The sequence below is a fragment of the Dermochelys coriacea genome, chromosome 9 (genome assembly GCF_009764565.3).
Source record: "Dermochelys coriacea isolate rDerCor1 chromosome 9, rDerCor1.pri.v4, whole genome shotgun sequence".
In the NCBI taxonomy this organism is placed as follows: Eukaryota; Metazoa; Chordata; order Testudines; family Dermochelyidae; genus Dermochelys; species Dermochelys coriacea.
The window spans coordinates 64,373,994-64,446,082 of NC_050076.1; the positions used below are offsets into that span (position 1 = coordinate 64,373,994).

General features: G+C 44.3%; 1 protein-coding gene across 2 annotated transcripts; it reads left to right on the forward strand.

Moving 5' to 3' along the window:
- The first annotated feature begins 2,817 nt into the window (after positions 1–2,817).
- LOC119860883 lies at positions 2,818–34,833 on the forward strand. Of its 2 annotated transcripts, none has more exons than XR_006274201.1 (11): positions 2,818–2,889; positions 13,954–14,040; positions 17,105–17,455; positions 18,577–18,846; positions 21,193–21,321; positions 23,546–23,647; positions 25,059–25,181; positions 26,412–26,507; positions 27,027–27,119; positions 28,332–29,095; positions 31,541–31,669. XR_006274201.1 is itself a non-coding variant. In XM_043492270.1 (11 exons), exons 1-11 carry the CDS (start codon positions 2,850–2,852, stop codon positions 31,673–31,675), a joined length of 1,482 nt encoding a protein of 493 aa, XP_043348205.1. In that variant the 5' UTR covers positions 2,818–2,849; the 3' UTR covers positions 31,676–34,833. The 2 variants fall into 2 exon arrangements, 1 of the variants encoding a protein (XP_043348205.1); XM_043492270.1 differs by having other exon boundaries at positions 28,332–28,387; positions 31,541–34,833.
- The last annotated feature ends 37,256 nt before the right edge of the window (positions 34,834–72,089 follow it).

A 72,089-nucleotide genomic window follows, 5' to 3' on the forward strand; every position in this document is an offset into this window, starting at 1 on the left:
GATGCATAGGTGAACGAGCCTCTGATGGTGTGGCTGATGTGATTAGGCCCTATGATGGTATCCCCTGAATAGATATGTGGACAGAGTTGGCAACGGGCTTTGTTGCAAGGATAGGTTCCTGGGTTAGTGGTTCTGTTGTGTGGTGTGTGGTTGCTGGTGAGTATTTGCTTCAGATTGGGGGGCTGTCTGTAAGCAAGGACTGGTCTGTCTCCCAAGATCTGAGAGAGCGATGGCTCGTCCTTCAGGATAGGTTGTAGATCCTTGATGATGCGTTGGAGGGGTTTTGGAAGAACCCAGCCCTGGGGAACTAGGTCCTGCAGGATAGCTCCATTGGGAGGGAACTTGCAGCAGGGAGAACTAGAGCTCCATAGGAGAACACAAGTGACACAAGCAGTACATTGATAGAATTACAGAACACCCCCCCCCCCGAAGAGTAACCCTAATAAATTAGCATACCCCAAAGTAACGGGCAAAGCTGGTAACACCAGCCAGTGAGAGAGAGAGAGGGTTTCCAGGATGTGAAGATACAGTTCTGCCAGCTCATTTTCCATTGTTTGAATGGAAGTTGCTCTGTAAAACAGAGGGTAGGACAACAGCGCTGAGAAGGGAAGACTGAAAAAATGAGATTGTAACAGAACTATTTTGAAATTTGAACTATACTATTGCTATCACTCATGCTGTAGTAGTCTTCCTGGAGAACTTCATCCTAATCCTTCTCATTGTCAATGTTGGTGAAAGAGAAGGAGCTAAAACATGCTGCATTTCACTTCCCATGTCATAGATGAGTGAAAGTATTTGGCTGTCTCCTACCTGTTTGCTCAGCTGTGTAGATGCCTGTGATGAGGCATCTGACCCACACTGGCCCATAAGGGGTTAATAGAGCCCTAGGGAGGCTGCGTGGGGGCCAGCCAATCACAGAAGGGCTTATAGGAGTAGCCAATCAAGGTTGGGCAGGCCATATAAGAAGACCTGCAGTACAGAGCAGCCTCAGTCACTCCCTGGAGCTTGAAGAGGGATGAGAACTGGCTGCCTTGTAGGTAAATGGTAGTAAGCACCTGGGATTTAATAGTGGTGCATGCAGAGACCCAGGGAGCTAAAGGCAGCTCCTGGTGGGCTGCAGGGATCTGCAGGCAAGGGCAAGGGCAAGGGGGTGCTGGGACTGTGGGGAAGTGGCCCAGGGAGATCTACAGAGGAGTCAGAGGGGATGCAGCAAGTGGCTGGGACCAGAGTAGTGGGTGGGCCCAGGTCCCCCTGCCCCCACTTGCTACTGAGGAAGTGGCTGGAATGAGGGATGGTGATACTGTCCCCTAGAATGGGGGAATATGGAGTGTGGCACAGTCAGCGGGCTGTGTAATGAAGAGGATGCTGCAGTCCTGGCAGTAATGTGGATCCCTAGAGCGGAAGTGATGGTGGCAAGACATCATCAGAGGAGCCTGTGCTGGCATACAGAGCTAATCCCCAGGACAGCCAACAGGAGGTGCCACAGTTTTGAGTCAAGCCCTGTCACAATGCCTAAGAAAATCTTTGTTTCTATTCCAGCCATTCTACAAGGTTGGCAAGACTGGAAGGTTCTGGGGCCCATCCTCTCTGTAAAGGAAGAAGGCCTTGGTGCATAGCAGACTGCAGCCCCTACTGCAGCTCCTCCAGAGCCTCTTGTTGAAGTTCTGGCTGCACTCCTCTCATGTGTGTTTTTTTTTTTCCTTTTGTTCACTCCACAATGTCCCAAGCAATCCATGTAAATCTCCTCCTGGCCTTGGCCAAACTGGCTGTGTAAGAGGCGAGGAAGCTCATTCATTGCAAGGCTCTTTCTGCTTGAATTCCTTGCATTGGTTATTCCTGCATCCAGACAGAATTTCACTGGGGAGCATGGGACTCTGAGCAGTGGGCATCATCCAGGGGTCTCTGCTTGGTGTCCTTGCACAGGCAACCTCTGTTATCTGCTTGACTCACCTCCTAGACCCAGAGACAATCTGTAACTGTTGGTAGTGTGTGGGGGGGGTACAATTTAAAGGTGAGGGGGCATGATGCCCCCAGGCATTGCCTCTGAATCCAGAACAGGTTTTCAAACTGTGAGGTGTGCCCCAAGAGGGACACAGAGGAATGTTTGTGGGTGGTGGAGGGGAACGGCAATGCCACAGGGCTCAGGGAGAGAGCACCACCTCCACCCCCGACTCAACCAAAAACTGTAACTCCAAGTGGGGGGTGGGCTCAGCTCAGAAAGTTTCCCCCAAGCCAGACAGGCTGGGTAGCCTGCTGAGGTGAGTTGGGGGTGGAGCTGGTGCTCCCTCCCTGAGCCCCACCATGTGGAACTGACCTGAGCCACCTGACATCGCTGCTCCTCCCCCTCCCCCCAAAAAAACATTCCTCCAAGCCCCCTGAGTGGAGTGCACCCCAGCTTGAAAACCTCTGAAGCTGTTGCTAAATGGAAGGTGTAAAATTGGGGGGAGGGTACATGACCTTCACACACTTTGCCTCTACCCAGATCTATGCTTTTGTTTTTTGTCCCATTCCATTGACCTCTGTTTCTATCCATAAAGCTTTTTAAAATGAAGTTTAAGGTCATTCGAACATTTACTAATATGCACATTAATGTATTGGATACTTTGCTTAAAATGTCACACAATGTCTGGCAGTTAGTGCACAAAGGAGTGTTGATGAGTCAGTTTCCTTGCACTGAATGCTCACTTATTTTGCTTTCCTGTTACCAACACTGACTGAGAAGATCTGGAATCTGCTTGTTATGGCTTGTATTTTTTCAAGTTGTTCAAAATAACCAATCAGGCAAACATGACCGTTACAGAGAGGAGTGACGGGGAAAAAAGTCATATGGCAGTCTCTGTTATCTCAGGATGAAAAGAGAGCTAGGTGAGCTGTCACAGGCAACTGCTGGTAAGTGGAACTATCTCTTTGCTTTTCCTTTGTAAAATAAAATTCCTACTAGCATTACTATTCTACTACTTTGTTTATGCTGTTGCAAAGCTGTATTGTTTCTGTAAAATTTATTTTATTTTTCTGCCTTCCTAGGTTATTTTTGCTTTTCTAAATAGTGCAAAATAAATGCCTTAACAATAACACTCTGACTGCACTTTTGAAGACATTATCAAAGCATGTGAATTACATGCAGATCTATTGCTCCTCAATAGCTGGGAAAAATTATTTAAATTGTAGTCCCAGTACATCATTAATCACCTTGGTTTAAGCATAAGCAGAGACGGTGTCGGCACCACTCAGATGTAAGCCTGGGGGCATTTCACAAATTTTAAGATGCATTTGAAGTATGAATATTGAACAGACTCAGGGCTGGGCAGTATAGGAGAGAAATATATTAGATTGGAACTAAAGTTCAATAGTAGAGCTGGTGGGGGGGGGGGGAGCAATTCTTTTCAGTGAAAATTTTCAAAGGAAACAAAACTGGTTTTACTTTATTCAAAAATACCTCACAAAATGTTTCAATTTTTCTATCAAAAGGCTTTTTAAAAAGCCGTGATGCAAACTGAAATGAAATATAGATTCATAGATACTAAGGTCAGAAGGGACCATTCTGATCATCTAGTCCGACCTACTGCACAGCGCAGGCCACAGAATCTCACCCACCCACTCCTACGAAAAACCTCACCTATGGCTGAGCTATTGAAGTCCTCAAATCGTAGTTTAAAGACTTCAAGGAGCAGAGAATCCTCTAGCAAGTGACCCGTGCCCCATCCTACAAAGGAAGGCGAAAAACCTCCAAGGCATCTTCCAATCTGCCCGGGAGGAAAATTCCTTCCCGACGCCAAATGTGGCGATCAGCTAAACCCTGAGCATATGGGCAAGATTCACCAGCCAGATACTATAGAACATTCTTTCCTGGATAACTCAGATCCCACCCATCTCAGGGGATTAGGCCTATTTACTATGAATATTTAAAGATCAATTAATTACCAAAATCACATTATCCCATCATACCATATGTTTGGAATTTATTCCCCCTGCCCCCGGTATCTTTCCTTTTCTCCTCCAGAGACAGATGAGATAGTTTTAAACAACTAACAAAATAATCCAAAGCACAGGACTTGGCGGTGATAGTGGACTTCAGCTACCCAAACATCTGTTGGGAAGATAGTACAGCAGGGCACAGATTATCCAACAAGTTCTTGGAATGCATAGGAGTTTTTTTTTTATTTCAGAAGGTGGAGAAAACACCTAGGGGAGAGACTGTTCTAGATTTAATTTTGACAAATAGGAAGGAACTGATTGAGAATTTGAAAGTGGAAGGCAGCTTGGGTGAACGTGATCATGAAATGGTAGAGTTCCTGATCCTAAGGAATGGTAGGAGAGAAAACAGCAGAATAAAGATAATGGATTTCAAGAAGGCAGACTTTACAAAACTCAGGGAGTTGGTAGGTAAGATCCCATGGGAAGCAAGTCTAAGGTGAAAAACAGTTTGAGAGAATTGGCAGTTTTTCAGACAGACATTAAGGGCCCAAGAGCAAACTATTCTACTTCATAGGAAAAATAGGAAGTATGGCAAGAGACCACACTGTCTTAACCAGAGATCTTCAATGATCTGAAAATGGAAAGGAGTCCTACAAAAGGTGGACACTAGATCAAATTATGAAGGATGAATATTAAAAAAAAAAAAAAACAAACCCACCAGTGCATAGTGACAAATTTAAAGGCCAAAGCACAAAACGAGATTAAATAAACTAGAGACATAAAGGGTAACAGGAAAACATTCTGCAAATACATTTGAATCAAGAGGAATACCAAGGATAGAGTAGCCCATTACTCAATGAGTGGGGAAAGACAGTAACAGAAAATGTGGAAATGACAGATGAGCTAAATGCCTCCTTTGTTTCAGTTTTCACCGGAAAGGTTAGCAATCAGACATCTAACCTAGTGAACATGGAAAATTGTAGAAATTCCACAGGACTGGAAGATGGCAAATATAGTGCCAATCTATAGAAAAAGGAATAAGGACAGCCCGAGGAATTAGACTAGTTAGCTAAAGTTCAGTAGCCAGAAAGATAATGGAGCAAATCAAGCAATCAACTTGTAAACACCTGAAGATAATCAGGTGATAAGTAACAGTCAACATGGAATTGTCAACAACAAATCATGTCAAACCAACCTGTTAGCTTTTTTTTACAGGGTAACAAGCCTTGTGGATGGGGGAGAAGCAATAGACGTGGTATATCTTGACTTTAGTAATGCTTTTGATCCACTGGTGGGCCACCACACGGTTTGTTTACATTTGCACGGCCGCCCGCTGTTCCCAGCCAATGGTAGCTGTGGAAAGTGGCAGACAGTATGTCCCTGTGGCCCGCACTGCTTTCCGCAGCTCCCATTGGCCAGGAACCACAAACTGCAGGTTGCCCACCACTGCTTTTGATACTGTCTTGCGTGACTTATTCATAAACAAACTAGGGAAATATAGCCTAGTTGGAGCTACTATCAGATGGGTGAATAACTACTCTCTGGGAACGGTTTTCCAACCAGTTATCAGGGGTTCACAGTCAAGCTGGAAGGGCATATCAAATGGAGTCCTGCAGGGATCAGTCCTGGTCCAGTTCTGTTCAATATCTTCATCAATGATTTAGATAATGGCATAGAGCAGGGATGGGCAAACATTTTGGCCCCAGGGCCACATCTGGGTGTGGAAATTGTGTGGCAGGCCATGAATGCTCACAAAATTGGGGCTGGGGTGCAGGGGGTGGGTGAGGGCTCCAGATGGAGGTGTGGGCTCTGGGGTGGGGCTGTGGATGAGGGGTTTGGGGTACAGGAGGGTGCTCCAGGCTGGGACTGAGGGGTTTGGAGGGCGGGAGGGAGATCAGGGCTGAGGCAGGGGGTTGTGGAGCAGGAGGGGCTTAGGGGTGCAGGCTCTGGGCAGTGCTTACCTCAAGCAGCAACCAGAAACAGCAGCATGTCCGCCCTCCACAGGCACCACCCCTGCATTCCCATTGGCTGCAGTTTCCAGCCAACGGGAGCTCTGGAGGCGATGCTTGGGGTGGGGGCAGCGTGCAGAGCCCCCAGGCTGCCCCTTCATGTAGGAGCTGGAATGGAGACATGCTGCTGCTTCTGGGGTGCATGGCACATGTGGGTGGAGCAGCCCCCAACCCCACTCCCCAGTGGGAGCTTGAGGGCTGGATTAAATCGCCTGGTGGGCTGGATGTGGCCCGCATGCCTTAATTTGCCCACCCCTGGCATGGAGAGTACACTTACAAGGTTTGCGTATGATACCAACCTGGGAGGGGTTGCAAGCGCTCTGGAGGATAGGATTAAAATCCAAAATGATCTGGACAACTGAAGAAATTATCTGAAGTAAACACAATGAAATCCAATGACAAATATAAAGTACTCCACTTAAAAAGGAACAATCAGTTGCGCACACACAGAATGGGAAATGACTGCCTAAGATGGAGTACTGCAGAAAGGGATCTGGGGGTTCTAGTGGATCACAAGCTAAATATGAGTCAGTGTCTCACTGTTGGGTTTTTGTTGTTGTTGTTGTTTGTTTTTTTTTTTTTTCCGCAACAAACACAAAAAATCCAAACGTCCTTCTGGGAGGTATTAGCAGGAGTGTTGTAAGCAAGACATGAGAAGTAATTCTTCCATTTTACTCCACACTGATAAGGCCCCAGCTGGAGTATTGTGTCCAGTTCTAGGCACCACATTTCAGGAAAGATTTGGAGAAAGTCCAGTGAAGAGCAACAAAAATTATTAAAGGTCTAGAAAACCTTTTGACCTATGAGGGAAAATTGAAAAAATTGCGTTTGTTTACTTTGGAGGAGAGAAGACTGAGTGGGAACATGATAACAGTTTTCAAGTACATCAAAGGTTGTTACGAGGAGGGTAAAGAATTGTTCTCTTTAACCTTTTGAGGATAGGATAAGAAGCAATGGGCTTAAATTGCAGCAAAGGTGGTTTAGGTTGAACATTAGGAAAAAACTTCCTAACCCTCAGGGTAGTTAAACACTGGATCAAAATGCCTAAGGAGTTTGTGGAATCTGTAATTGGAGGTTTTTAAGATCAGGTTAGACAAACAACTGTCAGGAATGGTCTAGTTATTACTTAGTTCTTCCTTGAGGACTGGACTAGATGACCTCTCAAGGTCCCTTCCAGTCCTACATGTCTATGATTTGTTTTCAGTGGACAAGGGGGGGTTAAGAAAGGGGGAAGGAGAAGAAATATGGGGGGAAAATGTTGAGTCCCACTCAATCAAAATGATTTTTTAAAATTTCAGTGAGAAATCAGAAAAAAATGAAATGATTCAACTTTTTAAATGCAGATGTTCATGTTCAAAAAGGATACTTTTCATCAAAAGTTTTTACACAAAAACATTTGACCCTCTGGGATATCTACCTGTGTCATTTCTGACAACAGGTGCATGATAAGGAGATGCTTCATTCCTGTTTTATGAAGGAGATAGGAGTCTTGCTTGCCTCTGTCCCCTGTGTGGGTGGTTATACAAAAGCTGTTGGTGAGAGTCATGCTAATGCAGTCTCTAACCTGCAGTATTCCAGGTGAGTATACCAGCAATTTATAATGGCATTGCATTTTCAGTATTTTATATCATGTTCTTTATATAACCTAGTATTTCTTTTGCTTTTTTGTCCACTCTTCTGTATTTAATTAATATTGCAGGAGCAAGATAAAACTCTCTTGTGATAGGCTCTGTACAAACAGAGTTAAAAGGACAGCCCTTGTCCCAAAGAGTTTAAAATCTAATTTAAGACAAGATACAATAATGAGTGTAAACAGCAGGGGAAATGGAAATGGATAGTCAACTCTTCCAGTGCCAGAGAATCTAATAGTGAAATTTGGGCACAGGAGGGCAAAGACCAGTTAGACCAAAGCTGGCTGGTAGGAAGTGATTGGGCAACAGAAGGACTGTGATGGGTAGGGGGTGTCACAGAGACCCCCTTCGGACTGTCTCCTGATGTGCTGAAATTACTTCTGAGCCCGTTTTCCTTGCCAGCTTGGAACTCCAGAACCCTGCCTTGTTCAGCCAGACACACTAGCCTGCTGCAACACAGACTCAGGGTCTGGTCCATGCCCCCAAAGCTCCAGACTTTAACCAAAAACAGCTCAGCAGATGACCTCTCCAGCATCCAGACACCCAGTTCCCAATGGGATCCAAAGCCCAAATAAATCCCTTTTACTCTGTATAAAGCTTATACAGGGTAAACTCATACATTTTCCACCCTCTATAACACTGATAGAGAGAGATGCACAGCTGTTTGCTCCCCCCAGGTATTAATCACTTACTCTGGGTTCATTAATAAACAAAAGTGACTTTATTAAGTATAAAAAGTAAGATTTAAGTGGTTTCAAGTAATAACAGACAGAACAAAGTAAGTTATTAAGCAAAATAAAGTAAAACCACGCAAGTCTAAACCTAACACATTAAGAAACTGATTACAGGAAATCTCACCCTCAGATGTTCCAATAAGATGCTTTCACAGACTAAAAGAAAAGGAGTACTTGTGGCACCTTAGAGACTAACAAACTTATTTGAGCATAAGCTTTCATGAGCTACAGCTCACTTCATTGGATGTATGCAGTGGAAAATACAGTGGGGAGATTTATATACACAAAACATGAAACAATGGATGTTACCATACACACTATAACGAGTGATCAGGTAAGGTGAGCTATTACCAGTAGGAAAGCGGGGTGGAAAAAACCTTTTGTAGTGATAAGCAAGGTGGGCCATTTCCAGCAGTTGACAAGAATGTCTGAGAAACAGTGGGGGGGGGGGAAATAAACATGGGGAAATAGTTTTACTTTGTGTGAACTTTATTCAAGTCTAAGTTAATTGTATCCAGTTTGCAAATTAATTCTAATTCAGCAGTCTGTCGTTGGAATCTGTTTTTGAAGTTTTTTTGTTGAAGAATTGCCACTTTTAGGTCTGTAAGTGGGTGACCAAAGAGATTGAAATTTTCTCCAACTGGTTTTTGAATGTTGTAATTCTTGACGTCTGATTTGTGTCCATTTATTCTTTTACATAGAGACTGTCCAGTTTGGCCAATGTACCCGATCGCTCTTGTTATAGTGTGTATGGTAACACCCGTTGTTTCATGTTCTCTGTGTATATAAATCTCCCCACTGTATTTTCCACTGCATGCATCCAATGAAGTGAGCTGTAGCTCACAAAAGCTTATGCTCAAACTTGTTAGTCTCTAAGGTGCCACACATCCTCCCTTTTTCTTTTTTGTGGATACAGACTAACACGGCTGCTACTCTGAAACCTTTCACAGACTAGACTCCTTCCTAGTCTGGGCCCAATCCTTTCCCCTGGTACAGTCCTTGTTATTTCTGGCAGACATCTTAGGTGGTAAGCAGGGCTGTTCTCATGACTGGCAGCCCCTTCCGTCTTGCTCCATCCCTTTTTATAGCTTTGGCACAAGGCGGGAATCTTTTATCTCTCTGGGTCCCACCCCTCCTTCTAAATGGAAAAGTACCAGATTTAAGATGGATTTAATTATCAGGTGACATGGTCACATGTCACTGTAAGACTCCAGCCTCCATTCTTTCTGGGCTGGCCCACATGTACACAGGAAGGTGTGCAAGTAAACAGAGCCATTTACAGTTCATTGATTCTGAAGTACCCTTAATGGTTTCTACTCAATATGTTTACATCAGTAATGCAAGTTTATATCTTATTCTCCTAACTTCAGAAATAGAAATAATACATGCAAACAAATAGGATGAACACACCCAGTACATTATAAGCTTTGTAATGATACCTTACAAGAGACCTTTTGCATAAAGCATATTCCAGTTACATCATATTTACATGTATGGAGTGCAGCGTCACAGTGGTTGGGCAACAAACGAAGGAGTGCTGGAGAAAATGAGGAAACCATGTATATCCGGTTGGAGAACTTTCCAGGGGGTTTGGGGATGGATAAGGGGGCTTAGTGGAGTTGGGTCACTAACAGGAAGGGTAAATCAGGCATTAGCAGTTGAGGATTGTGGAATTGAAGAGCTATGATTTAGTTAGTACAATTCTCAGTGCTCAAAGAGTTAAATGGAAAATGTCCAAGAAAAAGCTTCCAAGCTATTAAATCATAAATGGCTAGCACATCCTGTAAACAGTAACGACATTAGAGAGGGGAACATCTGCTAAGAAAGAGCTCGTGAGAGTAGCAAACACACTGCATGTGGAGGGGAGATAGGAGGGCGGAATGGAGAAGGTCAAAAGGAGGCAGCTAATAGCGTAATAGGCACTAGATACAGGGAGCTGGAGCGGATAACACCCAAGGACCTTTCCTGCCCCAATAGTGATGATACTCAGCCATTCACTATGAGGTTTGTTTTTTAAAATTAAGTTAGAAGTAAATGTCATGTGCGTGATTCATCAGTGCCATGTAGCTAAGTCAGGGTACATCTATAAAGCCCACAGCAGCAAGGCTCAGAGCCTGGGTCGTCAGACTTCAGCAACAAATAGCTGTAGAGACATAGCAGCTTTGCCTGGAGCCCACCCTCCTCTGTAGGCATGAGAGTCAGAGCTCCTGCCTGAGCCACAATATCTGTGCAGCTATTTTTTGTCAACCCAGGCTCTGAGACTTGCTGCCGCTCGCTGGGTAGACGTACCTCAGTGGCCACTATAAAGGGACCATTCTAGGGTCATGCATATTTATCCATCCATTACTGTTTTTGGCTCCACACACACCCAGACTAATCAGCACCCTCACACTCCAACCTTCTAAAATAGCCTTTCTCTAGGGCAGAGGAGGGCAAACTACAGCCTGCGGGCCACATCCGGCCCGCAGGACCGTCCTGCCTGGCCCTTGAGCTCCCAGCTGGGGAGGCTAGCCCCTGGCCCCTCCCCTGCTGTCCCCCCTCCTCCGCAGCCTCAGCTTGCTGCACTGCCAGCACTCTGGGCAGTGGGGCTGCGAGCTCCTGCTAGGCAGCATGGCGGCACGGCTGGCTGTGGCTGGGCGGCGCAGCTGCCAGTCCTGCTGCTCTAAGCAGCATGGTAAGGGGGCAGAGAGTTGGTGGGGGGGGGGGGTTGGATAAGAGGCAGAGGATCCTGGGGAGCGTCAGGGGACAGAGAACAGGCGGGGTTGGATAGGCGTGGGAATCCCGGGGGACCTGTCAGTGGGCAGGGGTGTGGACAGGGGTCAGGGCAGCCAGGGGACAGGGAGCAGGGAGGGTTGAATAGGGGGTGGGGTCCTGGGGGGCAGTTAGGGGTGGGAGGGTCCTGGAAAGGGACAAAGAGCAGGATGGGGTTGGGTGGATCAGAGGTTCTGAGGGGGGCAGTTGGGGTGGGAAGTGGGAGGGGGCAAATAGGGCGTGGGGGCCAGGCTGTTTGGGGAGGCCCGGCTCTCCATACAGTTTTGGAGCCCTGATGTGGCTCTCAGGCCAAAAATTTTGCCCACCCCTGCTCTAGGGGCATGTTTTCAACTCCTTTGAAGTCAATGACAGAAAATATCATATTGCCTTTATATAAATCCATGGTACATCCACATCTTGAATATTGCATGCAGATGTGGTCACCCCATCTCAAAAAAGATGTATTGAAATTGAAAAAGGTTCAATAAAGGGCAACAAAATGATTAGGGTATGGAACAGCTTCCATATGAGGAGAGATTAATAAGATTAGGACTTTTCAGTTTGGAAAAGAGACAACTAAGGGGGGGATATGATTGAAGTCTATAAAATCATGACTGGTGTGGAGAAAGTAAATAAGGAAGTGTTATTTACTCCTCTCATAACACAAGAACTAGGGATCATCAAATTAAATTAATAGGCAGCCGGTTTAAAACAAACAAAAGGAAGTATTTCTTCATACAACACACAGTCAGTCTGTGGAACTCTTTGCTAGGGGTTGATGTGAAGGCCAAGACTATAACAGGGTTCAAAAAAGAACTAGCTAAGTTCATGGAGGACAGGTCCATCAATGGCTATTAGCCAGGAGGGGCAGGGATGGCGTCCCTAGCCTCTGTTTGCCAGAAGCTGGGAGTGGGCGACAGGGGATGGATCACTGGATGATGACCTGTTCTGTTCATTCCCTCTTGGGTACCTGCCATTGGCCACTGTTGGAAGACAGGATACTGGGCTAGATGGACCTTTGGTCTGACCCAGAATGGCCGCTCTTAAGTTCAATGGGACTCTTTTCATTGACTTCAAAGGGCTTTGGATGAGGCCCAAAGTTAGGAGTTTTTGTGTGTGACAGTAAGTTACTAATATCAGTGACTAGACATTTCTGCCTTGGCATTTACTGTAACATATAAGATCATTTAATTCCCAATAGATTCTGGCAATTCCTTCTCTCTTGCGCAGGGCCTGCCCTTCTTCACTGTAGTGAAGGAAAGACTTTCACCAGCAGGTGTATTCCTGGAAAACCTACTGGACAGGGGTTGTGATTGCTGGTATAGAGGGTGGGGCAAAAGTAGGAGAGGGTGTTGATAGGATAAAAGGATGGGGAAATCTGAAAACAGCCTCCTAGATTATCGTTCCGTGGCACGATAAGATTGCTAGTGATTGACAGAAACTGACTATCCAACCAGACCAGCTTAAAGACCTCATCAAATATCAATCCAAGTGACACTCAGCCTGAAAGGGGGCCACGACATTTTGGGATTTTCCAGGATGATGATGATGAATTAACAAAATAAATCCCTGAGGAGAAATTCTAGCAGCAGGTGGTTTATATTGCTTCAGGTTTAGGTTTCAGATAACACAGATGATTACTAAAGAAATTAAAGCCTGAAGTTCAAGGTCACAGGGGATTAAAAAGCAGGTGCCAGGCATAGAAAGAAAAGGGTATTTCCAGGTTAGACTCCACCTGCCAGACAGAAGTATATCTATTGTAGTGCTGTAATAAAGTTTTGTTGAACAGATCAATACAGTTTCTAAATGCCGCTGTTGCAGCCTTAAATCCAGTTTCAAGCTGACTTTCTCCTTCAGGTAATGGGGGAAACACAGTCCTCTGTTTACTGAGGGCCTGATTCAAAGCTCATGAATGGGAATCTTTCCCTTGACTGCAGTGGACCCCTAAATACAACACTTAAAAATGGAATTTCAGTAGTGGGCAGGGGGTCTGAAGCTCTCGTGTTGGGGCAGGTATATGGATATAAGTTTCTAATAATTCTTAGCACATATGTAGGTCCAGAGTCTGGGAGTATTACACTGGCTCATCTGGAGGGGGAGGTGTGGAGTTACGCTGCTTTGGGGGACACACACTCCCAGTATGCAGTATGTACCCACATACAATGTGCCCCCACCCCTTAGAACCCTGTGAATCCATCCCGCCTCACAGATAAGTGCACTGGGGAATAAAGCCATGGCCATGCTTCTCCGCACCCTTTTTGGTGTCATTTCTGCTTTTTGGGGGGTAGGAGAGGAGAGAACAATTCTTGTGTTTCTCCAACACAGGAATCCCTGGGGAGGGGACTGAGGTGGGTACGGGAATGGCATGAAGGATTTGGGATGTTTTACCAACATGACTGATTCTCATAACACTTCTGAGTTAGGTAGGGAAATTATCCCTCGATTTCACCTCTGTCTCAGTGACTTAACTCAAGGGGCGTCAGTTTTAGTTGGAATTAGATCCCGGGGTTCCTGGCCTCTAATCCATTGCTCAGACCACTGGTAACCTTTGGGGACAATTACTAGTTATTGCTGCTGCAAAACAAAATTTCCCCAGGAGGTCGTCAGATCCCCGGCAGCTCCACAATTCCTCTCCTCCCCTTTCTCCAACATCCTTCACAGCCCCGAATGGCCTATGTTGCATTAAGACACTCCTAGACAGAGGAGAGCTACATGCAGCTCCTACCACAGCCTCTCCTTGGGTCAGCCCTAGGACAAATACGACCTTAGATCTGGCCGTGCCGTATGCTAACTGTGCAGCCTTCGCATTCTCCTACGGGAGGGATTCATCTGGAACTGGAGGTCACTTGTAGTGATTGCATTGATCCCATCATTACCATGCGTGTCGCTGATTTTTACTGTATGTTTCCACAGGGTCCTGCTGGCATTGTACCAAAACGTTATCTGCTAGTGCAGGCCTCCTTGGCAGGATGAGTTACAGAATGATGAGCCAGTGCCTGAGTATGTATAAATTCCTTCCAGTACCGAAACATATCTAAGAATAGTATTAGTTGGACACTGAAATGTGCGTCAATCTCTGTTTTAAGCCCTTTTTGCACCCCCTGTGTTCTGGAGCAGCCAGGACCTGTCTGACCCCTTGTGTAATCTAGATCAGCCTCAGAGCTGCTCCAACTTATGCTCTGCTTCCCATGGCCCATAAGGCCTTAGCAAGCTAAAAATAGCAGCAGTGCATGGCAGTTTGGCCATGGTGTTTTCAATCCCAACAGTAGTAGCATCGATGTGGTAGCACAGGCTTCAGCATGTACTAGCAACATGAGTATACACTTAGCTTGTACTCAGGCAGCTAATCTGTGCCCCCATGTCTTCACTACCATTGTTACCCGTGTTAGCTAGATTAAAGGTAGCACTGGTATTTGTAGAGTCCATGGCCAGAAGGGACCATTGTGATCATCTAGTCTTACCTTCAATATAACACAGGCCAGAGAACCGCCCCAAAATAATTCCTAGAGCAGAGCTTTTAGAAAAACATCATCCAATTTTGATTTTAAAATTGCCACTGATGGAGAATCCACCACAACCATTGGTTGGTACATTGTTCCAAGGGCTAAATTACCTCACAGTTAAAAAATTATACTGTATTTCCAATCTGAGTTTGTCTAGCTTCAACTTTCAGCCATAGGATTGTGTTCGACCTTTCTCTGCTAGCTTGAAGAGCCCATTATCAAATATTTTTCCCATGTAGCTGCCTATAGATATGATCATGTCCCTCCCCCCTCCTGCCCTTAACCTCCTCTATAAGCTAACTAGATTGAGTGCCTTGAGCCTGTCACTATGAGGCAAGATTTCTAATGCCTATCTGTGCTACAATTGCACCCTCATATTGCAGTGCAGATATACGCAGAGCCCTTACTCCAGCTCTTCTTTGGCTATGGAGATCCTCTGCATGAAGAGTATCCTCAGGGACGTATTTCCACCCCATCTAAGGCCACCTTATGTTGCCAGAACAGCACAAATTAACCTGTGTGAGTGAGAATCAGTATCTGCTGGTGCAGCCTCTGTAAGCATTACATTATCTGTAATAGCTCAAGCCCAGCCTTTGGCACTCCGCTCTGTTTTACTGAGTGATAACATTGATGAGACTTTACCTGGGTATTAAGAACATAAGAATGGCCACACTGGGTCAGACCAATGATCCATCTAGCCTAGTATCCTGTCTTCTGGCAGTGGCCAATGCACCACTGGAATTGTAGGTGAATAATTACCACCACTTACTTTGGGACCCCAAATTTTGGCTCTCTCAGGGTGCATTTTGACCCAAGGCCAGCCCTGAGTGCCTGCGAAAAGTGCTGGGTGGAGAGTACATGAGAGAGAAGTCCTCAGTTTGCTCAGTGAGGGCCTTATTCACTAGTGCTCTCTGGCCTGAAAACTGGCCATAAAGCAGCTGGCCAGCTGAGTCCTCTCTCCACTATCCTTTCTGGTAAGGGGCCTGCCTGCCAGGCGCAGAGGTAGCTTTATTAACTCTCCACTCCCTTTGGTGGAGCTCCCAGAAGAATGAGTGAGAGGAGGTGTGGTTACAGCATCCCTTTGCCATGGCTAGTCCCAGCTTGTAGTCAGCCCTGTGGCAGACAGGACACAAGTTAGGGTATTCCTCAGAGCTGCTCTAAGCTACCCTGAGAGTTGAACTGGCCCCTCAAAATGAAGCCTACAATGAGCATAGAATGGGGAACAGCAGCAATGAAAACTTTCTACGTTAGCCCTTGCCAACATGCCCCAACCCTGTCAGGATGCACCACTTCTATGCCTGTTCCATTCTTGGCCACCCTTCTGAGGCTGCCAGCCTCCGAGATGAAGTGGCTGAGTGGTAAAGGCAATGGACTGCTAATCCCCTGTTCTCTGCATGTTTGGGGCTGAATCTTCTGCTTTACCACTGGAACAACTTACCAAGGACTGCGGGAGATTCACCAGGACTGGCAATTTTCAAATCAAGATTGGGTGTCTTTTTCTAAAAATAGATGCTCTAGTTCAACCAGGAATTATTTCAGAGAAGTCCTGGGCCCTGTGCTATACCCCAGGCCAGACGAGATGATTGCAGCGATCCCCTCTGGCCTAACAATCTATGGAACAAAAGTGTCCATTGCAACTGGCGATGGGCCCAGGCTACACAATTTCAGATACAGGTTCAGATTTCAACTCCCTCCCCTGCCCACATCACCAGAGTCCAGGGACGTCTGACTTTGGGATTCTGGCTCAAGCCTCTGTAAGGATATGTCTACACTTACCGCAGTGTGTAGAATACAATTCACTGCACACACCCCTAGTACAGGTATAAATAACTGCGTAGATGGTTAGGCACTGCTTAGGCAAGCAGAGAAGAGACCCGGTGGGTAGGTACCCTGCATGTCTCTGCATACCCAAGCCGTGCCTCCCCCATCTATGCTGCAATGTCGCCCACGTGCTCACCGCCAGAGCCTTTCACCCACTGCAGAGAGCTGCCAGAACCTTTCCCTGGTGCCTCCCCTCTGCCAGAGCCTTTCACTGCCACATGTAGCTATACACCGCAGAGTGAATGCAGCCTGCTTTTCACTGTGGCATGTTGGTACACATACCCTACACACCACCAGCATAGATGAGGTGATTCAGCCACCTGTCCAGCAGGAAATGCACAGAGAGCACCAACTGCTTAAACATATGCCAACCAACCACCATCAGAAAGGTTAATGTTTCATCACAGCCTTTCTGGTCCAGATTTCAGAGTAGCAGCCGTGTTAGTCTGTATTCGCAAAAAGAAAAGGAGTACTTGTGGCACCTTAGAGACTAACAAATTTATTAGAGCATAAGCTTTCGTGAGCTACAGCTCACTTCATCGGATGCATTTGGTGGAAAATGCACCCGATGCATTTTTTTCCTTTTCTGGTCCAGAGTCACATTAATGTCCCTGACGAACAGGTCCCCATTACCATTCCCCTGTCCTAGATTCCCAAATGAACATTTTTTTTGTAGATCTGGGATAAATACTGCATAATACTGACTAGCCTGACTCTTCCTATCTTCCCTTTCTTTCTAGCGCTGCTGCTGGTTTTCCATTGGGCTCTAAAAACAGCAGAAGCCCAAGAACATAGAACTGTTGGTGTGGGGTCTTCAGTGCTGCTGACTGCATTGCCCACCAATGACCAAACAGTCATAGACTATATAGAGTGGGAATACATCAGTAGCAACACAATTTCCAATATTGTGGATCACTATAGAACTGGAAGAAAAACTATGATCTATAAAGCATATGAAGAGAAAATCATTTTCTATCCATCCAACTTCAGCCTCTTGTTGAAAAATGTACAAAAGACAGACAGCGGGACCTACAGAGCTACCATCAATTTGAACAAAATTGAAGCCAGGGAAACTACACTTCTCGTCTTAGGTACGTGAAAGAGCAGAAGTATTCATAAAATAGCACATTAAAACAACTGGCAGCACAAAAATCTTTTTGTACTGAATAGATCACTAATGTGAACAGAGGCTGTGCATGTGCATGTTTCAAGGAAGCAGCTGCACAACCTGTTGACCACATAAAACAGCCATGAAGTCATTTATAAAACATTTTACCCCTGTATGTCTGCACAAGAATCCATTACGTTTGACAAGGGGGGTGACACTTCTAAAAAATGAAAAATAAGCTGGATATCACAGGGAAAAAAGTTTTATTATGAGATCTGTTCACTCTATTTAGTCAATTCTGCCTTTGCAGGCAAAATGCCTACTCTCATATCACTACCATTATTTTCCTGGAGGTCTCGCATCAAAGCCATCTTGACTTGACCCTGATTAACTTATGAAAGCACAACACAAGATGGTGTGGCTGAAGAACAGAGAGACTCTGCTTCTAGCCACACTACACGTGTGCATCTTGACCTGAGCAAGAAATACCAATTTTGATTTCTCTGTGTTGCACATTAAGGTTCTGTAGCATATAGTCATAACGTCCTTTATTCTTGTATATGACACTGAGAAATAGTCTTCTAAAAGTGGTGAAGACTCCATCTCTGGTAAACTATATAACTAGACTGGAGAACATACTGAAATATATTGCAGGGAATAGCCCTACACAGGTCCCTAAGAATTGACTGACAAGGTTATTTATGATTCTATAAGGACCATATCATTTGAGAACAAGAAATTTCTAAGTGGGCTAGAGCAAAGGAGCAAGGAGACAAACAAAAATTAATAAGGTTAAAAGGCAATGGTTTAAAAAAAAACTCTCAAGACTCCTTATATCAGAACTCTTGTACTGAGGATTACCTAGGCTATGAAAGTTTAGACGCGAGCTGCTAGAATTTTTGGCTTTTGACGTCTACTGAGCTATTAATCAAGCCTACATCACTGGATGTTAAATGTATTCTTAAAACTTGTGAAATCATCTTCTATCATATAGATAAGCAGATTTAATTGTTTGATTTAGATTCCTAACTTTAGATACCCGAGTTTGTACATTTCAACCAGGACTTTTAAATGTGTATATAATCTCTCTTTTTTCCCCCCAAGAGCCCATCTCCAAAACTCAGCTACAGATAAATTCTATTCTGGCTGGTTCATCCATTGAATTATCCTGCAAGGTGCTGGTTGGCAACGTGAAAGCTATTGATTGGAAGAAAGATGGGAAGCCCCTACCCAGGAACAGATGTTACCAGCTCTCTGAAAACTTCAGTCTTTTGTACATACCAGAAGCACAGAAATCAGATTGTGGATCCTTTTCTTGCAATGCCAGCAATGATATAAACTGGCAGGAAACTTCAGTGAATTTGACCATTGAAGGTAAGTGTTGTATTAGCATCTTCGACTGCAAACACTTGCCATGGCTAGATTAGATTAAGGATGAAACAGCATGTAACTCCTCTGAAATCAATGAGTTACCTCAACACAAAACTGGAGCAATGCAATGGTGAATCAGGCCCAGCAAAATGTACATGTTGATGCTTCCTGACTTATGCAAGGGCTCACACAGACAGTCCTAGGAAGGATGAAAGTCTGAGCCATGTAATTGATTTAATCTTCACACCTGTTGTGGAGCCCTGCACTTGGCATCTTTAAGAGCTTCCAACATTTGCATGAGACATCCAACTCCATTTTCTACAATACCTCATACTGTTTTCCAAAGTGTTACATACATTTAAAACTTATGGTTGAAATTTACAAGTTTGGGTACCCAAAGTGAGGCACCTAGGCTTAGATTCACAAACGGATGAGGTGTTGTAACACTCAGCATCACAAAGTGTAACTTTTAGACCCCTAGTGAAATCACAGGAACAAAACACCAAGACACACACAGCCTGCATTAGGCACCTCATCTCCCTATACAATGGATGGGGAGAGATGTGCACTCAAGAATCTAGTTCACAAAAGCCAGCACAGTAAGTGGGGAGTTACCAAAGCTAGCCAATAGAATATGCCAACAAGAGGAGGCTCCTCTAAGTCTCTCCCCTCTCACAGACATAAGCACCTGAGTCCAGGCTACAGGGAGGTACCAAGCCCTGCTAGTGATTCCCAGCTGGGAACCCCTCTCCTGGACTTATTGGAGCTGGGGGAGTGGATCCTGGGTTGCTACCTCTAACCATCAGGCTCCAGAGTTAGTCATTCTCACTCTCTCTGGTCCAGTGACTCTAAGCGTCTAATCACAGTAGAACAGTTTCAACAGGAGAGAATGACAGAGCCCCACATCAGAACATCCCGTAGCTCAATGGTTCGAGCACTCAGAGGTGGGAGATCCCTGTTCAAATTCTCTCTCTGCCTGATGGGGGGATTGAACCTAGGTCTCCCACATCCCAGCTGTGTGTTCTAACCACTAGGCTAAAAGTTACAAGCTGAGTAGCACCACCTCTTCCTCCAGACAGATTTTGAACAGAACCCAATCTGGTAGGCAGCCTCAGAGCACGCCTACATGATTGGGCCCCCAAGGTGAGTTAGGTGGGCAAACACCTAACTTCCCTGGCTCGTGAATCCCACTGGAGTTGTGGTGGAAGACAGGTACCTCGACGACTAGGGGGCGGCACCCATGCATGTTCCCAGAGGCAGAAACTTAGGCATCCAGGATACTTTGATCATGAAAATGTAGGTGCCAAGTGAATTTAAGTGTCTACAGGGTTCAGTGGGAGTTTTGTGGGCAGTAAGGGAGCCTAAAAATAGGACTTAGGCCCCTAAATCTGGGATTTAGTAAACTAATACCTTTGTGAATCTAGGCCCTAAATCCATATCTAAACACCTAAATCAAGTGATTGATTGTCAGCATGGGTGCCAGGTTTGTATAATTTTTGGTGATGCCCAGAATGGGTCCAAGCAGAGCCATCCTGTTCATAGGACAGACTGGAGCAACCACCCCGGGCACTGTGCTTTGGGGGGCTCCATGCTTCAGAGGGATGTGGGGGTCCAGGGCAGCCTGGAGGGTTAGCGGGGGGCCTGGCACCACACTCATTACCACTTCAAAAGTTATTTTTCCTCCCTTGTATCCTGCTGTTAATTGATTTATCTCGTTAGACTGACCTCACACTTGGTAAGGCAACCCCCAGCCTTTCATGTATGTATAAGTGCTCCTATATTTTCCACTCCATGCATCTGATGAAGTGGGTTCTAGCCCATGAAAGCTTATGCCCAAATAAATTTGTTAGTCTCTAAGGTGCCACAAGGACTCCTCATTGTTTTTGCTGATACAGAGTAACACGGCTACCACTCTGAAACCTGTTACTTTTCATTGTATCTCAAATCCAGGCTAGAAGATTCATCCCCGTTTTAGTCTTTGGGACACTGAACTTAACTGCAGACAAAAAGGAAATTGTACTTATGTAATCCACACACCTTCTGGGTGCGGTGTTCTGTCCCATCTAGTGGCACCAAGACCACTTACAGAAAGATTAATGAGTCTGCTTTACAGCCTTAGTTAACAGCCATATGGCTTTTAGCTCCTGCAGTAGAGGCTCATGCACTAAACTCCAGAAGTCCCATGTTCAGTCCTGCCTGCTGACAACCAGGGTCTGTCAGTGTTACTCTTGCACTGTCCTTCAAGCAGAAAGAAAGAGCAGGGAAAACAGAACACCTTTTAGTCCTCCTGAGCCCTTTCTGTTCTCAGCTTTCAAGTGATGGTTTGGATTTGTGTTGTCCATATTGTAGGTATCATGCCTTCATTGAAGCATGCACTGAAAATTTCTGCTGTTGCTTTTGTTATTGCAACAATGCTGGCTGCTGGGTCTGGATTGGGCTTCATTATCTTGTGCTGTCAATCAGAAAAGAAAAAAATTAGTAAGTATTTCAACTCATTTCCCTTCAATCAAGCATGTAAATTGCAAATAAACCTAAAATGTGCTTAATTTCTTCCGTGTGTGAAAACGTAGGTGACGGAGTAGAGTTGAAGGCAAAAAGGTATGTGGTCTTACGCCTATAGCAGGATACTTCAGTTATCTTCACTATACGTCAATTTTCATGTTCACATCTGATTAGATTTCTCTGAGAAATTCCAAAGCTCCTGGGTATCCTCAGTATTCCAAGGCCAACATTTCCCAACCTGGGCTCCTAACGCCAGGGTCTGAAATCCACGTAGAGGCACCTAAACGAGTGACCCGATTTTCTTCCATTAGTGCAGAGCAGCCAGCAGCTCCTACTGATGTCAATAGAACCTGTGTTGCTTTCTTATAAGAACATAAGAATGGCCATACTGGGTCCCAGCAAAGGTCCATCCAGCCCAGTATCCTGTCTACTGACAGTGGCCAATGCCAGGTGCCCCAGAGGGAGTGAACCTAACAGGTAACGATCAAATGATCTCTCTCCTGCCATCCATCTCCACCCTCTGACGAACAGAGGCTAGGGACACCATTCCTTACCCATCCTGGCTAATAGCCATTAATGGACTTAACCTCCATGAATTTAGCCAGTTCTCTTTTTAAACCCTGTTATAGTCCTAGCCTTCACAACCTCCTCAGGCAAGGAGTTCCACAGGTTGACTGTGTGCTGAGTGAAGAAGAACTTCCTTTTCTTTGTTTTAAACCTGCTGCCCATTCATTTCATTTAGTGGCCCCTAGTTCTTATATTATGGGAACAACTAAATAACTTTTCCTTATTCACTTTCTCCACACCTCTCGTGATTTTATATACCTCTATCATGTCCCCCCTTAGTCTCCTCTTTTCCAAGCTGAAAAGTCCTAGCCTCTTTAATCTCTTCTCATATGGGACCCATTCCAAACCCCTAATCATTTTAGTTTCCCTTTTCTGAACCTTTTCGAATGCCAGTACATCTTTTTTGAGATGAGGGGACCACCTCTGTATGCAGTATTCAAGATGTGGGTGTACATGGATTTATATAAGGGCAATAAGATATTCTCCGTCTTATTCTCTATCCCTTTTGTTAATGATTCCTAACATCCCGTTTGCTTTTTTGACTGTCTGCCGCTGCACACTGCGTGGACGTCTTCAGAGAACTGTCCACGATGACTCCAAGATCTTTCTCTTGATTAGTTGTAGCTAAATTAGCCCCCATCATCTTGTATGTATAGTTGGGGTTATTTTTTCCAATGTGCACTACTTTACATTTATTAACATTAAATTTCATTTGCTGTTTTGTTGCCCAATCACTTAGTTTTTGTAAGATCTTATGATGAGGATGATACGGATCTGTTTGGTAGTGCTTTGAGATCTTCTGATGAGGCCTTTATTATTATGACTCCCATGCCAATGCCCTATCCACCAGACCCTGTTGTTTTAACTTATGTTAAATACTGATCAGCCTTTCCTTTCTCTCTCTTCCTCTCTTTCCCAGCTCATTTTAGTATCAAACTCCTCTGGGTTTCTCTTTAGTGGATGGGCTACTCCACCTCATGCTGTATGAAACAACTTTCACCCCAGGCCTCTCAGACCTCTTAACAAAATACAGAGCTTATTCCTAGTATGGCACGGAGGTCCCGTAAACCTGCCCCACTTCCAGATTTCTTTTTAATTACACGCATCCTAGGCTATAACTATCTCCTCACTTCTTTACAAAGTGAGAAGCACGGGCACATCAATATTTTAAGGTCCTTTCCTCTTTAATGCTCCTATAACTGACTAATAGATTAGGAGATCTGTAACTAATTAGGTTGTGTTAATGTAAGTTCTTTTTAATATTAACTAGCACCACTCTCCTCTTGCGTGTGTGTATACTGAACTATCTCCATTCAGCCCTTTGATAAACGGGATCTCTTCTGAGTTGCAAGGTTTTGCCTTATTTTAGAATCTGGTCCAACCTTTTCAGCGCTTGAGGCCACATACTAGTTTGTGGGCCATATATGGACGTATGTGCTCTATAAATTGGTATCTTCCATGCAGCATGACCTTGCATGTACGATGCATGCAAGGTCATGCTGTGGGGAGAATGCCATGTTGCTCTACATGATCATGGATCATGATCTTGGTTAGAGGACACCATGTTGTAGAGCAGGTCCACTGGCGATGTGGGTGGAGACGTCACTCACTAATGTATCTGTTGCTTTCTTAGTGGGGGAGCTGTGGAGATGGCTTGTCGTATTCATCCATGGGCTTGTGTGTGTCTCGGCCATCCTGATGTTCGCTGCTGCTGTCTTCTGGATATGGGAAGACGGTAGGCCCACCTTGGTTCTGATATTAAAGGGTATACGTGCACTGAACGAAGCAGATGGAACAGATTGCAGAAGGAAATGTACTCTTAGTCAAAGGAGCAGGTTCAGCACTAGACACGAAAAGCAAAAGCACCTTATTAATCTCATACCTGGAAGATTCAGAGGCAGGATGTCACCCTGTCGCTATAGCATGGGTTATATGGACTATAGAATCATAAAATCAGCAAAAGGGGAGAAAGGGCAGAAAAGGCAGGAGGCCACTGTACATATCCGAGATGGGAGATTTGAAATAAAAGCTCCATACAAATTAAAGCTCTAACGAGCACTTACTTCCAGAAGATGGCAACCACTTTTTCATCTCAAGGTGCCTCCTTCATCTTACTGCAGCCAATGATCCAAACGTTTCCAAGCTGTTTCTGTAACATAGATGGGGCTACATGAGGGTATAAATCACAGCACTTATAGGCCCCCTCCCATGTCCTGAAATAGAGTCAAAGAGCCACTAGTAAGTAAACCTGGCTTCCCCGCTGGGGTAGAGAGACATGCCCCTAAGATAAGTGCCCAGGTCTCCAATCTTATTATAAAAACCGGAAGGAAGGAAGGAAGGAAGGAAGGAAGGAAGGAAGGAAGGAAGGAAGGAAGAGAAAGAAAATCAGTTCCAGCCCTTCCCATGTTGCTGTTCTGGCCCCAAAGCAGGACAGTACCAATAATCTGGTCAGCACTTAAACACAACTTCAAACATGTACTTAAATCCCACTGACGTAATCAGGACTTAAACTTGTATTTAAAGCTAAATATGTGGCTAAGTCCTTTTGTAAACTGGCATCTCTCTGACCCCTTCCATACCACCACACCTGCTTGGGACCCCCATTCCTTAATCCTGCACTGTGGTCATGCCACACAATTAATAACAAAGAACTTTGGTTCTGTCGGTCCCTTATTAGCTTAAACAGATTTTTAAAGATAGATTAATGTTTTTTCAATAACTTTTTTTCCCCTTGTTACATCCCTGCAGGGTGGAATTAAGGTTGGTTGGGTGCTTTAACTGTATGTTTCCACACTCTATCGTGTTTGGTTGTTTTACATCTAGCTTTAAGTAGGAATCTCTTGGGTCTATAAAGCTTTTGAGGATGGGATGATATTTATTATGATACATATTCTCATCCTTAATTCCAGCTTAACATGTTTTGGCTGGCAGTTATTAAACCACAATGAAACAGAATTAATCAAAACAGCCCTTCGGTCATCATAACTAAGACCGAACATCATCCCAATCCTGCTACTACTCCATCTTGGCAGACCTCCAAGGGGACTCCTTGTGGTTGCAGGGGTCTGCCCACGCAGAGTGATTTGCAGGAGCAGTACCTAACTGTAGGTACAGCAATTCTAGTTTCATTCCCTATTTCTCCACAGGTCTCTCCACAGCCCTTGTGTTGTTTATGATTTTACTCACATGGGTGATCATAGTAACACTTCTCATAAGTGTGGTCTTGGCAATTTGTCCCCAACACCTTGAGATGTTTAAAAAGAAAACAAGTAAGTAATAAGTTATTTGTACATGTACTTATATATTTGTGACATTTAAGAAAAGGTTAGACAAACATCTGTCAGGGATGGCCTAGGTGTAGTTATTCCTGCCTCAGTGCAGGCAGATGGACAAGAGGATCTCAAGGCCTCTTCCAGCCCTACACGTCTATGATTCTCAAAGTGGTGTAGCTGTAATGTATTGTAGCGATTATCATTGGTTACACAATACATTTCTTGAAATGCTGAGCTTTGTTGGCACAGTTGGCCTGAAGCGTGACAACTAGACTCCCCCAGTTAGTGGCCTTAGGCCTATTTTTTTCCAATTCCAATTGTCCTCATATGAGCTTAACACTGTGCTCTACTTGTGGAAGATAATAGACTTCTACATGCCCATCAGAGATGCTGGATAGGTACTCAGGCCGATTTGCCTCTCCCACGGCAGCGCTGCTACTTTTATCACGGTAGCGCAATGAGAGCTAGTGTAGGTCTGTTTCCTCAAGTTGGGAATCTCACCTCCAGCTCAGAGTGTAGACGTATCCTATATGTTGAGGGCAAAGTTTTGGCTGCCCGTGAGTGTGGCTAAAGGGAGAAGAAGGTACAAGGAAAATTTCCCCCCGACCCCTCATCTTTCAAGGAGCCAGACGCAATACTGACCCAGCAATAAGCTATGCAGTTGGCTAGCATGCCTGCAGATTCCCATAGCCAGCAGGACTGTGATGCTGCCATTTCTCTCCTTATTCTTCTAGCACCCTTTGTGTGGTGTAAGTATAAACCCACTCATTTCATGCATATTTTAAAGACTTTTAAAACAAATATCACTGTTACAGCATAACACCTCCTGAGCAGCTGCTAGTATTTGGCTGCAGATGAAGTGCACTTTGTACCTTTCCCCCTTGCTGGCTGATACTTAGTAACGTTTGCCCATAACTGCTTTGCCTTAAAATGTTAAACAAAGAAAACATAAGTACAGAGCACTTAACATCACATACATTGTTACAAAACTCAATAAACCATTGCAGAGCTGTTAACTCCTGTTGATACTTGCTGCCCTGAAGTCTCATGAGCGAGCTGAGACTCACCATGGGTCACCTCAAGAAACAGGTTTCAAAGGCTTTTGTAATTGAACAGGAAGCAGGAATGATTCTACATACAAAGAGAAGAAAAAAAACAATCTCGATCTACATTCAATTGTGTCAATCAAATATGGCAGCATTTTATTATTTCTTTTCTCTTTCCAAGTGTACCGCGTCATTCTGGATACTTCAGCCCTTGGGGGAGTGATTCTAGTTGTGGCGTTTGCCATCTTCCTTATACAAAACATCCAGCAACTCCAAAGTAAGCCCCCATCCTTCACAAATTAAAATTTATACTGTGTGTTTTCCTGCAAAAATGCATTTTTTAAAAAAAGGGAATTTATATTTGATGCAAAATAGAGATTTCAAGTTCCCCCTGCAGCCCACAGAGGCTGAGCATCTCCATAGCACTAAATACTACAGGGAACTTTGGGCACAGCGCGTCCTCCCCATCTCCAGCCCTGTCCCCGGCCAGCCTTCTACATCAGGGCTTGCAAAGAGGGTATCCCATTTAGTGGCACCAAGGCCTCCTAGAGAGAGTTAAAGCCAGGCGGCTTTTAGCTCACATGGTAGAGGCTCATGCACGAAGCTCCAGAGGTCCCTGGTTTGATCCTAATGACCACGATCTGTTGATGTTACATATACACTGCTGCATCAGGAGAATTCTTCTCTGCCAACTGCAGCGCTTTTACAGCCCCTGAGTCCCAGCCCTTGTGAAACTTCCCCCGAGCAACTAAACTAGTGACATGGTGTTTCATTCCTTTCTTCTTTTGACCTCCAGGAAAAGGCTGCTCATCATTTTTTGATAGCACAACTGCCGCCCTTATCTCTGCTGCAATTTCTCTCCTTATTCTTCTAGCATCCTTTGTATGGTGTAAGTATCAACCCTGCTCATTTCATGCATATTTTAAAGACTTTTAAAACAAATATCACTGTTACAGCATATTGCACAGTCCATTTTAAATATTCCTTATTTCCTCTGGGAGTTATAGAGAAAAAGGATAACTTTATAAAGTAAATCAGAAGGCAAGGGGAAGTAGATGAACTATACAGCCCATCTACCATCATTTAGTGCAAGGTGGGATGGCAAATATCTTTTTATCTTGGAATCTTCTTTGGGGTTAAAATTATAAATATATTTTTATATATATCTCAGGCCTCCCTTAAAGTGAGATTCACCCCAAACAGAGCTAGCACCAGGGTCTATGTGTCACTGATGTCCCACTTACGCCCTTTAGCTCTAACTACCAACTATTCCTAGAGCTGGGCAGTCCAGGCTTTTTCCTTCACCTTCCCTCCTCACAGCTCCTTCTGCTTACACCTTCACTCCCCCATGCCTCAATGCAGCACGGTAGGCAGGGGTAAGAGGCCAGTACAGCTGCTTCCCAGTCCTAAGGCAGCACATTTCACCCCCAAGAAGAGGCCATGGCATGAGGGAGATTGAACCAGTAATTACAAAGCAATTCTGGGAGAGAAAGAACTGAGGGGAACACTGGATCACGGTGGGAAGAGCCAGCTGATGGGCAAAGAGAGGCAATAGGGAAAGGGAAAAAAGAGATTGGTGACAATTACATGGTGTGCCAGTGCTGTTGGTTATGATTTCCTTTTGGAGAGACTAGGAGAGATTGCTGTTATCCTGTTGTGATGGGAGGGGTTGGATCCCTTCCAGCACAAAATGATTTTATTGCCAGAGCTGCTAATACATGTTTGTATGATGATATAAATCCTCTAGCTTCAAAGCATATAGACTTTATTTTATTGGAACAGGGAAATAATAAAGGAGACGCAGGCAAGTATGACTTTGATTACACTAAAATGCCAAAAACAAATCACTTCAGCCATACCTCTTCTTTAGAAAAATGTTTTGCAAATTTTACTGTTTTCTCTAGTATTGCGGAAAGACAATCATTTCCTGGAATTTGGATCAGAGAATCACTCTCAGAACCCATTTTCTGAAGGGTTCTAGTTTCACTCTCATACCACAGAGGCTCCAGTGACTTTCTCGGTGTAACATCTTTTCTTTCCACTGGGTTTGACGTTTATATAAAAAACACTAAGCAGGGGTTAATCTGTCTATGCTTTCCAGATCACAGGAAGAAAAAAAGACAAGAAAAGGATCAGCAAGAAAGCCAGCATGCAGAAGTAAGGATGCAGTGCTCCAGAAAATATTTTCATTGGACTTTGAAAATATTCTCATTGGTTCTCCATAGTACAACAAAAACTGAGAGATCCCTCAATTCAACCAGAACTTTTTTGAGCTTCCAATACTTCAAAACACTTTACAACTGCTTGTGTAAATATATAGAGTTACACACACACAGGACTGTTGTTTAACATTTCACAGTAAAACACCACATCTCTTTAGGCCAGGAAGGGAAGAATTTCACATGCAATTGAAAAGCTGAGACTTTCTGGAAGCAAAATGTAATGAAATAAAAATGGACTGCAGCCAAGATGGTGGGATCAGCTCTGCTGCTTTTCCAGTGGCACTCTTTGCATTTTTCATGACCTGGCAGAGAGGAGTTCTGAATTTCCATCTGCTCTGGATGACAAGGCATCTAAGAACACAATGTCTCCAATGCCATGCCTGGCCATCAGTGCAATTCTGACATCAGGTTATATTGTAGAGGGTGGTAATACTCAATTTCTTGCCCAGCTCCCTGCAATTCAGCAATAGCTTCTTTGTCTTGGAAGGAATTGTATCCCATACAGAAACACCAATGCTAGTTCTGGCTGCACCTGTTTTCTTCCTGGAGCTGCTCTCATCAAGAGCTCTCGTTCGCTCTGCTGTCCGAGGAAGTGTCATACATAGGCTCCTGGAAGATGTCCCTTTGTTGTCCAGGCCTGGAGGTAAGGTGTGAAGAAATCAAAGATGCAGCACAGGAGAGCAATTAACACACAAAAAATGATATTGCATTATCAGAAAGAGATTAATTTGATTTGCCACTAAACTATGCTGTTGCCTTCCTGTGATATTGTTAGTGACAAAATTAACCTAAAGGGTTTTAAAACCATGAATTGAAAGATATCAGTATTTTTTAAAAATATTAATTCAATTTAAAAGATAAAACTACTTCTAAAACAGTAATATAAATATAATCCAAAGCAAGGAACGAACAATTTATTGAATTAAGAAATAGTACTTATGGTGTCAGCATTTGCGATTGATTAAATGTCAAAGGATAGCTGAGGCACTGGATAAATTGCAAGTTCCATTCACCTAGAAGTTTAGGGCTTGAGATTGCTTCCTGTTGGAGAGATATTAACTGAATCCTGGCTTAGGCTAAATACTTTTCAAACTTGAATATTATCCAGTCAACAGGTAGCAATCTCAAATTCTTACAATTTATTATACTGAGCTATACTTTTTCCTCTCAAACTAGCGCTCAGCATGGCTATTGTGAATGCTTCTGCTCTGAACTCTCCGCTCATGTTCTCCTACAACATGGGACACCCCCTAATCCCAAACTTCCTGATATGTTAGCCAACTTTTTTCAATCAGATTGCAGAGAACTGCACCACTGAGAGATGAATACAGTTGTGGCTCAGTCCCAGGGCTCCCTAAATTGCTGGAATAATTCTAGCTCATCATAAAGACTCGCATTCAAACCACATTATTACATAAATAAATGAGAAAGGTGCATTGAAAATGGTACATTTTGTATTAGAGAATAATAACGCTGAAGTGTTAGAATCATTGAGAAAGAAGTTGGTCCATAGAGCTGTTCTGTGAAATATGTTTTGTTGAATTACTCCCCGTCCTTGTTTGTTCCCAGGACTCACTGGAGAGCAGAGGTGTTAGTTAATGTGACGACAGTCTTTTGAACTTTACTCTACCTTTCTCTTCTTAGGAATTTGTTCCTATTACCACAACCCCATATAATCTTGTGGCCAGATCCCTGACAGTGGCTAAATTCTGCTCAGAATAACTGAGGGGAGTAGACAGGAAAAGTGGCTCTAATCCCCCTTTCAATTCCCCTGATCCTGTAGGATGTTGGGGAATGTTTTGGTCACTGGCATAATTTAGAGTGGCATAAGGATGGCTTTAAATTATACCAGTAAGAATTGTGCCCCTACAAGTGCAGGTTAAGATACTGGCACAATAGATACACGCCTAGGGGCACAGCTCCTGAAGACACCTGATAACGTCAGAATCTTAGCAGTTGTTTTTTAAAAAACAGGTGTCTATCCCTCATGGTTGTGAAGAAGAGCTTGAAACATGAGCTTAGTGTAACTGATACAGTGATGCCTGCCTGAGTGTGCAGAGAGCCTATAACAATAGGCCTGTGGACTTATCTAGATGAATAATCAGTTAGTGGCAAGTTAGGGCATAAATCTATCCCACACTAGCCTGCTGGCCATCAAGTGTCTGTGTAGACCGTGTTACTGCACACTAAAATTTCCCTGGTGCCCATTGACCTACTCATGTTCCAAAGCAGAGTACACCAAAGCGCTCCAGGGAACTGTTAGTGAGCAACCACAGGGTCCATAGGGACCGTTAGTGTTTGGCCAGCTAGCAAAAGGTAGGATCATACCCCAGCTTGCCGTGCACTAACTGTTTGTCTAGACAAGCCCTGACAGGCATGAATTGCCCAGTTCATCTCAGTGGAGTGTTAACTCTGAAATCCACTGTTCTTGTGCTGACATCACCCGAGGGTTCTGATGTGCAGGGGCCCCTTGTTGCTGCCACCTTGCATGGTTCTGGGGGCGATGGCAAGGCCTTCATACTCAGGATATATCTTGAGTGGGTGGGGAATGAACCTTCCCTCATGCAAGGTAGGCCCCAGAGGGAGTGGTGATCCAGGGACTGAGGAAGCTGTATCCTGCCAGAAGAGGAGATGTACTGGGCTCCCTACCAGCCCAGCAGATTGCTCTTGTGTGAGTGACACCCGCCACTGTTAGCTCAAGTAGGGTCAGGGGCATGGTGGGACTCCATAGGGACCTGAATTGCCTTAATCTGGCCTTTATCCCCTAGAGGCCACTCTGTCAGCCAGGGATCACTGGAGCATAAGGTGCTCCAGCCCCATCCCCTCCTGCCATTTTCATCACCTTAGGTGGAGCATGTGGCAGAGAACTGGCCATCCCAGCTTTTAAAAGACCTGAGGATTTTTCTACATCTGAGGAAGCCCCTCCTGGCACTTCAGGGCAGATTTCTGATGCGGGATGCTGCCTGAAAACCACAAATTGGTGGAACGGGAGCTATTTATGGTATCTTTAGTGCATGGTTTTTCTTTGTGTTCATGTAAAGGATATAATGTGTATCATGATGACAAATTTTATTTATTCTTATTCTAGCTTTTACAGTCCTTGGATGGCCAGAGCTGCAGAACTAACCAGCCAGCAAGCATGGTTGAAGGGACATTTGAGGTAATAGCTAACATAGCAGAACAAATTTCAAACATTTTCACATTTTTATTGCTTTTCCTATGAAAACAGAGTTATGAGATGCCAGAAGCCAAAAGCCAGGAATGAAAGGTATGTATCCTCCAGGTCAGTGGTTCTCAGGTGGGATTACAAGGCGGTATTTAGTGTATCAGAGTTTAGAATGCAGGTTTCTGTTTAAAACTGAATTTTTAGTGCTCCCTCCAAACAAAGGTACAATGATCTGCTTGAAATTTGGAATGCTCATTCAAGACCCAGGGTACAGTTTGTAATACAGATTTAGAGTCTCCTAGCCATGTGTTTGTGACATACAGCCACCCTCAAAACAGGACCCATGAAAATAAGCTAGTTTTTGTATGTGAAGAGATACCTGGAAGGAAGGTGATCTCTCCTCCCCCAAGAATACTTGGTTGCCTAGAACAAAGTCACTTACGTTGTAAAAGGAGGAATAGAATCTAGAGGTGAAAACCTGGCTCTGTTGAAGTCAAGGGGAGTTTTGCGACTAGGTTCAGGATTTCACCCTAGGACTCTGCTAGGGGCAAGTCTACATTAGAGTGCTACATGGGTGCAGCTGCACTGATGCAACTATAGCACATCTGGTGAAGACGCACTATGCCAACAGGAGAGCGCTCTTCCATCAGCATAATTACTCCACCTCTGTGAGAGGCGGAAGCTATGTCGGTGGGAGAGCATCTCCCACTGACACAGTGCTGATATGGACAGTGCTTAGTGTGCCCTAACTTGTGTGTCCGGGGATGTGTGTCTTTTTCACACCCCTGAGTGATGTAAATTACAGCAACTTAAGCAGTAGTGTAGACTAGCCCTATGACACACCTAAGCATTCTCCTCAGAGCTAGAAAACTTTAAGAATGTGCCAAATCACTGTGCTTGACTGCATACACTCACCAACAAAGCACCGAGAACACAGAGCTGAACTGGCCAAGCTAATAATTGCATATTATGTGTAGGGCAGCAAACAAGGCAAAGGCCTGCAGGAAGAGATGGTTAGAGCAGTGGTCTGGGATCCACAAGAGCTGGGTCCTGTTCTGGGCTATATCACAAGTTTTCTATAGGACGCTGGGGAAGTTAAGCCGGAACTTTGAAAGTTTTCACTGTCCCAAGGTGAGTGTGGAGAGCTACCCTGTCCCCACAATCACTGAGATATTCAGGAAGGAAGATGGCTGTGTATTTAAGACACTGGATTAGGACTCCAAAGATCTGTGTCCAACTCTGGGCTCTGCCACAAACTAGTTCAGTGACCTTGATGAAGCCACGTGGGGCCTGATTTTCCAAAGTGCTCAGGGGGTTGGCTGCAGAGCACTTTGCAAGTCTGGCCTTAAATTAGGTGCCTCAGCATAAGCTGAACTCCATGGAAAATCTGGCCACAATTGTTGGTGCCACGTATTTGAAAATCTGGTTCTTAAGCTCAGTGCCTCAGTTTCCCTATCTGTAGGCTATATTGGTGTTTCAGGGGCCTGCCCATCCTATGAGATTCATTTGGGGTTTAGGAGCCAGAAGGAGTTTGCTTTACTAAAAATTGAAAAAGCACACTGAAGAACACAGCCCCAACCTCAAGGATACCCCTCCAGCAGGCTGCACCATGACAGATGCACCTGCAATACTTTCCCTTTGGACAAGCCATAAAAGGAACACAGTTTCCCTTAATATCCAATTAAAAAGCCTACTTCTAGGCATAACTTTTTCCTGTACAAGTTCAACAGGCGACAGAATGCTCCTGATCACACCATTCTCCCCAAATACAACAGGTTTACAGCAGTTTACCATGCCCCATCCTGGGACATCATTTCCAGCTCATTTTCCCAAGAGGGTCTTTAAGCAGTCTGTCCCCAGACTTTCTGCCCTTGTTCCATGGCTTCGCTATCCAAGGCCATCCACCTGAGCACACCCCAATTCACTTCTTGCCCATGACACATCTCCTGTAGCCCCATGTCAGGTCTCCCATGAAAGAACTCCAGCAGTGTACATTCCCCAGGCCGCCTCCTCCCCGTACATCCTACCCTTACTGCTGGAATCCACCTTCCAGCATCAACCCTTTTGTTCAGGCTCAGCTTCCCTGGACCCCCCCTGGTTCTCCTGCTTGTTCTTAGGGGCCTTTACACAAACTCTCCTGTAACTCAACAGGGGTTCCCCAGATCCGGCCAGACATCACCAAGAATGTTCTTTACGATGGTGCTCTCCTCTGCTGCTTGTTTCTCTCCAGGCCTCTCTTTTCCTCCCTCCAGAGTACTCACCTGTCCCTTTCATGACTGACTCCTCCACTGTCTCACTCTCTTCCCATTTATATGGCCCAGGTGTCTTCTCTTCAACCTAACTAGGGATCAACTGACCAATCACAGATGAACTAGTCACTGCTCCCTCTTAAAGGTGCAAGTACCCTGTGACAGAGCTCAGGATTTTGGAGGGTCATTCTCCATTAGTGACTGTAAAGGGTGACCAGACAGCAAATGTGAAAAATCAGGACGGGGGTGGGGTATAATAGGAGACTATATAAGAAAAAGACCCAAAAATCAGGACTGTCCCTATAAAATTGGGACATCTGGTCACCCTATGTTTGTAAGACATGAGATGATACAACTAAGAGGAGAAAAGTACGTAGGGACATTGTGTATTTAGAAGTATTCAAGAATTTAAAGTGGCTAGGCCTGGTCATTCAGTAGAAGGCGGAGGCTTGCACTGAATAACCAACATGTTTCCACTTGGGGATCTCATGCCTTACATTGTAAAAGTTTGTTAAGCTGAGAACATGGACAAGGAAATGCATGTGTGTTGTTCAAAGCACAATTTCCTGATCACAGGCAGTAGTCTATATATTCTAGTTAAACTCCTTTACAATGTGCTTGTTGTTCTTTACAATGTAGTTCTGCTTTGAAAATAGACTATATAGAATTGGCACCTTTATTCAGCAGTTTTGCCTTTTTTTCCCTGTAAACTGAGCACATTCGATAGGAAATCACTGAAGTTACATCTACACTGCAATAAACCCCCCAGTACCATGTCACAGAGCCCAGCTAAATTGACTTGAGCTTGCGGGGCTACAAATAGCTGTGTCGACATTGAGAGTCTGGGCTCTGAGACCCACCCCCCTCATGGTGTTTCAGAGCCGAGGCTCAGGCCTGAGCCCCATGAGCCCAAGTCAGCTGAGGTGGGCCAGCTGCAGACATGCTGTGGGTCTTTTATTGCAGTGTAGATATACCCTAAGAGTCAAAGCCACTTTTCAGAGTAAAAAGAAAAGGAGTACTTGTGGCACCTTAGAGACTAACAAATTTATTAGAGCATAAGCTTTCGTGAGCTACAGCTCACTTCATCGGATGTTCTGCTCACCATACTTAATGTACCCCTTGGGCTGGTAATGGATTGATAGAAAGTACACGATTTCACGGTTTGAGAATTTGGGTTTAGAAGACTTGTATAAAAGTTTTCTTCAGACTTCTTTCCAAATATTTTCTTCAGAATAAGTTTTTCATCTTCATTCTTTCTCTACTGAGGTAAATGAAGAATTCATTCCCCAAATTCATTCAGTCCTGATCTTTTTCACACCCTTCTCTCAACTGATCTCGATCAGGGTTAGAAATAGTCCCATTTTCTCCAAAAAATTTCAATTTGATCTAGAAATGGATCTGCAGCTTTCCTGCTCAAATTTATGGTAAGTATGAGTGAGAGTGGGAGAATGTGTGTGTTGTGTTTGGACAGTTGTGTTAGTTTGTGCAGGTAATAAATGAAGGGTGTATGCTGTGGTGAGGAGCTGTGTGTGTTAGTTGTGTTGATTTGTATGTAGAAAGAGTTGGGCTGGGAGATTTGTATTTTATGCCCATGGCAGTTGGGCACACAGGTTGGGCAGCTGGTCCACCTTCTGTGCAGTCTCCCTCATACAACCAATGAAATTACTGCATGCAAACTAGCTGTAGAATAAGGGTGGTGATTGGTTGGATTACTCTGATATCACAATGGTCTAGGACTCTTGGCATGGCACAGACATTCCATACCGTAGCTGTACACTGCACACGTGTAATTTGTAAAGTCAAAATGGCTGAGAACTTAAAAATGGGATATTGACAGATTGCAAAACTCAGTGGTTATTCATCCTGGTGATATTCTGAACAAAGTGCTCTCTGTCATGATTGCAGCTGTTTCCATGGCTTCACACTGACTCAGAATAGGCTCTGGTATGACAATCCTATTATCTAGACTTTCAAAATTTCTGATTGTCGGAGGTTTTCTCTCACTTATCTTGTCACTGAGTGCAAGAAACTAAATAATATCTGAGGAGAGCTCGGGGGGGTTGTTCTTTTTACTCCCCCTCCTTTTTCCTTTTGCCAATCCGTAACTTTTCTAAACTTCTCAAACTTTTACAAAAAGTTATGGCATGGCAGAAGGAAAAGTGAAAAGTTACAAAGTGGTCTAGTTTCATTATTCTTTTTGCCACTTTTTCTGAATTTCAGCCTTGATTCTGCAAACATCTTTCACATGCTTAACTTTACTAGTGGGAGTAATCCAATGATTTCAATGGAACTACTTAGAGTAGTAAAGTTTAACACATTCATACATGTTTGTAGGATTGGAGCCATGAGGAAGTTTAGAAAAGTTGTGTCAAGAGAGAAAACGTGGAAAAAAACCCTACAACCTCGCAAAACAAAATCTTGGTATTCATTCTGTTTCAGGCAGTGGCAACCCTAGGAACAAGAAAGAAAGTGGGTGGGATACTGTGAAGTCTCAAATTTTAAAAAAGTTTACTTTTGAGAAAAAAGAGAGAAGGGGAAAGATATGGGGTGGATTTTGTATTTAATTGTTTTTCTCGCCTCTTCCAGTGAGGAAGGAGGAAAAGTGTTTGTTTTTTAAGTGATAGAAATGGGCAGGAAAAAGTCTGAAAACAAGTGTATTATTTCAGTGGCTGAAAACTAAAACAAAATGAAAAATGCAATTCAGAAGTAAACAACATGAAAATTTCCCATATCATTTAGAAGGGGAGGACAGAGGTGAACAGCTAGAATGAGGTGTGTCTTGAAAAAGGGGATGTGAGTGTAGGGATTAGGGAGGAGATAGTGGTGGGGCTTACTCCACTATTTGCTGGGCAAAAAGGTGGAAAAATCTTATACAGATGGTCTTTTGTGGGTGCATAGTGCGATTGTGTATTAATAGATTCCAAAGCCAGAAGGGACCATTGTGATAGTCTAGTCTCACCACCTGTATGACACAGGCCCTAGAACTTCCCCAAAATAATTCCTAAAGCATATCTTTTAGAATAACATCTAAAACATGTTGATGTGTTATAAGTGTGCTGGTGTGTTGATGGTGCAAAGGTGTGTGTGTGAGATGTGGATGGTGCAAAAGGTGTGTTGGAGGAGTGTGCATGTTGGTGTGTGACTGTGTGTGCGTTGGGGGGGCGGCGTGTTTGGTACAATGATCTGTGATATTTTAAACAAAGGCGTGGAAAATTCCTTAATGGCATAATAGAAGATGGGCTGGAGAGCCCGAAAGCTGGAGCCAAGGAATTCTGATACAGAGTTTTTATATATATTTTATATAAAAAATCTTCTTTATCTTATTACTTAGCTTTTTATCTTTTGAAAAGATACTGGCTTGGCATGCATTTTATTTTCAAAGCTAAGCAGTGCACATGTTCCCCTTAGCCTGCTTTTCATTGCCAGATCACTGTGGCTTGCCATAAATAGAAACAGTGGTTGCTAATTTCTAGTTTGGTAAACATGGCTGGTCATTGCTTTGTCACCTGCTGACCTTTGGTAACCCAAGTCCAGATCCTCAAAGGCATTTCAGTCATGGGAGTTAGGCACCTTTGAGAATCTGGACCCTACTCTATGTATTGCCAAGACATTTTTTTAAATTGTTCTGCTCTCTCTCTTTTGCTTATCACAGCTATATGTATATTTTTCATTTAATACTTTAGTTTTTTGTTTTGATCTCCTGGGCATTTTTCCGATCGCTGCCTAGAGGGTCAGAAAGGAATTTCCCAGAGTTTTTCCCCTCTTTAAAAAGAGGGGTTTTCCCTCTGGGTTTTTGCCTTTCTCAGGAGAACTACTCAGGACTAAAAATATACTTTGCCAGTTTGACTCAGTTAATTTGTGCTATTTGACTCAATAAATTCACTGCCAGTTCGGCTCAATAAAAACTTTTATTTTTATAACTTGGTGCCTTTTATTTCATTTGTTTCATTAATCCATCGACTGCTGTCTGACCACAAACATGTCTGAGAAAAAGATTTAACAGAAGATCCATTTGAATACATGCAACACTGCAGGAAAAAACTGGCTCCACCCAGCCAAAATGGAGCAGAGGAGCCTTTCCCAAGATGCAGACCACACCTATTACCATTAATCCCTGTTGTGTGTAAAATTTTATGCTTGACCTTGAGGCATCAAACCAAAGTCTCTTACTCCATGATAGGTAGTAGCTGCACATGTAACATATGTTACCCACGTTCCATATATGGTACTCGCACAACATCTGGGCGAATGCTCTGCTCCTATCACAACCAGTGTTTTCTACTTAGTTTATGTTGTAATGTGACATCCAACTTGACATCCAAGTTCCTAGGGGCTGTCTCGGAAGTTACTTACTGTTTCTGCAAGTAGGTCAGTGCAATTGAGCTTATTTTCTCCCTCCACACCTGGCTGGCATGTGGTGAAAGAGTGTCTTGGCTCCCTGCCACTTGATGCATCATGGTTGGGCATCAGAAAAAGAGAGTGAGGGAATGGTAACCAGAAGTAAGAGAGGGGACATAGACCCACAGGATTCCACTTAAACCAACCCCTCATATTTTGACTCACAGCCAGTGGAAAGTTAAGGAGGTGCAAAGTGCTTCTGGAAGCACAACTGGCTGTTAGGCCAAAGAAGGCATTCCTTGCTTCCAAGTAAGTAAAATAATTCATGAACAACCCTACAGAAGGAAGTGGCATGTAACACAGCACAAAGATTTCCTACCTGCAGGGCAAGCCTCTATGAACATTACAACTGCTTAGAAAAATTGGTCTTTTTCTCCTGTGGTTTTGGCAAATCCATTTTTCATTTTCATCTAAATTTTCATTGGAAAGGTTGACTTTTTCACAAAAATATTGAAAATCAAAGTATTTTGGTCAAAAACTAGAATGTTGATTTAAAATGGCACTATCCCATATCAGAGGTTGGCCTTATGCTCCCAATTATTTTCTCTGGGCCAGACTGTCACATCTCACCTCAAATCACATCTCCCATAATGTACCACCTTTTTCCCCTCTTGGTGAGCGCTGTGGGTGCATCATAGGAGTCATGGGCCATGGTGCAACGTGGGATATGTTGTCCAGATAGAGACCCCAAAGAAGAGAATGGGAGCAGAAGGCACCCTAACTACAATTTGTACAAGGCATGGAGCCACCATTTTGAATAAAATACTTCAGGTTTTGGCCCAAACATGTCAATTTTCAGGCATTCCTTTTTAATGACAAAGTAAGTTTTTGCAGAAAGATTCTTTTAGCATAAAATTTTGATAAGTTGTAAACCCAAGTTTTGTGAGGAAAAATTTCAACCAGCCTTAATTTTGCTGACCAATAATACAAGATACACTTGCCTACAGCAGCAAGCAGGAGGAACAGGGGCAAGTAATAAAGAATAAAGAAAGAAACCTAGTGCACTATATCAGGTCCCTTCACGCAGAGAGATCTAAACACGGGAAACCACCATATAGCTCTTCCCTGCTGGGTAGCAATACCCAGTGGAGGGATAGTCTCCCTGACAGGACAACAGAGGGGAACTCCCAAGTGGACAGCCACCAGTGGTAAGAACAAGGGCAGCTTGGCCAGTGAGCTGACATCCATGGCGCTTTAGCCTTGCATGCGACTCCCCCTCTCAAACCTCCCATAGTGGGTAAGGTATTAGACAGGTCTCCAGGTAGTATCATTCGGGTGGCCTTCAACTGGTCCAGGAGACTTTGCACACAGAGCTACGAACTCTTTATAATATTCCTTTTGACTTCCTTTTTGGTCATTACTTGACTAGGCCTTGGTCTACACTAGGAGTTGAGGTCGACTTTCGTAGCGTTAAATCAATTTAACCCTGCACCCGTCCACACGACTAAGCCCTTTTTTTCAACTTAAAGGGCTCTTAAAATCGATTTCCTTACTCCACCCCCGACAAGGGGATTAGTGCTGAAATCGGCCTTGCCGGGTCGAATTTGGGGTAATGTGGACACAATTAGACGGTATTGGCCTCCGGGAGCTATCCCAGAGTGCTCCATTGTGACCGCTCTGGACAGCACTCTCAACTCAGATGCCCTGGCCAGGTAGACAGGAAAAGGCCTGCGAACTTTTGAATTTCAATTTCCTGTTTGGCCAGCGTGGCAAACTGAGGGTGACCATGCAGAGCTCATCAGCAGAGGTGACCATGATGGAGTCCCAGAATCGCAAAAGAGCTCCAGTATGGACCGAGCGGGAGGTACGGCATCTGATCACGGTATCAGGAGAGGAATCCATGCTATCAGAACTACGTTCCAGTTTTCGAAATGCCAAAACATTTGTCAAAATCTCCAAGGGCAGGAAGGACAGAGGCCATAAAAGGGACCCAAAGCAGTGCCTTGTGAAACTTAAGGAGCTGAGGCAAGCCTACCAGAAAACCAGAGAAGTGAATGGCCGCTCCATGTCAGAGCCCAAAACATGCCACTTCTATGATGAGCTGCATGTCATTTTAGGGGGTTCAGCCACCACTGCCCCAGCCGTGTGGTTTGACTCCTTCAATGGAGATGGAGGCAACACGGAAGCAGGTTTTGGGGATGAGGAAGATGATGATGATAAGGTTGTAGATAGCTCACAGCAAGCAAGTGGAGAAACCAGTTTTCCCGACAGCCAGGAACTGTTTCTCACCCTGGACCTGGACCCAGTACCCCCCCCGAATCCACCCAAGGCTGCCTCCCGGACCCGCCAGGCAGAGAAGGGACCTCTGGTGAGTGTACCTTTTAAAATACTATACATGGTTTAAAAGCAAGCAATCATGTTTAATGATTAATTTGCCCTGGCATTCGCAGCTCTCCTGTATGTACTCCCAAAGCCTTTGCAAAAGGTTTCTGGGGAGGGCAGCCTTATTCCATCCACCGTGGTAGGACACTTTACCACTCCAGGCCAGTAGCATGTACTAGGGAATCATTGTAGAACAAAGCATTGCAGTGTATGTTTGCTGGCATTCAAACAACATCCGTTCTTTATCTCTCTGTGTTATCCTCAGGAGAGTAATATCATTCATGGTCACCTGGTTGAAATAGGGTGCTTTTCTTAAGGGTGGAGGGGCTAGCCACGTGCTGGGGGGAGGCAAAATGCGACCTTGGAACGAAAGCACATATGCTATGTATGTAATGTTAACAGCAAGGTTTACCATGAAAGAGAGTACCCATTGTTCTATAAAATGTGTCTTTTTAAATACCACTGTCCCTTTTTTTTCCCCACCAGCTGCATGTGTTTCAAGGATCACAGGATCTTCTCCTTTCCAGAGACTAGCAAAAATTAGAAGGCAAAAAAACCCACACTTGCAATGAAATGTTCTCTGAGCTCATGTTGTCCTCCCACACTGACAGAGCACAGACGAATGCGTGGAGGCAGACAATGTCAGAGTGCAGGAAAGCACAAAATGATCGGGAGGAGAGGTGGCGGGCTGAAGAAAGGGCTGAAACTAAAAGGTGGCGGCAGCGTGATGAGAGGAGGCAGGATTCAATGCTGAGGCTGCTGGAGGATCAAACTAATATGCTCCAGCGTATGGTTGAGCTGCAGGAAAGGTAGCAGGAGCACAGACCGCTGCTACAGCCCCTGTGTAACCAACCACCCTCCTCCCCAAGTTCCATAGTCTTCTCACCCAGACGCCCAAGAACGCGATGGGGGGGCCTCCGGCCACCCAGCCACTCCACCCCAGAGGATTGCCCAAGCAACAGAAGGCTGGCATTCAATAAGTTTTAAACTTTTAAAGTGTTGTGTGGCCTTTTCCTTCCCTCCTCCACCACCCCTCCTGTTGCTTCCCTCCTTCACCACCCCTCCTGGGCTACCGTGGTAGTTATCCCCCTATTTGTGTGATGAATTAATAAAGAATGCATGAATGTGAAGCAACAATGACTTTATTGCCTCTGCAAGCGGTGATCGAAGGGAGGAGGGGAGGGGAGGGTGGTTAGCTTACAGCAAAGTAGAGTGAACCAAGGGGCGGGGGGTTTCATCAAGGAGAAACAAACAGAAATTTCACACTGTAGCCTGGCCAGTCATGAAACTGGTTTTCAAAGCTTCTCTGATGTGCACGGCGCCCTCCTGTGCTCTTCTAACCGCCCTGGTGTCTGGCTGTGCGTAACCAGCAGCCAGGCGATTTGCCTCAACCTCCCACCCCGCCATAAATGTCTCCCCCTTACTCTCACAGATATTGTGGAGCGCACAGCAAGCAGTAATAACAGTGGGAATATTGGTTTCACTGAGGTCTAAGTGAGTCAGTAAACTGCGCCAGCGTGCTTTTAAACGTCCAAATGCACATTCTACCACCATTCTGCACTTGCTCAGCCTGTAGTTGAACAGCTCCTGACTACTCTCCAGGCTGCCTGTGTACGGCTTCCTGAGCCATGGCATTAAGGGGTAGGCTGGGTCCCCAAGGATAACTATAGGCATTTCAACATCCCCAACGGTTATTTTCTGGTCTGGGAAGAAAGTCCCTTCCTGCAGCTTTTGAAACAGACCAGAGTTCCTGAAAATGTGAGCGTCATGTACTTTTCCCGGCCATCCCACGTTGATGTTGGTGAAACGTCCCTTGTGATCCACCAGTGCTTGCAGCACTATTGAAAAGTATCCCTTGCGGTTTATGTACTCGCCAGCTTGGTGCTCCGGTGCCAAGATAGGGATATGGGTTCCATCTATGGCCCCACCACAGTTAGGGAATCCCATTGCAGCAAAGCCATCCACTATGACCTGCACATTTCCCAGGGTCACTACCCTTGATATCAGCAGATCTTTGATTGCGTTGGCTGCTTGCTTCACAGCAGCCCCCACAGTAGATTTGCCCACTCCAAATTGATTCCCGACTGACCGGTAGCTGTCTGGTGTTGCAAGCTTCCACAGGGCTATTGCCACTCGCTTCTCAACTGTGAGGGCTGCTCTCATCTTGGTATTCTTGCGCCTCAGGGCAGGGGAAAGCAAATCGCAAAGTTCCATGAAAGTGCCCTTACGCATGCAAAAGTTTCGCAGACACTGGGAATCGTCCCAGACCTGCAACACTATGCAGTCTCACCAGTCTGTGCTTGTTTCCCGAGACCAGAATCGGCGTTCCATCGCATGAACCTGCCCCATTAGCACCATGATGCCCACATTACCAGGGCCCGTGCTTTGAGAGAAGTCTGTGTCCATGTCCTCATCACCGTGCTGATGTCACCTACTCGCCCGGTTTCGCTTTGCCAGGTTCTGGTGCTGCACATACTGCTGGATAATGTGTGTGGTGTTTAATGTGCTCCTAATTGCCAAAGTGATCTGAGCAGGCACCATGCTTGCCGTGGTATGGCATCTGCACAGAATAAAGGCGCGGAACGATTGTCTGCCATTGCCCTGACGGAGGAAGGGGCGACTGACAACATGGCTTACAGGGTTGGCTTACAGGAAATTAAAATCAACAAAGGGGGTGGCTTTGCGAGAAACAGAATGGACCCCTCAAGGATAGAACTCAAAACTGGGTTTAGCAGGCCGTTGATTTCACGGAGGGAGGGAAGGAGGAGAAAATGAATACAAAACAAATCTGGTCTATTTCTTGTTTTGATCCACTTCATCTATCTTTATACATCTTGCTGGCAGCTAACTGTGCAGTACAACTGCTAGCCATCATCATCTCCTGGGTGCTTGGCAGAAGACGGTGCAGTATGACTGCTGGCCATCTCTTCTGCTGGCTGCTGATTAAAAGACAGTGCACTGCCGGTAGGACTGAATCACCATGAGACGAAACTTAAAAGGGAAATGACCTGGCTGAGTCACTCCCATGTTTGCCCAGGTGCCCCTGACCTCACTGAGGTCGGTTAAATGAGCAACCAGGACTACGTTGACGATGGCTACCAGTCATAGTGCACTGTCTGCTGCCAAAAGGCAATAAACTGCTGCTGTGTAGCAATGCAGTACCACGTCTGCCAGCACCCAGGAGACATACAGTGACGGTGAGCTGAGCAGGCTCCATGCTTGCCGTGGTATGGCGTCTGCCCAGGTAACTCAAGAAAAAAGGCGCAAAACAATTGTCTGCCCTTGCTTTCATGGAAGGAGGGAGGGAAGGGGGGCCTGACAATATGTACCCAGAACCACCCACAACAATGTTTTAGCCCCATCAGGTACTGGGATTTCTACCCAGAATTCAAATGGGCGGCAGAGGCTGTGGGAACTGTGGGATAGCTACCCACAGTGCAATGCTCTGGAAGTCGACAGTTGCCTCGGTACTGTGGACACACTCCGCCGACTACGTGCACTTAGAGCATTTGTGTGGGGACACACACAATTGCCTGTATAAAAATGCTTTCTACAAAACCGACTTCTATAAATTCGACCTAATTTCACAGTGTAGACATACCCTTAGTTTACACCTGTTCAGAGCAGGTACTAAGATTGTCTTGTGAGGACAGGGCTAGCTACCTTGTAAGACTTCTGATTAGCAAAGATAAATTACATTTTTCCATCATATTTGCTATTTCATCATCCAATTTGACACACAGTAAACCCCAATACAGAAAACTCTTTTTAACTGAAGAAAGCATTACCTTCTCCCCATCCGTAAGTGTGGAGAGATGGAGGCACTCTGAAACACAACACACACCTTTTGGGTGATTGGTATAGCTGTTGGATAGAAAACAAACAATCTAGAGAATTCAGGAGTCTAAATAGCTTATATGCCCATGGCAAGCAGACAATGTCTACAACTTTTTTGCAGCTCACAAGTAAGGGAAAGAGCAAATCAATAGCAGAGAAGGGTTTTTATTTAACTATCACTTTTCAACAATATTGCAGGCACATATAAACGCTAAAGCAAGTCAGATGAATATTATAGATGTAAAAGAGATTAGGCCCTTGTCTTAGTGATTCCAAATCACATTTGCTCAGGTTATGATATATTCTTAACAGCCAGCCCTGCAAACCTGAAGAGTTTGAGAATTTGAGTCAGTCAAGTTGGTATTTTTCTGGGCAGTACATCACCACCAGAAATAAAGACTGTGTGGGTCACACTCTAACCTCAGTTTCTCCTAAACCATCCTATTGTCTCCAAATTCTGCCCTCAGTTTTGGCTAGGCAACTCTACTGAGCTACTTTCCTACAGCCATACTGGCTCTGTAGGACAAAGGAGGGAAGAGGATAAAGCAGACTTAAAGCTGTCCTAGGACTTGCTCCTGCAAGGGGGAATTCTCAGGTGGCATAGATAGCTCTATACCACCTTTCCTCAGCCTCCCACAATGTAGGAGGATGTGGTGGGATCATGTCAAAGAGATGAAGGGGTATGGATGGAGTGCACTGTGCTCTGGCAATCCCAGTTGGTGTAGTGCCACTCAGTGGCAGATCCAGTTTGTAACAGCCTCAGAAGTTACCCTATCTTGAACACGGGATGGGGAGCAAGAAGACAATGAAACCTCTCACATCTCCCTGCTGAGGGCCAGAAGGGTTGAAAGGCTATGGTATATCACCTTTGCCCCTACTCCCCAGTCAAGTCTGCCAAAAACAGCTGGGCACACCCAACTCTTTGGTCCAATGTTTCCACATTCTTTTTCCTAATCCCTTATGGAAAAGTTCTATAGAATTTAATAGAAAACAAACAGAATTATAGGACTGGAAGTGACCTCGAGAGATCTTCTAGTTCAGTCCCCTGTTCTTAAGGCAGAACTAAGTATTATCTAGACCATCACTGACAGGTGTTTGTCTAACCTACTCTTAAAAATCTCCAATGACAGAGATTTCACAATCTTCCTAGGCAATTTATTCCAGTGCTTAACCACCCTGACAGGAGGTTTTTTTGCTGATGTCCAACTTAAACCGCCCTTGCTGCAATTTAAGCCCATTGCTTCTTGTCCTATCCTCTGAGATTAAAGAGAACAATTTTTCTCCCTCCTCCTTGGAGCAGGCCCAAGTGGTGGTGCCCATAGTGATGAAGAAAGGAAGTAGCAGAGAGGATGAGGGAGGGAAGAGAGATTAAGAGCTCTGTTTTAGCAGAGGTTGAGCAGATGGTTAGATGTCCACAAGAAGATGTCAAAGAGACAGGCTGAGATTTTAGTTTGGACCAGAGACAGATATGGAGTAGAGCAGATCTGCGCGCCATCAGCATAGATATGGTGGCTGAATTTGTGTTTCTAGATGAGGTTACCCAGAGATAAGCTGAAGAAGAGGAGGGGACCAAGGTCAACACCTTGTGGAACCCTCACAGAAAGCTGGAGGGTGGATAGAAGGATCCTTTAAAGGATATCTGTCTAATCACTCCTTCAGGGTATGAGGAGAACCAGGAGAGAATAGAGTCACAGAAACTACAGCAGGACAGAAAAGGAGTACTTGTGGCACCTTAGAGACTAACAAATTTATTAGAGCATAAGCTTTCATGAGCTACAGCTCACTTCATCGGTTGCATCCAATGAAGTGAGCTGTAGCTCACGAAAGCTTATGCTCTAATAAATTTGTTAGTCTCTAAGGCGCCACAAGTACTCCTTTTCTTTTTGCGAATACAGACTAACACGGCTGCTACTCTGAATACAGCAGAACAAAATGTCAAGAAGAGCATGGTCCATACAGTTAAAGGTAGCTGACAGGTTAGGGAGGATGAGGATGGAGGACTGGCTTGGAAGAGATCAAAGACTTTGGGTAGAACAGTTTCAGTGGCGTGCAAGGTGCACAGCCAAAACAAAACTGAAAGAGAGGGTTTCCAGACAGCATGCTCAATGAGCTTAGAGATGGAAGGGAGAAGGGAGGTAGGGAGTGATGGTTGGATAAGCAAATGGGGTCAAGATGTTTGGTTTTAAGATGGGAGACACTAAAGCAGGTTTATATTGTGAGGGAAAGAGCCAGAGGAGAGTGAGAGGTGAAGTGTTAAGAGTGGGATGTGAGGGGGCACAAGGGAAGTCAGAAGATGAGGAGTCACGGGGCCAAGTGGAGGGGATCAGATGAGAAACTTCAAGTGGATGGCACTGGAGTAAAACTCAACCCCGTCAGACCCAGCCTGGCTTGGGAGCCCACATATTCAGGGGCTGCTGGTGCTGCTGCCACAGAAGGATAATCTGTCACCAGGAGTCTGCCTCTGGCCTCTGCGGTTAGAGGAGAAGCAATAGCACTTTCTAAAAACCAGGATCCATTAACGTGTATCAAGTTAGGCACTCAGAAATTAAGGCACCCTAGATCTGCCACGTGTGAGAAATCTCACCTTTGTGTGTTGTGGGAATAATATAAAAATACACATAAACAAATCAAGTTAAAATAAAGTGGGTTGATGTCAAATTAGTCTAGTTATCAGGCGGATTAAATGATATCAAATACAACAATTCCTCATAAATTCTATGTAATAATGGGGGAAAGTGGCAATCTTGTTTAGCTATCCACCCCCCCCCCCCCCAAGCAATAAGGCATTATCAAAGAATCAATGCCAATTGCTATATTTATGTTCCAGCCAAAATAGCTGATACAGGCAGCGTCAGATCACTCCATGGCTGATGCTAATGTTGGGACTACAGGCCAAGTACCAATAAAGGCAGCCTACCTAAATTATAGGTGGCTAGGTAATTGCCAATCTTTTCCCACAAAATAGGATTACATGAAACATTGCAATCCAATTCAAGAGGACAGTTTGTTACATTTAATATAGAAATAAATTTAAATGGTATTAACATAATTTCTCAAGATTCAACATGCAACTCCTCACGCATGAAATGTGTGTATGATCTGTTAAGAGAGCAAGGTTGTTCAACTTGAGGCTGTATTTGAGCAATTAGTCTGCAGGCACCATTCTCAAATAAATTCCATGGGTTATGGAACAGAAAAGAAAACTAAGACGACAGATACTTATGCAGAAGGGTTGTCACAACTCTTGTTTCATTCAGTTTCAAGAAGCTGGTACATGGCTGAAAGCCAGTGGGTTTATCTGCTCAGATGTTTTATAATTTATATATGTAAAATGCACCACCCTCACAGATGTGTTAGACTACATCACCTGCATGCCTGGGTTTTAGCATTTGAAAATGCATGCACAGGTATTTACGCTCACACATAAAAAGAGACTGGTTTGAGGTGCCATAGGAAATTTGGCATATAGGTGTAAGCCACCTTTGGAAAATTTAACCCTTCAGTGGTTAGCAGGGATTGTGTTTCTGGCCATCGGCAAGTTCTTGTTTCCATCTGATTACACCTCTGAAAAACGTATAGCTTGAGCGTCTTCAAACATTTTTATTCCTGTGTATTATCTAATACATGGATGTGCTGTTCATGTTAGATTTGGCTTTTTAAAAACAAGATTTCCTTATTCAAGCTACAATAGAAAACTTTCTTCAAAATAAAAAAATATGCACAATTTGAGAACATAAACCAAGGTTAACCGTAATTACTCTAGAGCTCAGCTAGGTGAATAATTCAAAGTGAGTAGTTTATCTGACAAATTCCACCTCCTTTTTTGTTTGTAAATTGTCTGCCAGCAGATCTTATGTGAAACTTGCCAAAAATGTTAGTGAATTGTTCAGAGTATTCACTATTTGAATATCACTGTGTGCTTAGTTTTGATTGGACACATGGCTCATATAGGATAGTATGTTTTTGTTTCAATAACAGAGGAGTCTTGGGTCTAAATTGTGTAACCCTTACTCATACAAATGTGATCTTCCTCACAGGTCAAAAGGGACTATTCATGTAAATGCATGTCTCTATCACAAAAAAGCAACCTAGCCCTTACAATGTAACAGCCCTATTCTCCTCCTACAAACAGACACTGGAATTCTACATAAAAATCATTTACTAGATTTGGTAGTGTTGGGGAGACATTTTGCTAGAAATTATTATTGAAACAGAAAATTAGATAGTACATTTTCATGCTAAGTTTGGTAGCTAGTTGAGAAAGTATTTAGTACTTTTTCAGCCACGAGTTTTCCCAGTTTCCTTGCTAAATTCACTCTTTTGATCAGTCATGACATTCCAGGGTTCCCTCTGGTGGCTAATGGAGCACTTACAAGTTCCTCACATCTTTAGTTTTCTGACACAGCTAAAGAAATATTTGATTTTCACTGGTTTCAGAGTAGCAGCCGTGTTAGTCTGTATTCACAAAAAGAAAAGGAGTACTTGTGGCACCTTAGAGACTAACAAATTTATTAGAGCATAAGCTTTCGTGAGCTACAGCTCACTTCATTGGATGCATTTGGTGAAAAAAAAAAAGCAGTCAAGGCGTTTTTAAACCCAGGTATTAGTCTGGATTTGTGTTTAGAACTTTGTGGTACCAAACATGATTCTCAGTTACTCCAAAGCAACTTTACACTGCTCTTGCAATTAATTTGGGTAATTGTGTCCACTTTTTACAGAGTCAGAGTGGTGCCCCACAGTAACTCAGAATTCAGGCCATTGATTGCAAAGGGGTAAATCAGAAGAATCAAATTCTCCATGTGCATTCAAGTTATGCACATGTATGGTCTGACATCCAACCAATTAGATATTTTAAGTAGGGGATGAGCTCAGCTTAATGGAACTATGTCTAATAAAGTTACCTGTTAAGGGCCAGATTGTAATTTCGTTATTCATAGGACAACTTGTGAAAATAGGTGCTCACCAGTGTGTGTAAAGGGGTCACAATCTCTCACTGAGCTTTGAACCACTATGGCTTAACTTTTATATCAAATCATGGCTATGTTACAAAACACCAGTTCACCTTCACCAGTCTGGTGCTATAAGCCATGATGATCACTAAAGCTTTTTGGTTCTTTTCATGGAGGGATCCTGATAGGTGTTTTCTTCTTTGCTAGGGGATGAAAAATGGGTGTGGTTCACTGTCTTCCTTCAAGGGCCAGGGTCTCTCTCAATCCTGCTGTTCATGGACATTTTCATCAGGCTGCAGAGAAAGGTAGAATCACACCAAATGATATTAGCAAAGAGCCAGATTGTGGCCTGGCTTGTGACTGGTGTCAGGAGTAAGCTGAGGTGTAAAGCTTTCCCTTACTCCCTTGGGCTAGTTGCCTGGATTGGGGGCAGCTATGCAGGGGGAAAAGCAGCTGCTACCTCCCCCAGCAAGCAAGTGGGCAGGATAGGGCTGGGAATGGGGGGAGCCAGGGGTCTGCCTCCCCTACTCACACTGTGTCAGCTAGTACAGCTATACCAGCACACCAGAGCAGAATGCTACATCAAGTATAGACTGGGCACAGGGTAGTTCCTGGCCGAAGCAGAGGGAAAGTGGCAGGTAGATTTTGCAGGGAAGGAAAGCCCTGAAAGTCATAATCAAGTCAAGTTATAACAAAAGTGCAGCCTCTAATTCAAGTCCCATCCACATACACCCTTAAAACCAGCACATGATGCTTTTAACTCAAGTTAGCTAACCCATCAAGGGGTACAAGATAAAGCCTGAGTTGGCACAATTCACCAACTGCTAACACAGCCACTCTTGTGTTGATGCAGGTTAGCTCTCTTGGGTGTCACTGGTCCTCCAGGACCTTCCCACAATTCCCCAAGTGCCAGAAATGACAGAGAAGCGCTCCCACAGTTCACTGGGAAAGAAGTCCGAGCAGTTCATCTTATTGCAGCACAGGGAATCATGTATTTTGCCAAGACTTCTGGGGACACATTCCAAGGGACTGCAGCACCACTATGGACTCAGCAGCTCAGATGTTACTGCAAAGTATGGCTCAGTTAACTTGAGAGGAGGAGCCTGAGCGCAAATAAATTCAAGACATACCCTCAGAGCATTCTGTGAAAAAGGGGACCGATGCCTTATGTTGAAGAGATGGTGCTGAAGAGAGCTGGTTGGAAATTTTTGGATGGAACACTGTTCTGTTGGAAAGTGCCAATTTGATCCATTTCTGTGAAACTTCTTGCTTTTGACAATTTCAACAAAACATCATTTCAAAAGAAAAATTTACAAGAGTATTTTAATAAGGTCAAAGTGTTGTTCTGTTTTGACCTTTCCAAAGATAGCATTTTGATTTTCCATTTCGAAACAAATAGTTTCCGTTGTAAAATTGTATATTACATAAGTGTCAAAATCAGAATGAAGGATTTCAGTTTTATCAAAACTGAACATTGACCCCAGTTATTAGAATTTTGTTTTATGGGAAATTTCAGAAATTTTTGGTCCATTTCAGAAATAATAAAAAAAATTTAAAAAGCTTGAAATGGTGACATTTCCTGCAAAATGGAAAATCCTGTTCCTGCCCAGCTTGAGAGCTAAACCTATTGTGTAGCTCTTCCTTAATGTTTCTTCCTCAGACATTTGAGTTCAGCGCTTTCCCATTTGCAGGGGATGCCTGTCACTGGTGAAATGTGTCAGACTAACCTGTTAGTTTAGGCTTCTTTTGTTTCCCTTTTTGCCTACCTGGGTTCTGGAGAAGGCAGCAAGACTCCCAGGTTGATACCTAGAAAATGGAAAGAATTCCCTTCCCTGCTTTTTTTTTGTCCAGGGGAAACCCTGAGAGTAAGAGGCCTCAAAAGGAAGCTGGTAGCACCATCCCATCCCATTTCCTGCTCCCTTTCAATCTCTATGTTTTAGCCCTGAGCAGAGAGGAGACTGCCCTGTTATGGGCATATTTCTTCATTTGGCTTTGTACGTGTTCCTTTTCTCACTATCAGTCTTGCATGAAAAGCAGGAGCCACCCACTCTTATTCTGAAGCAGTTTACATGTGCAAACAGCACTTGCCTGGACACAACTGCCTTTGGGCAGAGGAAGATCCAGCTGAGACTAAGCACCACAAGTGGACAATTAGCAGCCAAGTAGCGGACTAAAACTGGTTACTTTTATTGAAGGCCTGAGGAAGTAAATCACACAAGGCAAAGTTTTGGTAAAGCCAGCAAACTAAGCATCCTTAGGCTTTTTAGGCTATAAACACTTATCTGAGAGACCTGGGGTTTTACATGTTTTATTATGTTTAACTTTTAATAAATGTTATGTCAGTTTCACCCCACAACCAGCCTGCCAACACCTGGCTCATCATCTGCCCCTAGCTGCTTGGTGCAGTGAGATACGATCACAATCATGAAAATTAATGCAGTGTCTTGGGGGCTTCTTGTATTTGTCATTTAGTACCTGTTATTCTGTGAAGAAATGCCTTTTTCTTCATATCACATTATACTTGTATAGTGCCTTTTGGCTTAAGATTTCCCCAAACCCTTTACGGCGTTGTTAAAATAACCATAGATAGATCACTTCAAAGCTGCTTAATAGTGCATCCTACACAAATATTTTGATGAGGCACAAGAACATACCGTTAAGATGCAAAGTGTTATTTCCAACCATCAGACAAGTCTTTGCTCTGTAGATAATCAGAGACTTGGTTACCCTACTTTCAGGCTGAGTAAAAGACACCATGTATTATTACTTTGTGTACTAATAGTTGGAAACAATAGAGGCCATTGCCCAATGCACTTGGTTGGTTGTGTGGCAAAGTCTGAGCAATAACTAACCCAAGGAGAGAAGAGGGAATTCCTTGAGACTAGTTGATGACAGAAGGGCTAGGGAATTGTTTTGGCAAACTGTGTATCTGAGGCCAACATCACTGCCCCACTGATGATGTAGTTAGGTCGATGCAGTGTCAGTGTAGACATTCGCAAAAAGAAAAGGAGTACTTGTGGCACCTTAGAGACTAACAAATTTATTTGAGCACAAGCTTTCGTGAGCTACAGCTCACTTCATCGGATGCATTCAGTAGAAAATACAGTGGGGAGATTTATATACACAGAGAACATGAAACAATGGGTGTTACCATACACACTGTAAGGAGAGTGATCACTTAAGATGAGCTATTACCAGCAGGAAAGCAGGGGGGGAGGGAAGAAAACCTTTTGTAGTGATAATCAAGGTGGGCCATTTCCAGCAGTTGACAAGAATGTCTGAGGAACAGTGGGCGGTGGGGGTGGGGGAAATAAACATGGGGAAATAGTTTTACTTTGTGTAATGACCCATACATTCCCAGTCTCTATTCAAGCCTAAGTTAATTGTATCCAGTTTGCAAATTAATTCCAATTCAGCAGTCTCTCTTTGGAGTCTGTTTTTGAAGTTTTTTTGTTGAAGGATAGCCACCCTCAGGTCTGTAATCGAGTGACCAGAGAGATTGAAGTGTTCTCCAACTGGTTTTTGAATATTATAATTCTTGATGTCTGATTTGTGTCCATTTATTCTTTTCCGTAGACTGTCCAGTTTGACCAATGTACATATTACACAAAGTAAAACTATTTCCCCATGTTTATTCCTCCCCCACCGTTCCTCAGACGTTCTTGTCAACTGCTGGAAATGGCCCACCTTAATTATCATTACAAAAGGGTTTCTTCCCTCCCCCCCTGCTTTCCTGCTGGTAATAGCTCATCTTAAGTGATTACTCTCCTTACTCTGACCCTGCCCCCTGAAAACCTCACACACCCTGGGGCCCTATTCACCACTGATAATTTCTGAGACAGGGGATATGGGTCTCCACCATCCAAAGCTTTGCATGAGCATTATGGCCATCTGCTTCCCAATCCCCATACGCCTCTTCTTGAAGAGCTGTGCAAAGACTCCTGGAATTTGTAGTTGCAGCAAGTGGCACTAGACTCCAGGAGTGTTTAATTCCAAATTGTCATGAGTGTGTATGTAAGGACAGCGACTACCCATGGGAAGACCCACAGTTATAGTTTTCAGTCACTGCCAGCCCTGCAAACTCACCATGGGATCTGACAGTCAAGCTGTATTCTTTCTAGCTCCCACAACATCCTCAGTAATCCTGACCCAACTGGTGTGTATTAAAGACATAAAGTGCAACTGAGGTCCCAGCCTCGATAATAAAGCTTCTGCAACATGCACTTGGAGGTCTCTCTTTGTTGTTCTGAGGTATACCATAGCAGCTGTAGCAAAGATCAGAGTTGAGTGAGTCTTGGTATTCTAAGCTGGAGAGTTTCCTGTCTTTTCAATTCAGTTGGCATCAGACAATCATTCCTGGCTTCTCTTTCCTTTTGAGTTGCAATCCTCTTTCCATCAGTGCCGAGGTTAGCAATTGATTTGCTGTTCAGTTGAAGAGTCTGTGTTGGCCTTTGTGCAGCAAGTTGATGTCTTTTGGTCATCATGTTTGTACAGGAAAATATCAATTAGGTTTCCTATGTCTGGGGTTTACATGGTGTTTCTTTGATTCTTGTGTCCATCTATTATTTCTTTGGGAGTTTGTGTTGTTATTAATTACTATTATTTTATTTGTATCATTGTACCACCTAGGAAGCTAAGACATGGACTAGGACCCCATTGTGCATGGTTGCTTGCTGTTAGGTGGTGTGATCTAGTGAAGTGTAGACCAAGATGGCTGTGATTTGATAAATATGAGTGTAGTTGGACTATCAGCACATTAATTTTGCTAATGTCTACATCTGTTATGCCATAATTAACCATATGTCATAAGAAAACATGAAGCAAACAGTGCTGACATGAAGCAAATCTGTCCCAGGAATCCCCTATTGTTATCAAATTGAAACTATACAGACCAATGCACATAAAGACACAGATCCGTGATTTCCTTCTAGTTGCATTGACAATACAGTCAAAGCTATTCCTTTCTTCTATAGTATGGCAAGAAAATATAGGAACCATTCCCATAAACCTTCCCTCAGATAAGTAGTCTTTCCCATTGACTTCAGTGGGAAAGCAGCTGGAGACAACAATGACTTGCATGAGTTAGAGTTTGCAAGATCGGGTCTATTTTTGTCTGTGTGGATGAAGGTCAGATCTCTGCCTTGGTGCACATTTATATTTCTACAGATAAAAGGATACTTTCCAGTGCTTGAAAGATCTCAGTATATGAGTTGGAAAATAAGTTGGGAAATTAATCTTAGCGATGGTAGGGAGAGTTCATAGGTGGCATGTACAGCATGCAGAAGTGTGTTGACAATAGAGTGCAAATACAGGTGACCTTTCTTATTTTGACCAAAAAGTATGTTTAGTCTTTTCTATGGGAGAGATAGGAGCCTTAGAAATAGCTAGATAAGGAAATGGATTTGGGGTCACATTAAAAACTGAAATATTCATATATCTTTAACATACAAAAATTCTTTATCTAACCACTAGCCCAGTCCTCACCAAAGCAAAACTCTCTCCGAAGCCTGGTTCAGGCTTATATCAAAGACCCACATTGTCACCAATGCAATGGAAAATCCTACTCCAGAGAAATCACTCGTGGTATGTCATCTCCATCATGGGTGGTCCATCTTCCTGTTACAGCTCATGACGATTTTACCCAGATGAACACTGGCTCCAACAGCACCAGCCAATCAGGCTTGCACATTAACATTCTAAACCCTTCTGCTTTATTGCAGTGATGTGCAGATTTGGGATATTTTACTTTAGACATTGAACATCAGGACCCTGATGGCTCAACTTATCCATCAAAAGCCCCATCCAGCTTGCCCTCTCTGACCTAATTAATTAAGTCAGCACTTGTTTGCTTCCTGGGTGAGTAACTCCAACAAATGTCTGCAGTGTTACATAGATTTATTTGCCCAGCTGCTAATAGAATCTCAGTAACACATCCCTTTGCCTCTGGGATGTACTTCAAGGTTACAGGGGATCCTTTGCAATGCTTAAGACCCTTGGAAAGCTAGGCTTTGTTATACAGGTTTATGCAGCAGTAGATCACTATCCTGTATGGTTTCTTTTTTAAATGAAATATCTCGGGCAGGATGCACTCTCACCTGGGATGGAGACTGAGCAGGGGGCAGAATTAGGAGGAAACATCAGGACAACTCTTGCAAACGTATATTGAATTCTAACTAAAGAGAAAAATGTGTTTGTGTGCATGGAAAGGTACGAGGCACAGCGGGGGCTCTAACACTGGCTGGTCTTGGAAGAAAGTCGCTTCAGAATCATTATTAAGGGTTTGTTGCAAAAGGGGGCTGTTTATAATTTTGGCTCCACCATAAAAAATAAATATACATTGTCCCTATATTTGTTCTGGGTTCTATAGTGTCTTATAGGCACAAACAATAGCAAGGGGTGGGAAAATGTTATACTACCTGCAGAGGGTACACTGAAGCACTCTGGAGGGAGCTCAGCATTTCACAGCACCTCCAATTTAAGCCTTTCACAGCACTCCAGTTTTCTGATTTCTCTAGCTTCAGATCAGTGAAACCTCCTAATAGGAAATTCTACTGCACATGCATGAGAAACATTTAAACATGGCTTTAAAACTGCAGACTCAAACTTGGCTTCTTATCTAGATCTCATGGAGATCTATAGAATAAGCTAAGGCTCCCATGACTTACTCTGCTTTCTTGTACAGAGGGGAGCCTGCTCTTGCAGATTTGGAGTGGGGGTAGGGTACAAATTTAGGCAATGTTGCCTCTGCAGCATGCCCCTTCCTTCTAAGCCACTGGAAGCTACTCTAGGTTGAAACTGCTTGTTTCTGGGACCCTCAATCAAGGGGGATTGTTTCTGGGGGATTTCATTTACTTGGTTGGCTTATTCCCTATGAGATGATCAGGAGTAGGGGGGGCCGCATAGAAGAAAGTAAGCGTGGGTGGGGAGTGAAAGAAAGAAAGAGCTATGAAGAAAGCAGACTGGGAGCCAGGGACAGTACAATAGAAAGAATTCAAGGGAGTGTGAGCTCAGAAGATGATGTGAGGACACCAAAAGAGGGTGAGCTGAGTGGGAACTCAGGGAAGAAACTATAGGGGACATGAGAGAGAAACTTTGGTAGGAATGCAGGAGAAGAAAAGGGTCTTGTCTGGAGGGAGAGTCTCTAGTGGGGCTGATGTAGACAGAAAACTCTCCAGGTAGGGGCTTTTATCTTTGTTTCTTTTTTGGGGGCACTTGGTGCTTTTCGGATGGAGCTCAACGTTTCTGGGGTGAATCCTCAAGTTTTGGAGGTTGAACTTTTCTGGGGAGCAGAAGTCTCTCCAAGGCCCGCCGCATCCGCTTCAGCAACACAGCCTTCTGGCTGTACCACACACTGTGCTCCCAACTTCCAGGGGACCTGCAGTCCCTAAGTGACTACAGCAGCAAATTTTCTGGCCACTTCCTCATGGCACCAGCATCCTCTTTGCCTTTGTCTCAGCCTGCAAACCCCAGCAGCCAGACAGGAGCTGTATCTTGCTCCCCTGGTCTCTGCTCACAGCATGCTCTGTGCAGTTCTTTCAGCCGTCCAGAGACATAGTCCTTCCTCCCTGGGGTCCCAGCAGAGACCTTCCCTCCTCTGCCCTGCAGCTTCCTTTTTATATTGGCCTTCTTGGCCCTGATTGGCTGCTCCCTTCAGCCCTTCTCTGATTGGTTATGTCCTGTGCAGGCTCCTCTAGGGCTTTATTAACACCCTAGAGCCCAGTGTGGGGCAGGTGCCCCATTACACACCCTTCATATCACTCTGATACAAATCAACAATGAGCTGTTCATAGATCAGTCATAAGGGGAAAGAAGGGAAGAAAAGAAGATAGGAGTTATCTCTGATATCTCAGCCTATGAACTGAGCTCAGGTACCAGCCAATGCATGGTAATACTGGCAAGTATTGTCTCAGTGTTTCCTTGTACTCCCCAGCCTTTCTGCATCCATTTGTGGTCTCTTTTCTTATACTTGTATTGTAAGCTCTTTGGGACAAGGAGAGGGTTTTTTTGGTTGTTTGTTTATACAGTGCTGAGTACAATGGAGTCCTGGTCCATGAGGCTCCTAGATGCTATGGATCACCTTGGTCATTATGTTCAGGCATTGGCTATTTCTCCTTAATAATCATGTTTTACGTCACTTCTAAGTTTCTTATGGTGTAATGAAATTTAATAAAGTGATTTACTCCTGTTTTGGAAATTGCTATTTACTTCAAAGAGCTGTATTTAAATAATAAAATATAATACAGTTACATTTCCTAAGGAGCAGAGGAACCCTCAATGCCACTTTACTGCTTCCTCAAGAGTAAGAAAATATTCTGGAGCTCTGAAAATATGCATAACGGAACCTCATCTCATTTGGGTTTTTTTAAATGTCACCCGTGAAAGAAATGTTACTGCGATTTAACCTGTAGTGCACATTTTCACCACTAGATGGAACTAACATACAATACAAAACAAAAAAATCACTGAGAAAAATGCCACAATTGTAATCTGCTGTAATGGGGATGCGACACAGCAGGAGCCCTGGTCTGTGTATATTTGAGTACGTGCCCAGATGAACAAGACAGTTTGTACCATCGAAGTCCATTTGGCTGGTAACAGTACCTGAGTCCGTGACAATGAATAGCTGTTAGCAGTGATTAAGGCTTTTGCGAATACAGACTAACACGGCTGCTACTCTGAAACCTAAGGCTAAAGGGTACATCATACTGGCAAAGAGATGGTGCTTTGCACATTGTAAGTGGCAGGGGCGCTGGAACAATTTTTATAGTGGGGGTGCTGAGATCCATTGAACCAAACTATAAACTCTGTGTAGGATGGAAACCACTTTAAGCCAGGGGATGCAGCAGCACCCCCCAGCACCTCTAGTTCCAGCATCTATGGTAAGTGGTCTAGCAGTTTGCAAAAAGAAAAGGAGTACTTGTGGCACCTTAGAGACTAACAAATTTATTAGAGCATAAGCTTTCGTGAGCTACAGCTCACTTCATCGGATGCATTTGGTGGAAAAAGCAGAGGAGAGATTTATATACACACACACACACACACAGAGAACATGAAACAATGGGTTTATCATACACACTGTAAGGAGAGTTTCAGAGTAGCAGCCGTGTTAGTCTGTATTCGCAAAAAGAAAAGGAGTACTTGTGGCACCTTAGAGACTAACAAATTTATTAGAGCATAAGCTTTCGTGAGCTACAGCTCACTTCATCGGATGCATTTGGTGGAAAAAACAGAGGAGAGATTTATATACACACACACAGAGAACATGAAACAATGGGTTTATCATACACACTGTAAGGAGAGTGATCACTTAAGATAAGCCATCACCAACAGCAGGGGGGGGAAAGGAGGAAAACCTTCCATGGTGACAAGCAGGTAGGCTAATTCCAGCAGTTAACAAGAATATCAGAGGAACAGTGGGGGGTGGGGTGGGGGGAGAAATAACATGGGGAAATAGTTTTACTTTGTGTAATGACTCATCCATTCCCAGTCTCTATTCAAGCCTAAATTAATTGTATCCAGTTTGCAAATTAATTCCAATTCAGCAGTCTCTCCTTGGAGTCTGTTTTTGAAGCTTTTTTGTTGAAGGATAGCCACTCTCACGTCTGTAATCGAGTGACCCGAGAGATCGAAGTGTTCTCCAACTGGTTTTTGAATGTTATAATTCTTGACGTCTGATTTGTGTCCATTCATTCTTTTACGTAGAGACTGTCCAGTTTGGCCAATGTACATGGCAGATGTACATCCGATGAAGTGAGCTGTAGCTCACGAAAGCTTATGCTCTAATAAATTTGTTAGTCTCTAAGGTGCCACAAGTACTCCTTTTCTTTTTGCGAATACAGACTAACATGGCTGCTACTCTGAAACCTAGCAGTTTGCAGTTAGTCTAGGATGGAGTTAGTCTGTATTATATATATATTCTCAGTGCAGTGTGTGATCATCACTATCTTTCTCTACACGCACACTCCTTTAGTGTTTATAGAGGTGTGTGGATAATTTATACCAAATCAGTTATTGGACAAATTTCACCTTTTTGAGCTGTAGCTCACGAAAGCTTATGCTCTAATAAATTTGTTAGTCTCTAAGGTGCCCAAGTACTCCTTTTCTTTTTGCGAATACAGACTAACACGGCTGCTACTCTGAAACCTGTCACAATCAGAATGTGATATTCTCAGATTCAATCATTACTCAAAACCATTCAACACATAACACCAGTGAGTAATCCTTGCTCTGTAGCTTATTCGCAAGCAGTGCATTCTGTGTATGTGATATGTGAGCTGGTTTGACTGGTCCTTTAGATCACAGGGTATTGTTTCTGTTCCAAGATTGGATGAATGTAACTTTGAATCAGGCTTCTGGAGCAAAGACTCATAATTCCAAATGTGAAAATTCCACTATAGTTGGTTGGAAATTTGCTGTCAAAATGGTTTTCAGGAAGAAAATGGGATTTTTGACAAAATGGACAGTTTTGTCAAAAAAAATGTTGTTTTCATAACAAAAAAAATATTTTTTTCATCACAAAACCCCAAAACCTGAACATTGAAAATGTATCTTTTTTGGCAGCTGAAGAATTTAGCGGAAAACAAATTGTTTTGTCAACAATTTTTGTGGGGACAAATTTCCCCAACAGCCCTACTTTCATAACTATCTAACCACATGTACTGTGTCCATGCTTGTTTCTGGCAGGAAACTTACATGGAGACTATCCATGGAAAGCAAACACAGAAGGTATGTGAACTCAGATGAAGCAAGTGCCTTACAAATTCAAACTAATGTTCTCAGAAAATGTCTGGCAGTATCCTCCTAGCACTAATAATTTTATCAATTAGCTGGTGAGCTTAATTATTAATATTGGGCTAGCTTCTGCCACTCTGACTCTGGCCGAGTTCTTTGTTAGTAGTCTCCATAGAGTAAAGTGTTACTTAGCACAGACCTCTAGGTAAAACTTCGCCAACCAAGTCCAAGATTTGGAATCCTAGTCTCAACAGCTGTCACCACTGCACCGACAGGAATAACAGCTAGTACCAGCCAGAGACCTGGGTTGTCTATACAGCATTAGCCTCTTCAGCACTGCTCCTATCTTACCATATCAGGATCAGGCATTCTCGGCATAATGCAGGATGAAAGCCAGTCCTGCCATATGACTTGGGTTTCCCACATGGCAGCGTTGAACATAATGGCTAAGTCATTGTCCTGCTCTGATGTTCGCTGGAGAACCAAAGCAAATGTGGAGATACAGCCCTTATTCTTCAGACTGGTTTTATCTTCTAGTGCTCCTCCTGCAGTTGGAACCGCACCTCCCACATTGAATTTGTGAGAACTGGAGAGTTTTCCTTTAGCTAAATCAGAGTCTATAGCTATTTTTCTATTAACAGAACAAAATCACTGCCGGTGCTACTGCATTGAGTCTGACGGGATACCATCTGGGTTGAATATGGCCCAATGTTCTCCACCATTGAAAAGATCTCCATAAATTGGCCTCTCATTATGGACATGTCTTCACTGCATAGTTAACCCAGATGCTTGCCTGGGTTTTGCCCATCGCCCCCTACCATTCACATAGGAAATCTCTGACCTAGGTTTGGAGGTGCTTTAAGATAGTGTTTACTTATGCAACTGGGGGGCTGAGTTAGAACTCACGCTCTGTTTTCACTTGGGCTGGAACCTACCCACTTGGCAGTGAGGACTCAAGACAAAAATCACTTGAGTGGCGATAGTCCTCCAAGATCCTCCCATAGTCTCCCCTGCAGGACAGACAAGTTCTCCCACAGTTGATGGAGATGAATCCTTGAGAGTCTCAGCACATAGAATCTTGGGCTATGGGTTAGTGCAAAACAAAGAACAAAGAACAAAGTAAGCTGGGCAGAGGCTTGCAGTGGGAATGGTCACACCTCGACCAGGCTAACCCAGGTGCTCAGACCCAGGTGTGGATCACCTGGGTTAACTGGCAGTGTGGAGACAGCCTATGTGGCACAAGGGTGTATGCAGGTTAGAATAACACATGCCTGTTGTTGGTTCCTCAATGCCAGGAAGATAATGTCAATTTAGTGAGACTTCAGTGATCAAGGGGCTGGAGGGATAAACTTATGGAGAAAGACTTAAATTTTGAAATAAATTAGTCAACTCCTGGAGTAAGGCGCTACATAGCTGGAGTGAGGGTGTCAGGCTCTGAATCTCCCAAAGAGTACTGAACCATGCCCTGTCAGGAACTATATTGTGTTGGTTGGGGGGGGAGGATTTGCAGGTTGGCCTAATTGGTCTTGTCCCTTCCCAGTGTCTGTGAGTTTTTTGTTAATGACTTGTAATAATGTCCTGAATGTCAGGATAGATTCTACGACTTTGTGTGATAAAGCACTATGGCCGACCAAATCACTCAATTAGCGGCACAATACAAAGTCTATTTTAAACAGAGATGTCTCCTTCATGCATTGGCCAAGATGCACTGTTCTGCTGGTACCTCTGAGGTGGGGGGCAGGGATTGGAGTGGAGAGGAGCTGCTGACATTTGCTACCCTCAGTAAAAATGTAAAACAGAGCCAAGGCTGCATAGAAAAATGGAGTAAATCCTGGTTCCAAAAAGCACCCCTGGGGCTGATTCACAAGGCATTAATCATATTCTGGCTTCTCCCAGCTGTTAACTCGTCCGAGGAACTTTTTAATAAAAGATTTTGCGTGTGATTTCAAGCAAAAGGGAAATTTGTGTCAACAGGGCTGTTCTAGCCCAAGCAGAGAGAGATTTTTGGGAGTGGGAGTTACCATAGTGATTCCAAAGCTCTCTGGGTGCTGGGCTCCATTAATATCTTATAGCTGATCATGTTTCAGTTCCAGTGAGGGTGACCTCACTGTCTCCATGCAAGGACACCCTGAGGTGATTTTGAGGGACACATGTTAATATATTCCAGCTCTCCGCTTCCTAGTGGAATTTGATTTATTCCCACGCAGTTCATCTCTGTCGTTCAGTGGCAGAACCCTTAATTACTCTTTTACATCTCATTTTAAATTCCAGACAATGCCTCTCTCGCTCCTCTACTCTCCCAGAATATAATCTGATTTGCAGATAAATGCATTCGGTTCCCTTTATCCACCTGTCTGAAAGCTCCTCTTTCCAGGAAAGGCCTTATTTCATATCTGTGTCATGTTGCTGAGATGATCAAGAGGCAGGAGCATATCTCTCAGGAGTTGCTGGGCTATTCTGCAGTCTTGCAGACCCGAATGTAGTCTTGAAGCTGCCAAGGGGATGCCACAGCACATCCAGATTTATATGAGATGTCTCTTTAAAATTCTGTGCACACGAGGCACCCTTGGTGAAGCAGGGAGGGATTCTCATATGTGCTGTAGCAAGGGTGAATGTGTGTGGTCATCTGCCTTATAATAAAAGTCAAAATCCCATTCTTCCATGAATGAGCCCCATGCATGTCAGAGGCCTAATTACGTCTTTCTTAAAGCAAACCTCTCCCCTGCATTTCCACTGGCTTTCTGACTCTTGCAAAAGGGAATGCTCCTGCTGCTAGGTCCGGTGTCTCCTGGTTTCAACTCACTGTTTTCATTCAAGGTCACACTTGGGATAGAGTGGTCAGACGACCCAGCAAGAGCTAACCTCACATCACTGCGGAGAAACAATCGGGTTTAACAGATCTTCCCTTGGTCCCCACTACCTGAAGTGCCTTTTCCATATGTAAATCCAGATTTGGGAGGATTGCGTTGTCTCAATACATCCCCTAAAGCAGCTTGCTCACTAATCATGTTTAAGTACATTTCATGTCGAGGGGAATTTCACTGTTGTGTCGGAAGCCCCTCCTCCACCCCAGCTGAATTACATTACATTAAAATCACCACTACACAGCAGGATCCCAGATGTCAATGGGAAAGGCCAGAGGTTCCCCAAAAGCAATTTCCTCTCCAATGGTGATTGAAGAGCATAAATATTAATAAGCCTGTATCTATCTCCTTTCATCAAGAGAAGGAGAAAATTGGGCATCTTCCTAAAATCAGGTCAGGTATTTTCTAGTGGGGGCACTTTATTCCTTTATCAGTATCCCCTGCCTCGTAATAGTTCCCCTTCCGTGACTAAGGTGATAACTCCACCTTCAATCAGCTCTTTCATTATTATAGACACTAACCAGTGCTGCTGCAGTTAAGGGTCTATCAGCAGCCTATATAAACTCCTGTGAATGAAACATCAGCTTATCTGTGAGAGACATTCACTTGAGGCTACAACCCTGTGTGTAGCAATCTCTATATAGAGCAAACCTTCTTATTCCCCATCCAAATGCCCCTCCTCCGGGTCATATTTTAAACATTATTTTCTGTGTTTAAACAGATTGGTACTTTTTAAGAACAGACTTAAAGGCATATGGGAGACATTTCCACCAAAGAGCAAAACCATGTTTGTAGGATTTCAAAAGAGAAAGTCTACGGGTGAAAGTCTGGCCCCATTGAAGTCAATGGCAAAGCTTTCTTTGACACCAGGCTAGCCGAGATTTCACACGATAGCTGTTTCTTAAAGAAGTAAAGTTTGCTGTAATTTAATAAAACAGCATCTGTGCTGTTTAGGCCTGCAAAGTAGGTGATGTCACAAATAGCATAAAAAATGGAAGGAAAAGTAAGTTTGTGTCTAGACTCAGAAAATTATTACCCACAATGCATCACCAGTAAAACTTCACTGGTGAAAGTTAGGGTAGAGTCTTATAATGGCTCCTTGGAACTATGGTCAGGTGTAAGTAGTCTCTCGGTCTATCAAAGGCCGTGATCAAGTGTCTTGATGTTTTTGGTCTTTTGGCTCCAAGATGAAAACCTTGTCTGTGTCTCTTGGACCGTGAAGTAAAAACATTATCTAAGTACTCAGACATTTTTCACAGATTCCAAGACCAGAATAGACATTGTGATCACCTCGTCTGATCTCCTGCAGAACACAGGCCAGAGAACTGCCCCCAAATAATTCCCAGAGCAGATCTTTTAGAAAAACATCCAACCTTGATTTAAAAATTGTCAGTGATGGAGGATACAACATGACCCTTGGTAAATTATTCCAGTGGTTAATTACTCTCACAGTTAAAAATTTACACCTTATTTCCAGTCTGAATTTGCCTAGCTTCAGCTTCCAGCAATTGGATTGTTAGATCTTTCTCTGCTTGATTGAAGAGCCCATTATTAAATATTTGTTCCCCACGTAGATACTTACAGATTGTAATCAAGTAACCCTTTAACCTTCTCTTTGTTAAGCCAAATGGATTGTGTATTTTGAGTCTAACACTATAAGGCAGGTTTTCTGAGCCTTTGATCATTCTCATGGCTCTTCTCTGTACTCTCTCCAAATTATATACTTCCTTTTTGAATTATGACACCAGAACTAGACACAGCATTCCAGCAACAGTAACATCAATACCAAATTTAGAGGTAAAATAACCTCTCTGCTCTTACTCAAGATTCCCTTGTTCTGCCAGAATCACATTAGTTCTTTTGGCCCCAGAGTCACACTGGGAGCTCATGTTCAGCTTATTATCCACCATAACCCCCAAATCTTTTTCAGAGTCACTGCTTCCCAGGATAAAGTCCCCCATCCTGTAAGTATTACCTGTATTATTTCTCCTAGATGTACACATTTACATTTAGAGGTATTGAGATGCATATTGCTTGCTTGCACCCAGTTTACCAACCAATGCAGATCACTCTGAATCAGTGGCCAATCCTCTTCATTATTTACCACTGCCCCCAATTCTTTATCAGTGATGATTTTATGTTTTCTTTCTTTTACTGCTATATTGTCTAATCCTGAGCCTTGTCTACACAACAGCGTCCACCATTGGTACTAGTAGAAGTGTATTGGGGGTGAATGACAAGTCCTAATTTTCCAGTCCTGCAGTAGTCTGCCTTTTCTTGTGACTCAGCCTTCCCGCCAGATCATGGTTTAATTCCAGCCCTTCTGAGATAACAGAGAGTCCAAAAACAAGAGCCCAAAGCCCCTATGTCAGGTCTTCAGCCCCTGACTCTGGGCCCATGATCCTTCCCCCCTCTTATCTCAGGGCTCTCAGATGGGCTGCACATTACCTTACCTGGTGGCAGGTAGGAAACCCAGGCACTCCCTCTTCTCTGGGTTCCAACAGATAAAGTCTGTCTAGTCAAACCCAGCCCTGATATCTCCCTGGGCTTCTTCCTACCTCAGCTTTTCAGCAGGCCTTTTCCCACAGCCATTTCCTGGGCTTATTTAGTCTGCAGAAGAGAAGAGCGAGGGGGAATTTGATAGCAGCATTCAACTACCTGAAGGAGGGTTCCAAAGAGGATGGAGCTCGGCTGTTCTCAATGGTGGCAGATGACAGAATAAGGAGCAATGGTCTCAAGTTGCAGTAGGGGAGGTCTGGGTTGGATATTAGGAAAAACTACTTCACTAGGAGGGTGGTGAAGCACTGGAATGGGTTACCTAGGGAGGGGTGGAATCTCCATCCTTAGAGGTTTTTAAGGCCTGGCTGGGATGATTCAGTTGGGGTTGGTCCTGGTTTGAGCAGGGGCTTGGACTAGATGACCTCCTGAGGTCTCTTCCAACCCTAATCTTCTATGATAAGTCCAACAACACTGGCAACTCAGCAGGCCAGTTCTTGTTCTCAGTTATCCTTGTGCAGCACATTGCATTGATGCCAGCGGGGCTGCTGCAGTCAAGGGGCTTATCCAACTCTAGCTGAAGCCTACGGCAAAATTCTTATTGACTTCCTGGGGAGCTCAGCCAGGCCCTGCTTGAGGGTAAAATTTGGCTGACCTTTAGCATGAGATGGGCAACACTCTCACCACCAGCCTCTTACCTCCTCTCCCTTCCTCCCCACACCTGAGGATGCCATCTCCCTCCTCATTCCTACTCTCCCTGTTTCCCTCCTCTGTAGCCCACCCCTAGACTCCTCCCCCCAAGAACTGTGACCCCACCCTCCCCACAACTGGCCTGCAACCTCATTCTCCATCCTGCCTCCTCTTGGCTGCCTGACGTGCCTCTCTGCTCTGGCACAATGCTGGCTTCATGCTGCTCCTTTCCTGCCTTTCTCCTAAACCCTGGCCTAATCTCCCCATGCAACCCATCTCTCCCCCTGGTTCCTGGCCCCAAGAGAAGACGCTGGGAGAGGAAGGCAGTGTGACGTTGCACTCTATATGATTTTATGAAAATATGTTAATGAGTGTGAATATAATGTAACTGGAATATGCTTCAGGCAAAAGGTCTCTTGTAAGGTATCATTACAAAGCTTAAAGAAATGCATCCGATGAAGTGAGCTGTAGCTCACGAAAGCTTATGCTCTAATAAATTTGTTAGTCTCTAAGGTGCCACAAGTACTCCTTTTCTTTTTGCGAATACAGACTAACACGGCTGCTACTCTGAAACCTGTGATTACAAAGCTTATAATCTACTGAGTGTGGTCATCCAATTTGAATACATGTATCATTCTTGTATCTGAAACTAGAAATATGAAATAGAACTCTGAGGTCCTATTGTAATTATGCAAAGTGTGGGCCATTAATGGTGGCTTGGAATCTTGATGGCTCCTATTAACCAGGACAATTGGTTGTAAATGGCTCTGTTTACTTGTAAGTCTTCCTGTATACATGTGTCCTGGCAAGTGGGTAATGAAGTCTTACAGTGACATGTGATCATGTCACCTGAACTGGAATCCATCTTTAACCTGGTGCTTTTCCATTTAAAAGGAGGGGTGGGAACCCAGAGAGGGACAAAGGATTCCCGCCTTGTGCAAAAGATATATAAGGGGGTGGAACAGAACAAAGGGGGCTGCAGTCATAAGAAATCCCCTAGCTACCACCTGAGCTGGAACAAGGACTGTACTAGGGGAAAGGATTGGGCCAAGACTAGAAAGGAGTCTAGTCTGTGAAAGAAGCTTATTGGACTATCTCTGAGGGTGAGATTTCATCTGTATTCAGTTTCCTACTGTATGAGGCTTAGACTTGCGTGTTTTTGTTTTATTTTGCTTGGTAATTTACTTTGTTCTGTCTGTTACTACTTCGAACCACTTAAATCCTACTTTTTATACTTAATAAAATCACTTTTTGCTTATTAATTGATCAGGAGCAAGTAATTAATTCCTGGGGGAGCAAACAGCTGTGTGTATCTCTCTATCAGTGTTATAGAGAGCGGACAATTTACAAGTTTACCCTGTATAAGCTTTATACAGAGTAAAACAAATTTATTTGGGGTTTGGATCCCATTGGGAACTGGGTGTCTGGATGCTAGAGACAGGAGCACTTCTTAGCTGTTTTCAGTTAAGTCTGTAGCTTTTGGGGGATGTGGTTCAGACCTGGGTCTATGTTGGAGCAGACAGGCATGCCTGGCTCAACAAGACAGGGTACTGAAGTCCCAAGCTGCCAGGGAAAATGGACTCAGAGGTAGTCTTAGCACATCAGGTGGCAGTCCCAAGGGGGTCTCTGTGACACAACCTGTCACAGGGAGTTTCTTATAGAGGGCAATTGTGGGGCATAGGACATGCTTCATCCTAGAGTCCTGACCTAGCCTCCCCTCCTAAGATGCTACCTGTATCTCTCCTTTTCTCTCAATATTATGTTCCCTAATGGCACCCCAGGGCCCTAGGGAAATAACCAGCACCCAAGCTGACGTACACATGGAAATTAAACTGGTTCCTAAGGGTTAAAAAATAGATAAATGCAAAACAAGAGGGAGAAATTAACCATCACAGAGGTGACATCACTGACAGCTATGGGAAAAGAAGCTAGAATGTAAGGAGCAAGAGAAAGACTCATGTCTTCAGCCCTGCCTTGCGATGAAGTCAGCAAACATCTCCAGAAGGGATAACTTTTGGCAACACCCAAAGGCGGGAAATTAAAAGAAAATAGTCTGCTACATAGCCAAATCCCCTGAAAACCACACACTTGGGAGTATGACGCAAACCATCCCAGGTGATCCCTCACCTTCTGCAGCGTACAGATCACTGCCTTTAAGCAACTTGCATCACCAGGGCAGATGGATTGGAAGAGCCTCGCATCGCACGTGGCTTGTGTAAATGGCTAAAAAAGTGACACACACTGTGTGAAAAACATATACTTCATGGGTCTGATTTGGCTTCCATTGACATCACTGGTAAAACTCCCATGATTTCAGTGGTGCATAGGTAGAGGAGTCCAGAAAAACACAGGGGGAGATTCTCAGCTGGTAAATTATGAGGTAGCTCCATAGACTTAAGAACATAAGAATGGCCCTATTAGATCAGACCAATGGTCTATCTAACCCAGTCTTCTGTCTTCCAACAGTGGCCTGTGCCAGATGCTTCAGAAGGAATGAACAGAGCAGGGAAATTTATTGAGTGATCCATCCCCCTGTCAGCTTCTGGCAGTCAGAGGTTTAGGGATACTCAGACCTTGGGTTTGCTCTGGGTGGCAGGAGAGTTCAAGAGAGCGATGATGATTTACAGCAGCTGATGATCTGCCCAGCCATGTGCATGTGGAGAATATCTGTATCTAAATACAATTTTTACCATTGATGTTTATTGTTATTATGGAATAAACAATGATCTGCTTTTTGATTTCAGCATATCTAAAGTGCCTGTCAATGACGACTATGAAAATCTATACAGCTGTATACTGGTCCCACTCCTGTACTATGATGAGGAAACCTTAACATATTTTCCCATAGTACTGGTCTCCAAATTTTGGAAGAAATCAGACCGTTCCTCCAACGGGAGACAAACCCTGGCCATTAATTCACCTCTCTCAGGAAAAGATTAAGAAAGGCATCTCTCTCTCTCTGCAGTGACAGTGGAATCCCTGTGTCTGAAGGAGAATTGAAGTGTGTGACTGGTACCAGCAGGGGATGCTCTCTGCGCAGTTTTGGGAAATGGCACCCTGAGAACACAGCAGGATTCCCAGGGCTGAGGAAAGCTTTCCCGTCTCTCGACAGATGGCGTAGTCACCATTTGCATGGTGAGACACACTGTCAGCAGGGGGGAAGAGGAATCCCGGGGACTGTGTGCAGAGAATTGAAATCAAATGTCTCTCTGCTCTCAGGGAGAGCGAGGGCATTGGCTAGGCAAAGAGAGGCAGTTTAGTGATGGTGCCAGGGGAGAAAGGCAAGGCATCCCAAGGATACAGCATGGAGGGTGTCAGGATCTTGCTGCTAATTCCCTCTCTGGAGCAACAGTGAACTGTGCTTAGGCCCAGATCCTGGGACCCGTGCACCACCTTAGTGGGATGTACACAGGGGCTGAGGGAGATGGGATCTTCCTAACCCTGCAGCTCCACAGCTGCTACTGTTGCCTTAGGGCTCCCAGAGCTTCCCTGAGATGCAGTCGCCACCCCCTCATTTTCTGCCTGGAGGGGTCCTACAGTAGATTTGCCTCATTGCTGACCCATCGGCTAAGCTCCTGTCCTTGCCTGCCCTATCTCCACCCCTCCTCCATGCTAGCACTGGTCAAGCCCCCACAAAGCAGTATTCCACAGCGCACTGGGGGTGACGACTCCCTGCATGGGCTCCCCACACCTTCCTCCATCATGTAGCAGGATGGCCCCGTTACTGGAGCATTCAGGGCCTTCTGCACCCAAGGGATGGGGAAGGGACAACAGTTGCCCTCTTGCAGCACAGTGGAAGCAGAGGAGCATGCAGAGCTGAATGGAAACATCTCACTGGTACCAGCAGAAGATGCACAGGGGGGAACGGAAATGTCCTGCAGGCCCCATAGCTTTCCCAGGGTGGGAGGGAGAAACACCAGGGCATGTCTGATGGCACGATGAACAAAAGCAGCTCTCGGAAATCTCCGCCTGTCCTTTTGCTCTGCATTGCCCTGTGAATATTTGTTACTTTTGTGAAGGACAAGCTGAACCAAATCCACAGCTCTGAACACCCCCTTGCCTCAGGGCGTGATTTGAAATCCAGCCCTGAAATTGCGGGAGCCCAGTTCCAGCTCCAGACAGTTGTGATGAGATTTTCCCCAGGCAGCTTGCAGCTGGGCAGTTTTATCTTTACAAACTACAGCAAACAGACCAAAGGGATGTTAGCAGCAGCATTTTCCTCTGCTCCCGGCTGGTTGGGAATAGTTGGGCATGAAGTAGCAGCAGCAGCCACTCCTTCGCTGGCTGCTTTGCTCTACACCCATCCTTCGTCTTCAGCGGCAGCAAACAGGCACCGCCTCCGCAGGAGTATGCGGCTGTCACAGCTCAAGGGTTTCTGCTGCTTTAGCAGTTAGTTGAGCTTCACAGAGATGAATGAATCCTGGGATGCATAAACGGGAATATCAAGTAAGAGTAGGGAGGTTATTTTACCTCTGTATTTGGCACTGATGCGGCTGCTACTGAAATCCTGTATCCTCTGCTGGTGCCCACACTTCTAGAAGGATGTTGATAAAATTGGAGAAGGCTCAGAGAAGTGTCGTGAGACTGATTAAAGGTTTAGAAAACACACCTTATAATGATAGACTCCAGGCACCCAAGCTATTTAGATTAACAAAAGGAAGGTTAAGGGGTGACTTGATTACAGTCTATGAGTACCTAGATGGAGAATAAATATTTAATAATGGGTTCTTCAATCTAGCAGAGAAAGGTCTAACATGATCCAATGGCTGGAAGTTGAAGCTAGACAAATTCAGAATGGAAATAAGGCACACATTATCAACCAAGGGTCACAGTAGATTCTCCATCACTGCCGATTTTTAAATCAAGTTTGGATGTTTTTCTAAAAGCTCTGCTCTGTGAATTCTTTTAGGGGAAGTTCTCTGGCCTGTGTCATACAGAAGGTCAGATTGGATGATCACAATGTTCCCGTCGGGCCTTGGAATCTATGAATAACAAGAACGTGAATTTGCACCAGGTTCTGAATGAGGCATCGCTGAGGAAGCAGGAGAGGCGATGCCAGTGCAGAGGGAATACAAAAAAGTCTATACCTGTCTATGCACCTTGATCTCTTCTGGGGGACCACCTCTCCATCAGCAGCTGAGAGGTTTGTTCTGCTCCACCAATAGGGCCCAGCCCGACTTTGGAGGGCCTATCACTCTTAACTGCAGTAAAATGGAGAATTCCTCTCTGTGCTAATTCTGTGATCTCCTTGCACTGATCCACCAATGGACTCTGCCCTGGCGAGCCCTCCATTTGCTGGTGAAGGGGTAGTTGGCTCCATGTTCATTCAGTCCCAGGTTTTCCAGCATTGCTCCACTGGTGACTACTCTCTCTCTCCTGGGGATAAGGAAAAGGGTTCACTTTCCATGCTAATTCATGCCTGAGCTTTCTCCCACTACTCCCTCTGCCCTAATGTTCTGGGGTGGCCTCCTCAGATCTATCTGCTCCTCAGTCTATGGACTGAACTCCAGCTGCACATCTGCTGCCACACAGAGCTGCTCCTTGGGAGCTTGACCTCCTTGACTATTCTCCAACATCCACAATGATTATCCGACTTCTCTCATCTGAGAGCAATAAGAAACCTAATCATACCCTCCCTCCTGCTTCTAGTAGATCCATGTGCTGGACATCCAACTTTTAAGGGGCTGGTCATGAATGTTTACAATTCATACCACTCCGTAAGGGTATGCAGCTCCATATGCATGCTCTGGGCTTTAAAGGGTTAACCTGAGTCTTTGAGACGTAAAAAGGAGATTGACGATGGGAAAAGCTTGTTTTCTTTCCACTGATTTTCATAAAAGTGCCTCTTGCAGCAATTTTTAATTTTGTTTTTAAAGTAAGGATTTGGCTGGCAGCAGCTGTTCCCCTGTCAGCAATGACAAGTGGAGAGGAAGCG

Coding starts and splice junctions, on each gene's coding strand:
- LOC119860883 (XM_043492270.1), top strand. CDS start 2,850: ATGAAAAGAGAGCTAGGTGAGCTGTCACAGGCAACTGCTG. Junction 17,456..18,576: donor AACTACACTTCTCGTCTTAG/GTACGTGAAAGA, acceptor TTTCCCCCCAAG/AGCCCATCTCCAAAACTCAG. Junction 21,322..23,545: donor ATCAGAAAAGAAAAAAATTA/GTAAGTATTTCA, acceptor TTGCTTTCTTAG/TGGGGGAGCTGTGGAGATGG.